The 72,089-nt window shown below is 32.9% G+C and overlaps 3 protein-coding genes, 1 long non-coding RNA gene and 1 pseudogene across 8 annotated transcripts; 4 read left to right on the top strand and 1 right to left on the bottom strand.

Moving 5' to 3' along the window:
- The first annotated feature begins 1,954 nt into the window (after positions 1–1,954).
- Positions 1,955–7,433, top strand: LOC121218346 (protein GRAVITROPIC IN THE LIGHT 1-like; annotated as a pseudogene).
- A 13,667-nt stretch (positions 7,434–21,100) lies between these two features.
- On the top strand, positions 21,101–32,201 carry LOC107886630 (paired amphipathic helix protein Sin3-like 4). Of its 5 annotated transcripts, none has more exons than XM_041100055.1 (24): positions 21,101–21,549; positions 21,682–21,863; positions 22,426–22,584; positions 22,687–22,873; positions 22,946–23,044; positions 23,155–23,322; positions 23,407–23,731; positions 24,142–24,278; positions 24,653–24,728; positions 24,813–24,842; positions 25,053–25,324; positions 25,421–25,575; positions 25,900–26,027; positions 26,134–26,388; positions 26,886–27,578; positions 27,692–27,783; positions 28,224–28,865; positions 28,970–29,070; positions 29,155–29,293; positions 29,383–29,532; positions 29,628–29,791; positions 29,877–29,988; positions 30,107–30,289; positions 31,688–32,201. In XM_041100055.1, exons 2-23 carry the CDS (start codon positions 21,787–21,789, stop codon positions 30,278–30,280), a joined length of 4,335 nt encoding a protein of 1,444 aa, XP_040955989.1. In that variant the 5' UTR covers positions 21,101–21,549; positions 21,682–21,786; the 3' UTR covers positions 30,281–30,289; positions 31,688–32,201. The 5 variants fall into 5 exon arrangements, with proteins under 5 accessions (XP_040955989.1, XP_016666143.2, XP_016666142.2 ...); XM_016810654.2 differs by lacking the exon at positions 31,688–32,201 and adding an exon at positions 30,500–30,786; XM_016810653.2 differs by lacking the exon at positions 31,688–32,201 and adding an exon at positions 30,472–30,786.
- A 12,597-nt stretch (positions 32,202–44,798) lies between these two features.
- On the bottom strand, positions 44,799–45,624 carry LOC107886629 (uncharacterized). Its single transcript, XR_001680810.2, has 2 exons — positions 45,401–45,624; positions 44,799–45,161 (listed from the first exon to the last, which is right to left on the bottom strand). It is a non-coding gene; the product is annotated as an uncharacterized lncRNA (long non-coding RNA).
- Positions 45,625–48,231: 2,607 nt separating this feature from the next.
- LOC107887706 (uncharacterized) lies at positions 48,232–49,545 on the top strand. The gene has a single exon (XM_016811943.1). It carries the CDS (start codon positions 48,232–48,234, stop codon positions 49,543–49,545), a length of 1,314 nt encoding a protein of 437 aa, XP_016667432.1.
- Positions 49,546–51,371: 1,826 nt separating this feature from the next.
- Positions 51,372–53,135, top strand: LOC107887705 (uncharacterized). The gene is made up of 2 exons (XM_016811942.1): positions 51,372–52,070; positions 52,152–53,135. Exons 1-2 carry the CDS (start codon positions 51,372–51,374, stop codon positions 53,133–53,135), a joined length of 1,683 nt encoding a protein of 560 aa, XP_016667431.1.
- The last annotated feature ends 18,954 nt before the right edge of the window (positions 53,136–72,089 follow it).

Below are 72,089 nucleotides of genomic sequence, written 5' to 3'. Positions count from 1 at the left end.
TAATAATTTTGTAAAAGTAAAATAATTTAAAAAAATTCTATTATATATCATTTCTAATTTAATGTCCTTATTAGTCATTTTATATTTTCACATCACCGCTACAGCTGCGTTTAAATCCAAACAGACACTCCACCATTGTTTCTAATCTCACCACTACAATATCCAATCTCACCGCTACAGTAACTAATCTCATCACCACCGTTGTTTTTAACCTCACCGGAAGTAAACACACCGCCCATCCAAACTAAGCCTTAGCTTAGCTACCCTATCATCTCTACTCGGAGTGTCGGGTTTGAATCTCGAATTTTAAAGTTAGTGGTGGATTTTGGTATTATTATATTCTAGAAAATTAATTAAATTTTTAAAAAAGTTAGGAGTTCTATAAGAAATTTTAAATTTTGAAGATTTTAATTAAAATTTTTTAAGATTTTAAGAGATTTAATGAGATATTTTTAAAATTTTGAGGATAATTAAAATATTTGCAATTATTTCAAGAGTATAATAAGATTTTTTTTTTTTTAATTGTGACCAAGGCCCTTAGCTTCCATGACAGTCCATCTTTGTTTAAGATGTTAACAGAAAACTGCAACCACTCACTTTTTGTGGGGGTACAATAGCAAGAAACAAATTGCGGGCAGGAGAAGCTAGTGAAAACTTTGAATGCACATGCTACCAATTGTTTAATTTCTTTTCCGAGTTGCAGGTTGTTCGTTATCCCATGGTGGAAGGAGGTGGCAAATGCTTTCAAAAGTCTGTAGGAGCTTTCATCCTGCAATGGTGCATCCAAGGATAATGTAAACTTAATTTTTATCATTACCTAGAAGCCTATAAGAAGTGACATTATGAGCTTTGAGAATAAGAAGAATAGAATACAGAATAAGAATTCTAGCTTGAAGTTTGCTAGTGAATTTAAAGTTTTCAATATACAACAGTCCTGTGCGATTGTAACTCCACTTATCATGTCGTTTTAATTGTCATGGATAATGTTTAAGCAAAGTGTCTAATGAAGAGTTGGCCTTTCGGTGTCAAGAGATCTTGAGACCCTTGATTGGGTGGTCAGAGAAAGGTCAGAGTCAAAAGAGCCCAAAACAAAGAAATCATTGATACTTTTGAGGACACCTAAGGATTGAGCTCAATCTTTCACTCAATCCTTTTTTAAAATGAACTCGATTCTAGATTTCTAAATGATCCAAAGATACAAGCAAACAAGAGTATAAAAGCTCCTTGAATCATGAGAATTAATGTTATTGGATTGTAATCGTTGAAAGTTTTTTTCCAATAAATCTTAAGTTTAACTAAAGTTATTTTTTCAAAAGGGAAAATATAATTTTGGCTCAAAATTGGTAAATGGATTCATTTTGGTTCTTGAATTTAAAAAAAATTGATGATGTGATATTTTGAGATTATGTCACATGATCGCACATGATCGCTTTAAACTTAAAATAATAATTTTTTAGGTAATAACGTTATACAATTTTAAAATATCACATACAATTTTCTAATAGTTGGACTAGTGAACCAATCAGACCATAGTTCCCGATTCAATCGATTTAATCAGTTCAACTGCTAGACCAACAATAGTTAAATAATTAATTAAAAATTCATAAAAAATTTTAAAAAATTAAAAAAATTATTAAATCGGTTCAACTACCGTTCTTGTCTCAATTTTTGATTTTTGCCATTTTTGAGCAACTTTCGATTCAATCGATTCAACCCCTTTGTTTGGACCAATACAATGATCGATTCTCAATCCAATCAATCCAACTAACCAATCCAATCATATTCCTAAAACACTAGTCACATCATCAAATCTCAATGAAATCCAAGTTCAAGAACCAAAATGAATTTAATTGCCAAGTTCATATACCAAAGTGAAAAAAAAGTACGAAAATTAAAGTAAATTTAGGGCCAAAAATTATATTATGTTTTAAAAATAATAAAGTTTTAATACACAATGGGGTTTGAACTTCGAAAGTCCATTATATGGGCAACTAGGTATTTATCACTTTCGCAAGGTTGATCCAAATGAAAATCTCTAATAATCTTGTTAAGACACTACAGCAAATTAAGCTTTTAGTGATGTTTTTAGTGGGGTTTGGATCGTAAATGCCGCAAATGTTCAAACGGCGTTTGTCTTGAAAAACGCCACAAATATATGCCATTAGTGGCGCTAATCGAAAAATGCCGTAATAAGTCATTCTATAGTGGCGATTGTTGAAATAGCGTCATAAATAGTACATATTTAGCAGCATTTTATGCTACGCGCCGCAAAGGTACACTGAATGGGAGCAGCGTTAGCGGCATTTTTCCCATAAATACCACAAAAAGTAAAGAAATAGCGTCGTTTTTCCCTAAACGCCGCTAAAGGTATAACAACAATAGCCGCATTTTTCCCATAAACGCCGCAAAAGGTAAAACAATAGCAGTATTTTTCTCATATACGCCTCTAAAGGTAAAGCAATAGCGGCGTTTTGCCCATAAACGCTACGAATATTTTTTAATTTTTATTGAAAGCGCCGTTTTGATAGCTGACCCCCCAACCTTTATTCCTCCAAATTGTTTTCTTTAACTCCCTAACTTAGTTTTTTCTTTCCCATCGCCTGCTGCTGCATCGTCGTCGACAGTGCATTTGCCATCGATCTGTATCTCCATCGTCGACGTTGCTCCATCCATCACTGCTCGACAGTCCTCTGCTTGTCTGACTCTTGTTTCGAAGCTTGACAGCCATCTGCTCCATCCATCGTTGCTTGATCCGTTCGAGTTGCAACAAATCAGGTCAGCTCGTGTGTTGACATTATCTGGAGGTTTAGAAATTGAGACATGATTTTTAGATCTCCTCTTCTATCTAATTAGTTCCATGCTTTAATGATACAAACTGCTACAAATTAGCTTCTTGTAATTTAAATAACATGAATTAATATATATTAATGTCAATTTATCTTATCATTTATTTATTATGTTTTTTATAAAAACAGTGAATTGGATCCCTACAAAAGAAGTATTCGATAGGCTCATTTGAATTGCTTAATCAAACAACTCTATTTTAAGCTCTCCTTAATTGCATTAGTAAGTACATCTTATTACTTACATGTTTTAATTTAATTTAATTAAAATTTAAAATTGCTTGTTTATTTGATTTGGTTGTGGTAAATTTATTACTTATATGTTTTAATTAGAAATAGAGAATTAGAAAACAACCTAATTAGATATTTGATATATATTATCTATTTTAGTACAATGACGTGATTTAAATATATTTAGAACACTTACATAACCGTAATTTATTGTTAACTTTAAACTTCAAGAACTACGAAATGGATAAAAGTTGGATGGATTTGTCAAAGGTAAGCAACGACTATCGAAATGGAGTACAAACTTTTCTAAATTTTGTATTTCAAAATGCAAGCCAAGAGAATATGATTCTTTGCCCATGTAAGAAGTGTGGCAACATCAATTGGCATACTTGTGAAGCTGTCTACAAATATCTAATTGTTGATGGTTTTATTCGGGGGTATAAAAAATGGATTTTCTATAGAGAGTGTACACCCCGTAGAACCTCTTCAAGGATTAATTTTACCTATCCTCATAATGCTCACCATTAGTCTGTTAGAGAAGTTGACATGGAAGGTATGTTGCAGGATGCATTTAATATACATAGTCATGGTTTGCAATCGTTTCCACCTAAAATTATTGCATCCTATGATTTTGATATTGGTGGAAATGTTTTTACTAAAACGAGAAGAAGTGCACCTGATCAAGAGCCAAATGGAGAAGCGGCGAAGTTCTAAAAGTTACTTAATGAAATGAATGAAGAACTTTATGAGGGATCAAAATTTTCAAAACTATCCTTCTACATTCGTCTTTTTCACTTAAAATGTTTGGAAGGGTGGACCGAAAACTCTTTTACGCTACTATTAGAGATTTTGAGAGATATGTTTCTGTTTGCAAAAATCCTTCATTCATGCAAAGATATGAAGAAACTGGTAAAAGATTTAGGCATTGGGTACAACAAAAATCATAGTTGCCCAAATGATTGCATGTTGTATTGAGGTGATCGGAAAAACTAATAGTCTTGACATGTTTGCGATAAATCTTGTTGGATGAATAAGAATGCAGAAGATGTGAATGAGGATGAAGGAGAGGCACAGTCAAGAAAGAAGCCAGTAAAGATTTTGCGATATTTTCCACTAATACCAAGGCTTCAAAGTCTTTTCATGCGTCAAAGACAGCTGAGTCTATGAGGTGGCATCATGATGAACGAACCGATGATGGATTATTAAGGCATCCTACGGATTCTTTAACTTGGAAATCATTTGACAAGAAATTTTCAAGCTTTGCAAGCGATCCTTAGAATGTGAGGCTTGGGCTAGCATCTGATAGATTTAATTCTTTTAAAATCATGAGTACTTCGTACAGTTCTTGGCCTATAGTGCTTGTTCCTTACAATTTGCCTCCGTGGATTTGCATGAAACAATATTCTTTTATCTTATTTATGATTATTCCTGGAAGAAAGGTATGATGAAAACAAGCAGAGGCAGCAGCAGAGGCAACAAGAAAATATGACGAACTCCAGCTACAGCTTCAAAATATGATGAAGATGTTTCAGTAGAATCAATCGTAGAATCCGCCGTCTTAGACTTTTATTTTCTTATTGTGAGAATATCTTAGCAATATAACTTTTGAATATATTTTGTTAATTTCAGTTATTAATTTAAATCATATGCATATTTCTTTCATGATAGTATCATTTAGATTTGAAGTTTGTTGTTGGATTTTAAGTTATAGGAAAATATGTTGAAAATTCGGGTTCTATATGAAATAAAATAGGTTGGAAAAATCTGTTAATGTTAGTGGCATTTTCTCACAAACGCCACTATAGAACATGATTTTTAGAGGCACTTTTACTACAAACACCGCTAAAAACATGATCTTTTGCGATGTTTTTAGTTACAAACGCCAAAACATGCTCGACTCTCTTACGGTGTTTTTCTACATAAATGCCGCAAATTTTAGCAGCGTTATCTAGAGCAACATTTTTTGTAGTGCTTTTGATAAGCGCCGTAAACGGTTTTAGCGGCGCTTATAAATGTCGCTATAGGGCCAAAAAAAGGTCATTAAAAACCTGTTTTGCTATAGTGAGAAATGAATTTACAATTATTTAGGGTGAGTTTGGATAAGTGGTGGGGTATGGTACGGTGCGTTTAATTTACTTTTTGTCTTACACTATAATATTTAATCTCACCATCACTGCTATTTTTACACTAATTACAGGTAAACGCACCGCCCATCCAAACTCACCCTTAATCTTGTTAAACCAAATTTAAAATTTTCATTATTACCATTTCAAAATAATTAAGAAATAATATACAACACCATTAGGCTAAACTCAATCAAGAGATGCGGTGGAGTAAAATGTAGGAACGGGCTTGGGGTTCTAAAGCTCGAGTGACAAACTAAACCTAGAAATCGAAGATTGAACTCAAACATGAGTAGGCAAAATTGTAGAATTGAGTTAATCTAGATTATTACGAGTAAAAGTATTATGGAAATCATTTTATTAATAGTTAAATTGTATTTTATTTTTTATTAAAAAATCATATGTATTTCTATTAAAATTTTATCCATTTATACTCTTAAAAGATGTTGTGACTAATGGAATAAACTAACATACAATGACTAATTTTTAATAGTAGAAATGAATAGAGTTTTAACAATGATCAGATTGCTATTTAATCTAACATATATGGATTAATTTGTCTATTTTTTAAATAGAGAGAATAAAATCCAATCTAACTTCCAATATGAGGGACTCCATGGTACTTTACTAATTAAAATGAATTAATATAAAAGAAAAAACTTGAGTTAATTATTAAACACAATTTAAGTCAATCTAAAGCTAATTAAAACAACAATAGGTAATTAACAAAAGATTATGGCAAAAGCCTTAATTTTCTTTTTAATATTCTCCACATTTATCTTACAGTATATGTTCGGAATTTATAACTATTCTTCTCGACAATGTTGTCTTCAATATTCGAATTTAAGTTCTTTCTCTAGGAGTGTAATGAATTTTATCATTGCTTTCAATACTTTTTGGACAAACGGCTCGATTTTAATTTAACTAAAATACATGCTATTAAGTAAGCTTTGGTTGTAGGGTTTAAGGTCGGCAACGATATAACTATAGCATCAGTAGAACACTATGACACGTTGACAATTGACTTTTTCATAAATCAAGCACGACATATCTGGGGTGATTTTATCATTGCTAAACACGAATGGGAGTAATAAAATAAGAAAAATAGAACATAAATAGAATAAGGTGGGAAAATATAGAAGTGAAGACAACTGTTTTAGCCCTTTGAATAAAATGATATAATTATATTTGTAAAGGTAAATTACACCAATAGTCACTCAACTTTAGGGTAGCTGACAAAACAGTCACTCAGGTTTCAATTCAGTCACTCAACTTTTGAAAAATAACAAAACAGTCCTTTTAATCATTTTCCATTACAGACGTAATGGAAAAGTGAAATGGCATGTAACGGTGGGCTAGTTGTCATTTAAACAACCACATTTAAGAAGTTTGGGCAGTAGAAGAACAATAGAAAAAGAAGAATAAGAGAAGAAATGGAAAAGAAAAAGAGAAAATGGAAGGAGCTTCGTATCAGTGATTCGCAAGGGTCAAAATTCAGGAACTCAAAGACAACTACACTTCCACGACACTGACGCCTCCATAGATGAAGCCCTCTGCCATATCATGATCTTCGAGGTTCCCACCATAGCCATCTTGATGCAGCTGCTAAAACTATTGAACCTAGAGTTATTTTTGCAAGAGAAATCCATAAGTGCTTTGCATTTGAATCCTTTATATGTAAAACAATGTTGGAAGGCTTCGACTCCCCTAACTTTGGGGTCGCAAAAGATTTTGACTCAAAAAGACTTGTCCCGAGCAGCATTTCAACACATTTAAGACCTTAAAATCTGCACACCCTAAATCATATTTAGCTTAAAACCTAAGCTTTTTTTTAGCTAGATTCACCAGAATCAAGTACCTCAACCTTGTCCATGCTAAAATGGAGTGTTCCTTTTTCGGGAACTTGAGCCAAAGGAAGCTAGTTACCTCCAGTGGGTTCCCGAATACAAAATTTTTCACAGCTTTTGCAGAGATGTCTAGACGGTTTTGGCTCTTGCATTGCTTGGGATCTTTAATGCATGAATAAGTTTCAATCTTTCAGGTAAAAAAAGATTGCAGCTTCTCGAATATTTACATGGAAAATGTGACTGAAGAATTACTTTTATCCAGCGGAATTAACGATGGCAATGTTGACGTTAGGGTCAGTTTCACGGTGGTTCCAGGATTTAAGATTGGTGCAACTGTGATACAAAGTCAAGTTTATTTGTCTCCGATGATTACTCATCCGGTCAGTTAATGGGCGATGAACTTGTCTTTTATGACAGAAGAGTTAACTTTGATTTTGACAGGTTGATGGCTATGGTGGGAACCTCGGAGATCATGATGCAACGGAGGGCATTGGCCATAAAGGCGTCGATGTTGTGGAAGCGTAGTCATTTTTGAATTCCCAGATTTTGACCCTTAGGAATCGTTGGTATGAAGCTCCTCCATTTTCTATTCTTCTTCTCCTCTTCTTCTTTTCTTCTTCTCCTATTCTTATTTTTACCTCAACCAATCATCTTTTTTCCTTTTTGACCCTTTGACTACTCATCCAATGTGGCAAGTTAACTGGCCACATCAACTAGTTAACTGGCCACGTCAACTATCCCGTTAAGCCTATGACAGAAAATGTTAATGAGGGACTGATTTGTCACTTTTTAATAACATTAGTGACTATTTTATTATTTTTAAAAAATTGAGTGACTAAATTAAAACATGAGTAACTATTTTATCAGTTACTCCAAAATTAAGTGGCTATTAATGTAATTTACCCTATTTGTAATTTTAAAATTAATAATTCAATTTAAAAAATTCAACATATAATTTCTAACTTATCCTCAAAAAATTATATTTCTATTCTAATAGTTAACAAGGTTTGGCTCTAAGATTAAATTATATTTTTCCCACCCTTAACCATATAATATCCCTAGATTGTCAGACTTGTCATGAAATTAACTTTAGTTTGGGTTGGGCAGAAACATTTTCCCTCTCGTTTTGCTCTCCTCTGTAGCTGCTGGTTCCGGTGACTTCTCTGACCATGACGGTAGGGGTTCAATAGATCTCCCTCTCCTCTTCATAACGGTACGTTTGGCTGTCCCGTTTGGTGCCTCGACCCCCTTGTTATCGGTCGACTAAGTTTTGGAGCTTGTGCTGCATTTTCTCCAGCAGCCTTGTATATATCTTCTGCTTCCGTGTTTCCTCCAGGTAGAAGAAAGACGTCATCGGTGGTTTCAAGTTCAAGAGAGCCGCCCTTAGCCGTGCTCTACATTTCAGGTAGAATAAAGATATCGTCTGTATGCCGGGTTCCGGCCATTATACTAGTAAGACGAAGTCTGTTTCGGATTAATATTTTTCCGTCCTTTGTCTTGGATGGAGGTTTCCTCGAGTCTTGGGGACTCGTTTTCTAAGTCTTTCACAACTATGTTGTCTGTCGAATGGTGTGTGATTTTGAGTTTGTACTCTTGTGCCTAATGTTACTTTTTACCAGTGATAGAAGGGGACTAATAAGGTAGGCGGGATCAAATGACACGTATAAAAATCATATTTATCCATGTCTCACTTCAATTAAAATAAAATGATTGTGCACTCAAAGGCCGAAACAAAAAGCCCATTAACTTTTAACCACGCTGTTGAAATGATTTTAGTTTATAATATTTACACTAGTATTAAATAAAATAGCAATAAAAAAATTTTATTTAGATTTAATTATTAATAATAACAATAAAAGAACCCACGAACATTAGCAAAAGACAACACCAACCAATTTAGGCCGACCCGCTAATTAAGCAACAGACTATTGCCACATAATGCCCACAAAAATTGTTGATCACAAATAAAGCCTACGGGATAATTTTAACCTATTAGTTTACCTATTGATACAAGTACTAAACGAGGGAGGAAATTAGAAATAGAATGTGATGGTGTTAAAGGAAGTGGATTCACTTAAATGGACAGAGAATCGAAAAAGTAAGGGAGTGAGATGGAAAAAATTGTGAAAACAAAGAAAGCAGAGTGTTAAGAATATTGTTTACGGTTGAAGACGAGAGAAAATCCGTTCTTCATTGTTCTTTTGGGTTCTTATAAAAGGAAGGTCTCTTCTCCAGTTCTGTATTTATGCCATCATATAGTTGTATAGCAAGTTAGCTTTTTTTACAATTTATTCTTTTTTTTTCTTTTGTTCATTATAAATAATTAAAATAAAAACAAACAATATTTTATGTTACAAATTAATTAATTTTAAATTTACAATTAATTATAAATTATTTATTTCAATTAAAATAAATTTAATTAGATAAATAAATACATAAAAAAATATATATATATACTAATTTAAAATAATTTTAGTAATTAATTAAAATACATTCATTTATATTAGTTTACTCTTTTACTATTTACGAATAAAATAATCATGTAAAACATAAATTATTTATGGAATATAAATTTTTATTTACCTTATTTAATTTAGAATACATTTATTTTTATTTTAATAAATAAAATTTATTTCAATTAATATAAAATATTATATATTTTCTTTATATTTATTTATAAACAGACAAAAAGTGATAACAAATATAAAAATTAAAAACGTATGTTTTAAGTACTTCTATGAGCCACTAAAATTTGTCGTTATGGTCTTTAGTTTAAAGGACAAAAAAGTTACAAGGAGATAGATAAAAAAAAATAGAAGAAAGAGCAATTTTTTTAAAATAAATATAAATTAGTTTAATATTTTATAAATTATTTATAAAATATGATTTCTAATAGATGTAAAAGAAAAAAATTAAGAATATTTTGTTAAACTAATATGATTAAATAATATTATAATTAATTATATTTTACGTATAAAATAAATTATTTTAATTTAAATTTTTTATTATATAAAAAAGAAAGAATAACGAAAAGAAAAATATAAAAGAAAAGTTTGAAAATAGACATGTGTTGCACTCAGATGGTGACACAAGTCAAATAGAAAAGATTTTGAAATGGTTGATGGAAGGATCTATTACTACAGATGGTTTGGGGATCAATTAAATTATTTTAGTTTGGAGATTTTTAATGTAATTAACCTAAATAAAAATAAACTTTTTACACAAAACTTAAGTTTTGTTTGATAAAGTGAAAAAAAAATAAATGTTGAAACTAAAATTTACAATATATTAGAAAATTATTTGGTACATTAATTAAAATTAAGTATTGAAGTAAATATGGTGGTTGATAAAAATAATTTTATTTTTTAAAATTATTTATTTCTTAAATATAATATAATATTTTGCATTGTTTTAGATAAAACTTAAATATAATAATTTTGGATATTTTATTTAGAAAAGAAAAAACAAAATCTATCTCAAAAATCTATTTTTAAATAAAATTAAATTTAACATTTTCAAATAAATAGCTATCTACCTATTATGCAACGACTGCTTTATTGAAAATTTTATATTAAATAAATAATATTAAGATTATCAAACACATTTTAAAAAATAAATATTGAGAACTTTTATTTTTAATGGAATAAAATCTTTTAATAGTTTATCAAAAACACCCTTAATATTATATATATATATATAGTAGTTTTCGATCTCGTGAGATGCATGGCTTGCTCGTGCATTTTATAAAATTGTTATTGATTAAATAATGATGTATTAATTAAATTTATTGATGAAATAATATTTGAAAGATATAAACAACTTAAAATATATATTTAAAATTTTTAAATATAATATATTTATAATATTATGAATATAATTTATACTTTAATTATTAGAAAAAAATTATAACACCCTATACCCGACTCGATCGCCGAATTCGAGCAACATGATATCACATTCGTCGTTGGAACGACTACGATCAACTTATTTCAATTTTAAGCCATTGTAAGATTTAATTCAATCGAACAAACATTAATCACAATAATCAACTATTTAAGGGATTTACACACGTTCACAAAAGCTCCAAGAACTAATCTAAGGTTGAACATGAACCAAACATCCATCATATGGTACCAAATTGAACAAGAGCAATTACTTAAGAACAAACCAAATTAGACTCAACTAGGTACATGCCAACATTGAATGAAAACGGAATATACAAACATTGACGAGATCGGGATTATTGACTGGATGTTGAAGTCTTAGTTCAAATATCTTGAATTATGCCTAATTTGCGCACAAAAAACAAACCATATGTTGAGCAATGGAACTCGGTAGTATTTTTATGATTCAAATAACAAAATTACAAGTTAAGAAAATTGTAACATCCAACTAGTATGTCATTCATATCAAGTGTCAAACCAATACATTTATCAATGCAATAGAAGTGATCAATCGCATTTACATGCCAACACCTATTATAAAGCCTTTTTAAAACTCAATACCAATCATGAATTAAACATTTATGTCATTAACATTAAAAAAATCAATTTCATGGTCATTATGTTGGAAAAGCAGATTGGAAAACGCAATGGAAAATAAACTTAGATAAATCACACCATGAACGTCAGAAGTGAATTAATTTACAAACGGATTCAAATTTAATTTATCTTGGGTCCAGTCCAATGTATCATTGTACCAATGAATACATTTATATCTCTACTCATGGAGTTAACTGCTCCGATAGCCAAGAATAGTCATCTCTCTAATTAGAATTGTAGACGACATAATAATCCTTCTTAGTATTTGAATCAAATGTTCACTTTGATTCTTTTACGGGATTACAGATTCATTTAGACATCTACTAAAGTAAGTTATCTTTCTCGCAATGTAAACGTTCTTTACAATGCCACTTATCTTCAGTTTGAACTTTAGACAATCAATGAGCTAATATTTGATTGTCACAATTTCGCTATGCATGCAAAATATAAAAAACAATAAATACAAAAGACATAATAGTGAAATGTGAAATTAACTTTATTTATTTATTCATCGTTTAAATAAATAAAAAACAGTTACATGTTTACTACAATATGGGCACATTTCCTAACACATTCCACAACAATAAACCATTTAAATCTCTTTCTGGAGTCGATCTACTCATTCGTATTCATTTTAGCCTCCCCAAAGCTCATTTCCAATTTATTCACACAGAAGTTCATGTAGTTCCTTTATCATGATCCACATATATACACAATTGATTCCATAGCATTATACTATTTCATTTCGATATCTTTTATCAAGTCACTAACTCATTTCATTATCATATTTATTGTCAATCTATTTCATTACATTGTTAAATTTCTAATTCCAATTATAATATCACTCCTGATAGAACCATTCATATTTCCACATATCATATCCTGAATTTTATCGTATTTGCATACTCGTACCCTGTACATTGTTCTTATCATATGACAATGATTTCATTATAGTTCAATCCAATATATATGTTCACATTCAATTTCAGAATCACAATTCAATTAATCATCAATACACAACATCTCATTGTAAATGTATCTTATAAATCATCTTAAATATGAATAAATAACTAGTTAGAAATATATCATGTTAACATGTCATTTTCCAAATTGAATCGTTGAATTCATCACAATTTCATACCAATCTTTCAGACTTATTAATCTGGTTTACAAATTTCTTTCACATTAACTATTCTTTTCATTATAATTATAAATTTTTACATATTAAATCCTTATTAACTTGACTTGGATATGGACGGATACACAAATCCAACCAACACCCCAATTTGGCACTTGGTGCCTCATCATATAATTTCTGAATAAAATAGATTGCCCCCAACGCTCATCGATATAACAAAAGTAAATATTGCACTTAGCACTCATCGACACAAAGTCGAAGTAACCATTTGACACCCAATGCCTCATTAGAATATCTGAAGTAATTAGTTTGCACCTAGCATTCATCGGAACGTCTGAAGTAAAATGCGCCCAGCGCTAATTGATATATAGTCAAAATAACTCCACCCGAGCAATTAATAAGGTAATAATTTATCCAATTTTCTTATAAGTTCAATTCTCATTCTATCGATCTTAATATCATCAATTTATCACTCATGATATCATTTCATGCATAACATATAATACCATTTCAATTCCAAACCAATTTCACAATTTCATTTAGTTTTTAAGATTTTCACTTTTATTCAATTTAGCCATCTATCTCAATAATCAATTAAATTTACACCAATATGATTTGATCAGTCATAATCAACTGTTAATTCATTTTATAACTCTTCTATTATTTTTCCTCCTCCTCCTCTCTATTCCACTTCCTTTATGTACAAGTATTTATAAAAGAATCTTTAGCCTTAGTATGACACGTTTTTACGTAACATGAATTATCATTTCACTATTTAGACATATACTTTTAATAGAACTGTCTTCTTGAGTAGTAATTACTAAATTATTTATATTTAGACCTACATAATTCGAAATTAAGATCCGCTTTTTGTTTTTGAAACCTGACTCAATAAAATGTTTATCATAAAAATTTCATAATTTATTTCTTGGTAGATTAATACCAGTTTTGTTTTTTTAAAACCTCTCCCTATTCTGCTTTTAGGCAACTTTGACTCTTCTTCACTAAAAATTAAATATCTTTCACTATAAGTCTTCGATTATGTTTTTGTTTTTCTCCTTGGAAATAGACTAATTAATATTCTAGGCATATAAATTCCATCACCTAAATTTTTTTTTACAATTTATAATGATTTTTCAAATTTAGAACAACTGAACCCGAAATCATTCTAACATTGTCTCATAAAAAATATTATATCTCATAATATACAATTCTATTGCTTTCACCGTTGCTTTTGTGCAAAACTAGACTCAATAAGATTTAAATTAATGTTAGATTCAAACTTTAACTCGATTCCTACAATTTTTGGTAAATTTTCAAAGTTGTAATACTGCTGTTGTCAATAAAGTGTTTAGTTAAACAATTTGCTCTCCCATGATTTAAGTAAGTTCTTCTAGTTTCATTATATAACATAATACATTCCAACCAAATTCAATGCCAATACATATAATCACTAAGTTACACAAATTTCTATTGTTGTTTAAATTAGTCTTCTAGTTCGATAATCAATCTCAAACATAATATTTTAAACTCAAATAATTATTTTCAATTTCCCTCGATATCATACATTGCATAACAAAATAAACATATAACAAATATAATTATTCAATTTATATAAATAAAAACATAACATGAATTAACTTAGTAAGTTCCATATGAACTTACCTTGCGAAACAGTAACCAAACAAGCTTTTAAGGACTATTAGACAATTTTTGCTTTTCAACAACTAGCCTCGATTTGGTTCAATTATTGGTCTATACAATAATTAAGTCCAACTTATCAATTCCAAACATCTCATATAATCCTATTATAAGCATGAATCAGTTTAATTTTATTTTTCAAATGTCCCTTAAATTTTTACATTTATTCAATTTAGTCCCTAAAACTGAAATAGCCATATCTTTCAAATTTGAGCTTCGTTTTCTAATCTTATTTCAATCTCTTCCTTTATAAGCTCTCTACTATTTATTTTTATCAAAGTCTCATAACAGTGTTACAAATAATTCTTTTTAGTCCTTATGTTACGAAACTAACATTTAAACTTTATAACTAGTCATTTTTCATATTTAAGCTAAAAATCTAATAATTTAGCACAAGAAACTTCAAGAAATCAACAATAGCAACTTTTGAAAACTTTAACAGTTTTGCAAAATAATACATGGGCTAGCTAAATCAAGCTTCCACAATCTTAAAAATATAAATTAAAAAAAATGGACTTGAAATAGCTTACTAATCAAAGGGTTAAAATTAAAACGTTTGAAAACCTTCTTCTTCTCTTGAACATTTGGCCAAAGAGAGAATTGAAAAAAAGAAGATGATAAATATCTTGACATCACTAATTTTTGGATTGTTACAACATTAAAAGATAAAACTGTTATAATATGCATATATATAATTAATTGTTTAGAATCTTAGTATACATGTGTTTTTATATAGATTTTTTTTTTACCGTTGGGGGGAGGGGCAAGCCGTTGTAAGTGATCGTTGGGGGAGGGGAAAAACGTGCTAACTTGGACACGTTTTTGCTTAGCGCACTGAGCTGGAAGCGCTTTACTGGTCAGAGGAGAAAAGTTTTTTTTCCCATAAAAAGGACACCAGTTGGACACGTTTTAGCAAAATTGGCCCATTTCTGTCATTTAAAAAAAACTGACCTATTTTCGTAGTTAAAAAAAAGGTTTTATTCTGTAATTTAGCCTTTTTATATTTAATGTTTTTTATTTTGTTTAAATTAAATGGGGTTATTTATTGTGGGGTCCCTAAAATAATTTGAAATGAAAATCTTTGTCAAAAGTGACATGCGGTGGCCTATGTTTGGGGATTTTTTAATTTTAACATCAACAAAAATTAAAGTTCATATATCATATTAAATATTTTAAAAATAGAAGTATTACATTTATAATTTTGTTTAAAGTACAAGGGTAATTTTTGTCATTATCCTTATATATATATATGTATATGTGTGTTTGTGTGATATATATGATTTTACAACGTAATTTGTTTATATGAAACAATTAAAGGCTTTATGGGCTAAATAAGACTTTGGGTAAGTAAAATTATTGTTATTTGAACTTTAATCCGGTAGTATATAAATTAAATATGAAAAATAACAATTTTAAATATTATACAATATTAATATCACAAACAATTTATAAATTTTATAATAAAATAAAAATATTTCAATTTCTAAAATTTTGCATGTGAAAAAAAATTTATATAAAAACACGAGTTTAGAAAAAAATTTAAATTGATTAAAATATTCTTTACTGTAAATAATATTACTAAATTGAGATTAAAATAATAAATTACTAGTATTATTAAGTGATAATAATAAAAGTAATATTAATTAATATGATAGTATACTAATGTAAAATTAATTAATTTAGTCATATATTTTAAAATTTTTACTTAAAAATCACAAATAAAATCATAAATATATAAAATCATTGAATATATTTGGATAAATTAAAAATAATGAAAATTCAATATTTTTAATTAAATAAATATAATTTATATATTTATTTTATTTTAAATACTATAATAATTAATAAAAAATAATTATGTGAGATTAACATTATATATAAAAATATAAAATCAATATATTGTAATGCTATCTATAATGTATAAATTTATTTATTTATTAATAATGTTTTCATTATCAATGTAATAGTTTATACCAATTAATTAGACTTTGGATTCATATTAAATTATAGTTATTATTTTAGATTAATTATCACTTAATTAGTGGTATAGTTTTATACCGATTAAAATTAATATTTAGCATCATAAATATATGCATTACCAAGACATTTCGATTGAAAATAACATCTAAAGAATTATTGGAAAAAAAAAGTCATATTTTAGTATTATTTAATAAGTTTTGTTTTCGTCACAAAAAATGTATGATTTTCATTATTATTTGAAATGCTTACTTATTATTACTACAGTTTTACTATTATTTGATTATACTAAAATTTATATAATTGTGAATGTTGTTAACCATTGCGTTCTAAAATATTATGTTAAATTTAACGAGTATTAAAGTAATGATTTTTTGTAGGTGAAATTTTAATTCATATTCAAATGATAAGTTATTAGATCTAATTATTTAATATTCTATTACGAGTTATTATCCACTTTTCATTTTCGTTATTTCTAAAATGTTATTTTATTCTCTTAAATATATTTTTTTCAAATCTAATGGAAGTGTATTATAAATTAGACTAATTCTGATATAATTAGTATATATATATTTTTAAAATTATAAAAAACGTAAAATCAGGTACAAGTTACAAAATATTGGGAATAGTAATTGGGCCTGGAGGCCATTAAACTCGCCTTTCGTGGTCCTTAAGAAAAATAATGTCAAAGTAAATTGGACTTGGTTGGAATTCTAAATCTCCTATATTCGTATAGGCTTACCTTCGGCAGTTCAATTCTTCGACCACCTCCTATGAATGCTTGTCTATGCATATTGAGAAGGAGACAGTGACGTCACTTTGTTTGCCAATTCCCTCTTACTTGGTATATTTATTGCCAAGGTTGAGAAGGAACAAAATTATTATTAGACATTCGTTTTATACGAGTTCTAATATTGTATAAAAAAAATTGTTTATTATTTAATTATTTAACTATTATATTTTATTTATTTTATAATATAATTGCCACTAATATATATGTTTTTTTAATTATTTAATATCTAAAAATAAAAAATATATTTAATTGTAATTTGTTTGGTTTTTTTTCTTTTACCGTTCAAAAAACATATTTTATTTTAATCTGGTTATATGATTATAAGTATGTTCCCAAATATAATTGTCCAATATTTATGATACATTGATTTAATGTTCGTTAACTTGAAAGAAAAAAAGAAGAGTTTTTAATGAATAAAAAAATTAAAAATAAACAAATCAACACACAAAAACCCTCTCATTTAAGCTTTTTCATTCATTAATAGTTATCTCAACGAGGGTTTTGGTGCCTAATTTTATACCAAACTGAAGCCACAGAGTAGCGGACTAGCAGCGTACCCAAGGAAAGCCCATGTTGCTGATTACTTGATATTGCAGGGTGCAGCTTTATCAACTGAAAAGCCAACTGCATTGGTTGCAATAGTTTCCTCCATCTATATGTTTTAGGTCTTTGACTCAAGGCAATACATAATCATCGTGATTTAATGAACAAAATTAAGCAAACTTGATTATGCTGTTAATAAATTTAAATTTTAATCTCTATATTTTTTATTTTTAGGAATTTAACACGTATTTTTAAGAATTTAATCTTTTTATTTTTTAGATTTCAAAATTTAAGTTAAGTTGTTCAAATTTTTAAATTTGTTGGTATGATGTTTTGAAATAAAAAAATAACGTAACTAAAAAAAATGATGCTGTAATGAATTTAAAATTAAAAAATTAATTATCAGTATTAACAGTTGGACATGAATTTTTAAATCTGAAAAAATAGATAAACTAATTTCCTAAAAATAAAACTCGTGAAAAGTACATAAACTTAATTTTAAAAGCAAAGTTATAAAACCGCCATGAATCTCATTTATTTACTATTTTTAAATATCAATTAAGGACAAATAAATGTTTCTTAATTTCACTAGTGATATTACAAAAAGAAAAAAATTCTACCTTTAATATATCTAATAATCATCCTTATTATATATACTAATATGGTTCTCAATTAGACTTGATCATGGGTTGAGTTATGTATCTTACACCCAAAGGCCCATCCAAAAAATGAGAGAATTTGAGTAAAAAATATAGACTCAAAAAATGAGATTTGACAAAAAAAAAAAGGCTCATTTTCTCAAATGGTCAAGTCTTGAGTAAGATTTTTTTGTTTGGGCCTGAGTCAGCCCAAATATGCCATTTTTTCTTTTGCTGTTGTTTTTCTATCATTTTGCTTGCTAAGTTTTAATTATCTTTATATTATTTAAGTATAAAGATTTTTTAATGTATTTTTAATTTGTTGCGAAAATTTTATTTTAATGTTTTTAGTGTATTTAATGTATTATATTTTTTAAAAATTATTTTTATATAAAAATAATATAAAAAATTTAATGCGGGTAGGGTCAAGCTCGGGTTTAGCATCTTTTTATTTGGAACGGGTATGGGCAAAAATTTTAGGACCATTTTTTGGGTTGGACCGGAGCCTAAAAAATATGCCTATATTTTGGCATCACCCCGATTCAAACTCGACTTGACCCATGATCAGGTCTGTTTTTAACCTACGTTTCGCATTAAGTTGGTTATTTGTTCGTGTCAATTTATAAAGTAAAAATTTGAAAGTTAAAACATGCTCCAAGTCCCTAACACCTCCTACATTTGAAATTTAGTCCTTATTTTTATTTTTAGAATATAGTCTTTTAGTTTTTGGATTTAAAAATAGATATCCCAACAAATTGAAAATACATTAAAAAAAAGTCTTTATACTTAAATAACACTAAGATAGTTGCAACTTAGCAAACAAATATCTCTAAAATAGTAGCAAAATTTACAATAAAATAAGAGTTATACAATATCTAAACAATAACAACAAAATAGTAGCAATATAATAGCGGAATGACAACAAAATAGCAACAAACAACAACATAAAAGAAAGTTTAGGTTGATTGGATCAGGCCAAGGAAAATCCTACTCGAGGCTCAAACCGTTTAGAAAAATAGGCATTATTTTTTTATCCAATCTCATTTTTTGGGCCTATATTTTTGCTCAAGCTTCTCAATTTTCAAGTAGATCATCAGGCCAAGCGGGTGGCTCGACTCATGATTAGGTCTATCACTACTGTTAAAATTCTTCTATTAAAATTTTAAAATAAAAAAAAATGTTCACTTGATAGTCACGTAACAATAAAAATAATGTTGAAAATATTGATTAGAATTTTTTTTAAAAACACACATTCGAACTCGTTATGGTAAAAATCAAAATTTTTGTTAGAATAATGTTAAGAAAAAATAGCATTAGCATTTTGATTGAAATAGTTAATAATATTAATTATTTAGAGTAACTAATAATATTATAAAAATAAAGGGATTAAATTATGTAAAAAAATAAAATATATAGATTAAATATTAAGTTTCAGCATAATCTAGAGGTTAAAATTAAAAATTGACTATTGTCTTATAAATGGGTAACCGCATAATAGTCTCTATGATTTTTAGAATATTCCAATTATATATAATCGTGTAATATTTTAATCGAAATAAAAATATTCTAAAAACATAACTTGAAAAAAGAAAAAAAAGAAAGAGAATTGCCACTTGTATAACCTTCCTTCCTTTTATATATATACGTAATACGTATTATATATTGAATAATAAAAATGAGAGTTGTTATTATGATGGTTAATTAATAAAAAAAAGAAAAATAAACTAATATAAGGAGATCTCCTGTACAAAGAGCCGAACCGACAAGGCCAGCTTAACTTGGGTCAGCAATTGCGGTTGAACCTTGGGTAATCCATGGGCTTAGCCCTCACTTCATGTATTTGTTCACTGACCCAGGCTTTCACCAGCCCATTACTTTTCACTTCTAAATTTCCCTTTACACCTTATCCTTTTGCAAGTAGTATTAACACAAACCATCAAATAACTCAAAAGAAATCCTTTCTCCAATCCATGCAAGAAATTTTTTTTAATGTTTTCTTTTACTTTCTCAATGTAAGAAAAACTTTTAATGTTTTGTCTAATCCATTTAACTCTTATCCCTTATTTTTTCGAAGCATGATTGTTAACATGATCCAAAAATAGAGAAGTAAACCCAGAAAAACATTAACATTGTCATTTTTCACATTCAAAGTCTCCTTCTTCCTATATTTGAAGTTGCAATTTTTTATTTTTACAACATATCCTTTGCTCCCTTCCCAATCCCTAACCCTAATTTCAATTTCATTCAATTTACCCTTTTACCCTTATTTCCCCTTTACAATCTTTTAACCCTATTATTGAAGCTGCCCCCCTGCTTTCTCGATGCTTAAGATTTCATAACTTGAGACCCTGTTTTTTTCCAGTTGTAAAATATATAATTATAACTTAAAAAAACTATGATTAAAACAACCGAAATTATTAAATTATTAAAATTTCAGCGAAGGAATTAAAAATATATATATTTTCATATTTGTGATTAATTAACGTAATAGAATATGTTAATACACATATTTTTTTAAAAAACATTACCAACAATTTATGATTTTTTTTTTTTAAAATTGCCTCTTAGAAATCCCTAACCATACCCTAATTTTCCTTTTATTGATGAAAATAGAATTACCCTTCCAGCACTAACCGACGACAACCGGTAAACCAAAACGAAAGCAACCGGCTAGCGGGCGTGTAATAGCTATCCTCCCCATACCTCCTTTTCTCCTCTTCATATTAGGAATGAGAGAGCAATTGATATCCATCGCGCACTTCCCATTATATAAATAAATCACAAATCTTAAACTCTTTTCCTCTCTTCAAAAATTTTACATCAACAACAAACAACACTGTTTCTCCAAAGCCAAAAATATTAAATAAAAAGAAAATAAATTTTAATTCTCGTAAAATCCCCTCTCTTCAACGTCTTTGCTACAATCACGAGAATCCTTCGATCTGAAATATTCAACTCCTTTTTGTTGTTGTTGTTGTTCTTTGCAGAGTTTGCTTAAGAACACTGAAATTTTTTTTTGTTTGTTTTAATCTTTATAATTTGGCCATTTTTCCCCCTTTTTGTGTGAGAAAACTGAAGTAATATTTTGGTTTTCTGTTTCATTTAGCGTGCCTTTATCTGCAAGTAATGTAAATTTACTTGTAAAATTCTTCTTGGTGATGATCTGTTGGGGAGGTAAGGAGATAAAAGAAAAAAAAAGAATTTTCTTCGTTTGGTGATTTTCTGTTTGGTTTTGAGATCTGCTTTGTGCTTAATTTTTGGTTTAAATAACTGTGTTTTTTTTCATCTTCTTGTTGTTGATTGTAGGAATTTCTGTTTGGAGATAAATCAAAGCTCAAAGCATGATTTGTTGGTGAAAATAAAGAAAAAGGTTGGAAAAAACTTCTATCTTGATTGGAAAAAGGAAAAGAGATGAAGCGGTCTAGAGATGAGGTCTACATCGGCGGCTCCCAACTTAAAAGACCAGTGGTTTCTTCTCGAGGAGAAGGGTAAAATAAAATTTTATCTTCTTTGTATATTGAGTATTTTTTGGTCCAATTTCGTGTTTTCGTTATGAAAGCTACAATGAGATTAAGTTTGAAATCGTTACAGGTCAATTACTGTCGTTTTTCTTTCGCTTGTTTAGTTTAGCAGATTTGATTAGTGTTTTTGCTTGTTTAATCTTAGTTTAAGTAAGTTTGGCCTCTTTTATAATTGTGAATTATCTTTGACCTTTGACGAAAAGATATGTTTTTTCCCTAAAGTTCTGGTTGGAAATATTTCATTTTCTCTAAAGATGTTTGTAGATAGCAAAAAATAGTAATATTCTTTCTTTTCCAGATGGGCAAGTTTCCAATTTTTCATCTGTGAAGAGCCTGTGTAGTATTAAGATATGGTTTTATTTGTGCGTAGAAAGGTTAAATGACCCTAGCTGTTTATATACTTTTTAAGGTGATAATGATATATATACACATGTATATGGATATATATTTAAATTCCACATGGAAGAATATGTGATGATTTACTGGAGATCTTTGATCTTATGTTGTATTTTGTTTTTCTATGATGAAGCTCTGGGCAACAGCAGATGGTAGGAGGGACAGGAGCTACCCAGAAACTTACGACAAATGATGCATTGGCATATCTCAAGGCAGTTAAAGATATATTTCAAGAAAAGAGGGAGAAATATGACGACTTCCTTGAAGTAATGAAAGACTTCAAGGCTCAAAGGTTTGATCATTATCGGCTTTTTTCTGAAGTTTTGCTCTTTATCCCCTCATAATGTTTGTACGAAGCAATTTGTGACTTGCTGTAATGGTGGGCTGAATGTAGAATTGATACTGCGGGTGTCATAGCCAGGGTAAAGGAGTTATTTAAAGGGTATCGAGACCTAATTTTGGGTTTCAATACCTTTTTGCCCAAAGGATATGAGATCACCCTCCCATTGGAGGATGAACAACCTCCCCAAAAGAAGCCTGTGGAGTTTGAAGAAGCTATTAATTTTGTAAACAAAATTAAGGTAGAATTTGTGCATTGCTGAATTTTATGAGATAGCTGCATAATATCTGATCTCATTCTTGGATTTTTGCAGACAAGGTTTCAGGGTGATGACCATGTCTACAAATCATTTTTAGACATTTTGAACATGTATAGAAAAGAAAATAAGTCTATCACTGAGGTCTACCAGGAGGTATGTTAGGTTATATTTCCCTTCCTTTCTCTGACTTCCCTATTTGAATGGGAATTGTGTGCTGCCTAGGTTGTTGGATTTTGTTGATCAGAAACTATATTTCATTATAGGTTGCTGCTCTTTTCCGAGACCATCCAGATCTGCTTTTGGAGTTCACTCATTTTCTGCCTGATACCTCAGCGACAGCCTCTAATCATTATGCTTCTACTGGTAGAAACTCTATACCCCGAGAGAGGAGCTCTGCTATGCCTGGAATGTGTGCAGTGCCTGCTGACAAGGTTTGTTTTAGCCTAATCCTTAAGTCACTCCTGATTACTTATCAGCAATCAAGCTAACATTTGATTTATGAGAATATCTGGCAGAAAGATAGGAGTACAGCTCTGCTTGGTGACTGTGACCTTAGCATGGAACGTGCTGATCCTGATCATGATAGAGTTATGACGAAAGCTGAAAAAGAGCAAAGAAGGCGTGGTGAAAAAGAAAGGGACAAGACAGAAGACAGAGATATAAGAGATCGAGAACATGATGATCGAGATTTTGAAATTGATGGCAACAGAGACTTCAACATGCGGTTTCCACATAAACGGAATGGAAAACCTGCTCGTAGAAGTGAAGAATCAGGTGTGGAACAATTGCAGCAAGTTTGGGGGGATGGTTCTGCATATGATGATAAAAATGCAATGAAAAGTGAGTTTTCTGCTTCTCAGTTGAACAGTATAGGAAAAGCTATGGCTGACAATAAAAAAACATAAATAGGTGCTTATCTTTCTGTAAGACATTTCTATAGTATATAATATAATTTTAACCTCATATTAATATAATATTTTTCTTCTGGGGTCTGCTATCATGCCATTGACGAATTTAATCTTCATTAAATTCCTTAGTATCTGCTTACTTTTCGTGGAAGTACTATAAGGGATATTTCTTTTGTGTGAATGGCTATGCTTTTCCTGATTGGATGTAATCATTTTATGGCAACTTCCATCTGCATGTTTTTCTTGTTGATAATCTGGCATTGTAAAATTTTGAAATGTTAATAATTGCCTTTTGATTTTCCTTGACATGTTTTTTCTTTGACTGACTGGATCCCATATCAGGTGTTTACAATCAGGAGTTTGCTTTCTGTGATAAAGTGAAGGAGAAGTTACGAAATCCTGATCATTATCAGGAATTTTTGAGGTGCCTTCGTCTCTATAGCAATGAAGTAATCTCACGCACAGAATTGCAATCTTTGGTATGGTTAACAGACATCATTTGTTTGTAATTTACTAATTTCTTCATCAGCTCACATGAGGAATTCTTGTTGTTTATCTTAATTGTTTTAGTTTGTTTTACATATTTTAGTTGGAACACTAGAAGTTTTATTATGTTTTTCAACTGAAAAAGCTCAAGGCATTCCTGCACTTTTTTGAATTGACCCATGCATTTTGCAGAGATTCAACACCAGAACATTTTGTGCCCCCCAAAATGATAATTTGTGTCACCAATTTTTAATATAATTCATGTAAATAATATATGTGCATATATACATATGAAAACTGCTTGGTTAGGGACATGACTGAAATAAAATTAGTAACTTAGTGCCTTGTGGTAATTCTTTCTTGTTAGGTGAATGATTTGCTTGGAAGATACCCAGATGTGATGGATGGTTTTAATAAGTTTTTGATGCAGTGCGAGAAGAATGGTACGTATCTGCAAAAAATTTTTAAGTTGGTTTTATATAATTCTGCTGTGTCATTGTTGACTAATCAAATCTATTATTATACAGAGGGCTTGCTTGCGGATTTTGTTAGTGAAAGTAAGTACTACTATCTGTTCTCTTATCAACTTCAGTCAAGGTTTCCTTGTGGTTTATAAAAAGCAAAGTAATCACTGTTACAGTCTTAACTCTTAACATCCACTATAGATTCATGTTGAGCAAAACTAGTGGAGCATTACAGTTAAACTGAACCGACCTCTACTTTTGATTGAACTTAAATATATTCTTAGCAAGTTATTATGCTTGCAGAGTACTTGCGGAATGAAGGGCAGTTACCTAGATCAGTTAAGATGGAAGACAGAGATAGAGATCGTGAAAGGGATAATGGGGTCAAGATTAGAGACCGTGAAACCCGGGAAAGGGATAGACATGACAGAAGTTCCTTTGCCAATAAAGATGCAGGTCACAAGGTTTCTTTATTCTCCAGCAAGGATAATAAATACTTTGGAAAACCCATTAATGAACTTGACCTCTCCAATTGTGAACGGTGCACTCCTAGTTATCGACTTCTTCCAAAGAATGTATGCAGTTTTTGCTTTATACTCAACCTTGTTATCTTGATCAGGAAGATATGTTGATTCTGTTATTACTTACTGTGATTGTCCAATGCCTTGCAGTACCCAATACCTTCTGCAAGCCAGAAAACAGAGCTAGGTTCTGAAGTTCTCAATGATCATTGGGTTTCTGTCACTTCTGGGAGTGAGGACTACTCTTTCAAACACATGCGCAAAAACCAGTATGAAGAAAGCTTATTTCGATGTGAAGATGACAGGTTGGAGCTTCCATCAGCTGTTATAATCGCCGTGTTTTTCCTTATTATACATGGGTGTTTTTATTTCACTTTAGCTCTATTTGGGGTTTGCATTTGTGCCTCCGCCTAAGCTTTTGTTGTAAATTTACCTTTCATCTAGTCGGTGGTGCATGCACATAATTTCACAACCATTTTATGCCTTTGTTAACTGTATGAAATTAATTTGTGTCTGCATGCCTTCTTCAACTTTACATCCTTTGGCGCTATTAATCACTCAAAATATATTTTAATGTTTTCAATTATAATTAATCAGTAATTTCTAATATCTTTATTTTATGTTGTCAGGTTTGAACTGGATATGTTGTTAGAGTCAGTGAATGCAACAACCAAGCGAGTAGAAGAACTATTAGAAAAGATTAACAATAATATCATCAAACTAGACAGTCCAATTCGCATCGAGGAGCACTTCACAGGTTATAAGCTGACTAACAATGAATAAAATATCTGCTTGTGCATTGTATAGCACACCCTTTCCTTTTTTTTTTCCTGATGACTATTCTCTTATGACTGTCACTGCAGCTCTGAATCTTAGGTGCATTGAACGTTTATATGGTGACCATGGACTTGATGTGATGGATGTTTTAAGGAAGAATGCCCATCTTGCTTTGCCAGTTATTTTAACCCGCTTGAAGCAGAAACAAGAAGAGTGGGCTAGATGTCGATCTGATTTTAATAAAGTTTGGGCTGAAATTTATGCTAAGAATTATCATAAATCGCTTGACCACCGTAGCTTCTATTTTAAGCAGCAGGACTCCAAGAACTTAAGCACTAAAGGTATCTTTAGCTTTCTCCTTTTAATGAGCAAAAACGGATATAGAGCTTGATAGTTGAATACATTGGTGTCCAGGAGGACTATATTGTGTTGTATATTTTATATATATTTATGCAATTTGATTTTTACTTTTAAAAAACAATTCTTTGAAATTTACCATGAAGTGATGCCAACTGACAGTGGACTATCATATTAATTGTAGCTGGTCTTGAAAACTTCATTTATCAGTGACTTGATGTTTCCCCTTTTTCATGCTCCAGGAAATAACTTGCATAGTTGATTGATTTTATACAGTGTCTTTTTCTGAATACACCCCGCCCGATTTATTTTGGACAATATTAGTTATTTTAAAATATTATAATGGAAATTTACTAATTGAAAATTGCTTTAAATATTTTACTCTTGATTATTCTATAATTTGTTCTTTTAACTGAAACAATTGTATCACATTTATCTTACTTGAACTGTTTTCATTGTCCCTTTTTCATATTTGGTACAGCTCTGTTGGCTGAGATCAAAGAAATCAGCGAGAAGAAGCGCAAAGAAGATGATGTGCTTCTTGCTATTGCTGCTGGAAACAGACGGCCAATTATTCCCAATTTGAAGTTCGAGTACCCTGATCCTGAAATTCATGAAGATCTTTATCAGCTCATCAAATATTCCTGTGGAGAAATGTGTACAACTGAACAATTGGATAAAGTAATTAAAATATGGACTACCTTCATGGAACCTATGCTTGGGGTTCCTTGCCGTCCTCAGGGAGCAGAGGACACTGAAGATGTTGTGAAGGCTAAAAACACTGTCAAAAATGGTACTGCTAGCGTTGGTGAGAGTGAAGGGAGCCCTGGTGGTGCTGGCGTTGCCATGAATTCCAAACATTCGAATCCTTCCAGACATGAAGATGAAAGTATTCCACCTGAGCAATCAAGTTCTTGTAGGTCTTGGTTGCTGAATGGGGATAATGGTGTCAAGCAAGATGGTTCTGCTGATATAGATAGTGTTGGTCATAAGAATGCATCTTCCTGTGATGCTCCTCAACAAGATAGAATGCAGGTTAGTCCAGCTAATGGTGACGAAATAGCAGGGGTCAGTAAACAAGCTAGTACCAGTGAACGGTTGGTCGCTTCAAATGCATCTCTTATTGCGCGAGTGGAGCAAAGCAATGGAAGAACTAGCATTGAGAATACTTCAGGTTTGTTTTCACCTCTAAAGTTTTTCCTTTTTAATGTCAAGCTAGTTATGCTATTGATTTTTTCAAATTTCCTAAACAGTTAACTAGAATGCTGGGATATATTTTGTTGCTAGGTCTTATTGCTACTCCTTCCAGACCTGGTAATGCTGCTGTTGAGGGTGGACTTGAATTAAAGTCAAATAACGAAAATTTACCTTCATCAGAGGTATGGGCAATATTCATTTGGCTGTCAGTTTGAGTTCATCTCTGAGATGGTCAACAAGTTATTTCCTTTGCTTCATTATTGCTCTCTAAAATATGTTCCCTGCGATCGGTATTCTTTCATGATCTGATATTGGGACTAAGCAAACTGTACTTTCTGTTGACCATTTGGATATTTAATCAATCTATAAGGTTTATCAATTTAGATGTTGTATGCTATTGACTCATCTCCTGCTATTGGTTTTTGGTTTTTAATGAAGTGTCTGACTTTGTGATTGTATCTTTTATAATTATCTATTATTGTTTATGGGAGATGTGTATAAATATAAAACATTAGCCTACATATTTTCTGTGACTGGACAGTTCGGCTTGACTCAAGTCACAGACAATTTTGCCAGTTGTAATCTTACTTTCAAATTGTGCTAAAATATACATATACCGCAGGGTGGCGGTTGTTCTAGGCCAATCATATCTGGAAACGGGATGATGACAGAAGGCTCTAAAAACCACAGGTATAATGAAGAATCTGTTGCACAACTTAAAGTTGAAAGGGAAGAAGGTGAACTATCCCCAAATGGGGATTTTGAGGAAGACAATTTTGCTGATTATGGAGAAGCTAGTTTGGAGATTGCTCTTAAGGTGAAGGAAGGTGCAGCAAACAGACAATACCAGAGACATGGAGAGGAGGAAGTGTGCCGTGGGGAGGCTGGGGGAGAGAATGATGCTGATGCTGATGATGAAGGTGATGAAAGTGCTCAGAGGACATCAGAGGATAGTGAGAATGCTTCTGAGAATGGTGAGGTTTTTGGAAGTGATTCTGGCGAAGGTGAATCGAGGGAGGAGCAAGAGGAAGATATTGATCATGATGAACATGATAATAAAGTGGAGAGTGAAGGGGAGGCTGAAGGGATGGCTGATGCCCATGATGCGGAAGCTGATGTTACATTGTTACCATTTTCAGAACATTTCCTGCTAACTGTAAAGCCCCTTGCAAAGTACGTCCCTTCACCATTACATGAGAACAAGAAGGATTCACAAGTTTTCTATGGAAATGACTCATTTTACGTGCTTTTTAGGCTTCACCATGTAAGTAACATTTTGTTGAAGTACTAATTTTTAACTGATCTTAATGGATATTTCTTGTATAGTTTGCTCATCAACTCAGTAATCCCTCTGCAAAATTTTGACAGACATTGTATGCGAGAATACAATCAGCTAAGATTAATTCATCATCTGCAGATAGGAAATGGAGGGCTTCTAGTGATCCTAGTCCTACTGATCTCTATGCTAGGTAATATAGTTTTAACTTCTGTTGGTACAGGCAGATGTTTAAAAGTGGTCAGTACTTGTTTCCTTTAAACTCTTTATGGTACAGGTTCATGAGTGCACTTTACAATTTGCTCGATGGCTCTTCTGATAATACAAAATTTGAGGATGATTGCCGAGCTATCATTGGAACTCAGTCTTATGTTCTATTCACATTAGATAAGCTGATATATAAAATTGTCAAACAGGTAATGCTATTGTTTTCCCCTAACTTTCCCCCTTCTTTCCCTACGCGCTCTCGACCTCAACTTTTTCATCTTTGTGGTGCTTGCCTCAGCTTCAAGCCATTGCAAGTGATGAAATGGACAATAAGCTTCTTCAACTATATGCATATGAGAAATCAAGGAGATCTAGAAGATTTGATGTTGTTTATCATGAAAATGCTCGTGTTCTCCTTCACGATGAGAATATATATCGAATTGAATGTGTAAGTCTCTTTTTTTTAAAGATTGATGATTTATTTGATCTGTGTGGATATAGAACTCTCACATGCACTCTGCATCTTATATTTTATGTTTGCAGTCATCAACTCCAACGTGTCTTTCCATCCAGCTTATGGACTATGGACATGATAAGCCTGAAGTGACAGCTGTTTCCATGGACCCTAATTTTGCTGCATATTTGCACAATGACTTTCTCTCAGTTGTTCCCAAGGAAAAAGAGAAGCCTGGAATATTCTTGAAGAGGTATATTGACTAATAATGACTATAGATGTGGTTCTTGACATATAGTCCTTGAAGTTAACATGATATTTAAGTATGGTGTTTGCAGGAATGTACGCAAAAGTGCGGGTGGTGATGAACTCTCTTCAACATGCCGGACAACAGAAGGACTTAAAGTGGTTAATGGTTTGGAGTGCAAGATTGCTTGCAATTCTTCCAAGGTATAATCCCATTAGAAATTCCTTCTCCTTGGTGAAATTTACTAATATTCCTTAAGGTTGCATTTCTTGTCAATATATTTATATGATTAGTTAATTGAGTGGAATTGGTACCTGGTAGGTGTCTTATGTTTTGGACACGGAAGATTTTTTGTTCAGAGTGAAATGGAAATCAGCCTTGAACCAGAACAGCCAATGCCAAAACCGGGCAACGGTTTCAAATGGGAATTCAATTAGACTACGAAGACAACAGCGATATCAGAGATTACTTCTAGCATATACTTCCATGGCATAAGTAGATATGGTACGTCTGTATCCATTTGCTGCTATGTTCTGTTTGCTCTGAATTAAAGGACAATAATGAAGCATAATTTCCCCTTTGAGTTAAATCCGTTTCATATATATATATAAGTTAAATAAAATTAAGAAAAATGAAACATTCGCCGACATATATGGCTTCAGATTTCTGTGTGTTTTGTCAGTTAGGTAATGCATTAATTACATACAAACACAGGCGTTAGGGGAGCGGGTGAAAGAGTTGACAATGCCAAAGAGCAAGTGGAAACCTTTTTATTTTATTATTTTTGAAATGAAATCATGGTTCAATGTACTATCATATATATGACCAAGGAAATAAAGGAATAGATTTTGAGGGCTCAAAAGAATTGTAGTTAAATCTTTGTAAGTTGGCGGTGGTATTTTGAACCACAGTCGTCTACTGTACATAGGAGGGTAATATGATATCTTGTTCTGGTGTAATACTCGACATAAATGTTCATTATCCATTCATATTATTATTTATCTTTGTGCTCCCTCTTCTTATTTGTTGGCATGCATTTGTTTCGCTTTTATTATTATATTGTTTGGACGTGCTTATCTATCAGCTTTACACTTGTAAAAATCGAGTGAGACATGGAACGGATCGAATATCTGAAACCCTCAACTTCTTTTATTTATTTACAGTAATATTTGTAGGATGTTTAAATTATGTTATTTTTAAAAAGCATAATATAAAATGTGTTGTATATTTGAATATGTTATTTGTATAGATAAAACGAATTATTTACATGAAAAATCTTTGTGGAATTAGAGTGAGTTTATGAATCTGCGCTGCATTGTAAATTGAAGTTAAATATCGTGGTTCTGAGTAGAGGGAAGTAACGTGCTGTCTTGATTCAAAATTAAATGTTAATCTAATTGGGTATGATAATTTCTTTTATATTTTTATTATTTTAATAAAATAAAATATTGTTAATTGTTTTTAGGTATAATTATGCTATAGCAGATGTTAATATAAATTTTTTTATCACACATATATATATACTAAGAAGGTATTTTGTTAATCATCCTGGGCGGGGGCTTGGGCTTGACGTGACTAATTGGAGAATTAGACCGATCCTATTGGATTAGGTCTAGTCAGGATTGAATAATTACTCTGTGCTTACGTATCATGGGTGAAAGAGGGGAAAACGAGGAGTTAGACATGAAATCAAGGAGGGTTAGAGAAAATGAGGAGCTTTGGTGGTTAAAAAAATACAGAGTCAAACCAATATTGAAGCGAGAGGTCATGGGGGTTTGTTGAGTTCTCTCTAACATATAAAAAAAAAAAAATCAAAGAGAAGCTTAAATCATGGAAGTGGGTGGACTTATTGAGCGTAGGCATAAGCTAGTGTCTTCTGCCTAACTGGCTTCCCGTTACCAGCTATTGCAGGCACGCGTAATGCTCTTCAACCTAAACAATGGATGTCAATGATTGTACTGCATTCTGATCGGATTCGAAGGAAATATGGAGCTGTGCAGCGGTATTATAACATCATCTCGGTAACAAGGTAATCCCGAGCAAAACATTGGATGGGAGTTTAAAGCTGCCCCGTCGGTTGTTATTCATCCCGATAATGCTGGTTAAAATGATCAACATCAACATCACATTCTGTCCACTCACTGGAAAATGGCACCGTTGTTGGCCAACATACGGGTCTTAAGTGCACAAATTGTATCATCAGACGCTATAGCTGCAGAAGCTCGTCGATTGATGAAACAAGTTTCCGTTTTCCAACTATACATTGAATGGCCTTAATGTGTTTTGTCTAAAAAAAAGCATGCAGGTGACTTTGGGGTTTCAATTTTCCTCTCAATGTTTTTTGTGGATTGCACAATGTATAAGCATCGTACCTAACACAAAGACAAACAATCCTAAAAGAACCGTAAAGAAAGCAATTTCAGAACAAAACTCTCTTCATGTTTAGCAATATTAAAAATTAGGATTTTTCTAGTTTAATGGATCTGCTATGGTATGCCAATATTGGTAGTTTACAGAGAGTTAACTAGAGAGGTTTAATATTAATTGAAATTACACTTCAATTGAAAATAGCTGGCCAGTCGATCCTAGTGTCCTAAAGACACTAAACTGCCACAGATTATGCCTCCCTTAGGCAGCATAAGCTTACTAGCTCCGCAAGTAGCTTCCCTTCACCATATGGTCGACTTGCGTTAATTTGGGTCACATATTAATTTTGAATAAGAAATTAAAATTATCGATTAAATAATTTTCAAAGATTCTATTTTAACCCATTAAAATCATGATATGTGCAACATAGTTTAAGTTTCTTTCATTTCAAATATTTAGAAAATATGATGTTCCACTTTAAAAATTCATCATTTAATCTAAAATAAATATTTATTCAATTACTTAAATATTTGAAATAAATAATTAATCTTATATTAAAGTAATCATTAAATTGAGAAAACATATATTACTTCAACAAATAAATCTAGTGATTCAATAAAAAATAGAATATCGGTAATGATAATATATCGCAAAGAAAAGAGAAATAAAAATAAAGAACACAGATTTTTACGTGGAAACAAAAATCACGGGCAGAGGAGAAAAAAATTCACTATGTCGAATTCAAATAATTTAAAAGAGGAGTAGACTATGTCTATTTATAGGCTTGTAAAATCATATTCTAATAGAAGTGTAGTAAGACTGGAACACCTTATTCTAATCAATATCAAATAGATGGAGTTTAATAAGGTTTAAAAAACCTTATTCTAAAATAAAATAAAAGAAGTGTAGTTCTATATGGATTTTACTTTTATTTTATTTCATCACTGTATTTTATTTAAATAAGGATTCGGGTCACTTAATTCTAACAATCTCCACCTTGACACGAATTCTCAATGAACAAGTTTTTCATCGCGAAATCTCAACGAATAAGTTCTCCACCTTTTCCATAAAACCCCTTAAGGGTTTAACTTCAACAACGAACACTAACCAAGTTGAAGCAATGGTCAAACTTGGTTATAGGAAGTGACTTAGTCATCATATCTGCAAGATTTTCATTAGTACTAATTTTGCTCTCAACAATATCACCACAAGCAATAATATCACGAATAAAATGATATCGAACATCAGTGTGTTTTGTTCTCTCATGAAATATTTGATCTTTTGTAAGGAAGATGACACTTTGACTATCACAAAATATTATACTGATTTGAAGGTGTTCATTGAGTTCACTAAAGAGTTCTTTCAACCAAATAGCTTCTTTACAAGCTTCAGTAATCGCTATGTACTCAACTTCAGTGGTAGATAAAGTGACTGTAATTTGCAAAGTGGTTACTGATTGCATAACCTCCGATTGTAAAGACATAACCTGTAAGAGATCTTCTTCTATCAAGGTCTCCAGCAATATCAGCATCAACATACGCAATGACTCCATCTCTAGTTCTTCCAAACTATAAGTAAACATTAATAGTACCTCATAAGTATCTTAAAATCTATTGAACAGCTTTCTAATGTTCTTTACTGGGATTCGCCATGTATCTTCTAACTGCATTGACTGCATATGATAAATCTAGACGTGAACAAACCATAACATACATGAGAGATCCTACTGTATTAGAGTATGGAACATGTAAGATGTACTCAATCTCATCATTTGATTGTGGAGACAAAACCTATGAAAGTCTGAAATGGGCTGCTAAAGGAGTACTAACAGGCTTAGCACTCTGTATATTGAACCTGCAAAGAACTTTCTCAATGTACCCCTTCTGACTTAGGTACAGTTTACTTACTTTTCTATCTCTGAGAATCTCCATACCAAGTATCTTCTTTGCTGGTCCCAAATCTATCATCTCAAATTCTTCACTTAGTTGGGCTTTGACCTTTCTTTTCTTTCATTTATCTTTTGTTGTTATCAACATGTTATCAACATAAAGGAGTAGATACACAAAAGAACCATCACTGTTTTACTTAAAGTAAACACAACTGTCAAAACTACTTCTTTTGAAATCATGAGAAGTCATAAAAGAATCAAACCTTTTGTACCACTGTCTTGGTGACTGTTTCAAACTGTAAAGGGACTTTTTCAGCAAGCAAACATAGTCCTCTTTTTTTGAGACTATAAAACCCTTTGGTTGTTGCATGTAAATATCCTCCTCAAGTTCTCCATACAAAAATGCAGTTTTTACATCTAAGTGCTCAAGCTCCAAATCATGCATGACAACAATACCAAGCAAAACTCAAATCAAACTATGCTTTACAACTAGAGAGAACACATCTGTGAAGTCTATTCCTGGAATTTGACTGTAACTCTTTGCAACAAACCTTGCTTTATATTTAGGTTCTTCAACTCCTAGAGTCATTTCTTTCTTTTTAAACACCCATTTACAATGAACAACTTTTTTATCTTTAGGAAGTTTTACAAAATCCCATGTTCTGTTTTTAGAGTGATTCCATCTCCTCTTGCATAGCAAACATCCACATTTCTGAGTCTTCACAGCTAACTGCCTCAGAATAATTAGATGGCTCTTGGTTTGCATCTATATCTTCAGCCACATTTAAAGCATAAGCAACTAGATCAGCTTCGGTATATTTCTTTGGAGGTTTAATTTCTCTTCTAGTTCTATTTTTGGAGATAGAGTATTATGGTGAAGAAGTAACTCTATTATGAATTTTTGTGCTAGCTTAAGGAGTTAACTTTGTTGTAGATTCTAGATTAATCTGACACTCCACCTGCTTTTTATTTTCTTTATTGGAAGAGTCTTTAAGAGATAAGTTAGGTAACATAGCAGTTTCATCAAAAACAACATCTTTGCTAATCACAACTTTTCTATTTTTAGGACACCATAACTTATACCATTTTACACCAGCTTTATAACCAAGAAAAAACACATTTAATTGATCTCGGTTCCAATTTTCCATTATCAACATGAGCATACATAGAACACCCAAAGATCTTTAAATCAGAATAGTCAGCAGGATTACCAGAACATACCTCTTGTGGAGTCTTTTTCTTAATGGCAATGGATAGAGATCGGTTGATAAAAAAATGCAGTAGAGGCTGCTTTAGCCCAAAACGACTTTGGTAAGTTGGCATTTGACAACATACATTGAACCTTCTCCATGATCGTTCTGTTCATTCGTTCTGCAACACCGTTTTGCTGTGGAGAACTGTCAAGTGTCTCACGATCTCTTCTGACTTGCACAGTTTATTAAACTCATCAGAACAAAACTTTAAGGCATTGTCTGTGCAGAGGTATTTTATTTATTTTCCCATCTGTTTTCAATAATAGTTTTCCAAGACTTAAATACGGGAAACACATCGCTTTTCTACTTCAGGAAAAACGCCCAAACTTTTCGAGAAAAATCATCAATAAAAGTTAGCATATAATTAGCTCTACCTCTCTAAGGAACTCTTGATGGCCCCCACAGATCAGAATGAATATACTCCTACCTTCCCTTCATGTTATGGATTCCTCTAGTGAATCGAACTTTCTTTTGCTTCCCAAAAATGCAGTGTTCACAAAACTTCAGTTTGCAAATTCCTTGCCCATCAAGAAGTCATCTTTTGCTCAATTCTATCATGTCATTCTCACTCATATGCCCTAGGCGCATATGTCAAAGTTTAGTAATATCATCATCTAACAAGGAAGAGGTAATGACAGCTGCATTACTAGTAATAGTAGAACCGTGCAAAACATATAACTTGACAGTCTTTCTCTGCCAACCTTTAGAAATCTTCAAAACCTCACTTTTAGTTGTATATCTGTACCCTTTTGAATCAAGAGTACTCAGTGAAATTAATTTTCTCTTCAATTCTGGAACATGTCGTATGTCACTAAGTGTTTTGACAACTCCATCAAACATCTTAACTTTAATTGTTTCCAACACCTGCGATTTTACACGAAGCATTATTTCCCATCAAAATAACACCTTCAAACACTGTTTCATAAGTTGTAAACCAATTTCGATTGAGACTCATGTGGAAGGTGCAGCCCGAATCAAGGATCCACTCCTCGTTCTGTAATGGCCTAAATTCAAAGTTATCGGAACAATGGTTTCGTAACCACAAATCCGATTTAAAGAGAAATTTATTTTAATATTTTTACATGAAAATTGATATGATAGGAAAATCGTATGAAAATATTGATAGAGAAATTTTACCGATTTAGTGGTTAGTTAGAAAAAGAAATTATTGAAGAAATTGGGTAAAAACAAGGTATCGAGACTTCTATCTCGTAAAACCGAGAAAATAATTTTATAAATATTTATGAAATGTTATTAATGTGGTATTAAAATTTCGTTAGGAAATTTTAATGTTTGGGTAGTCAATTAAATGAAAAGGACTAAATTGTAATAGGTGTAAAAGTTGCTAGAATGATTAAATAGCTTAAGAGTCTAATGAGAAAGGATTTAAAAGGAAATTAGACCCAAAATTTATTTGGGCTGGACGGTAAGGGTATGAAATCAGCAGAAAAATTGATAAATTAAGGGTAAAATTGGAATATTGCAAAATTAACTCAATAAAGCTAAGACTAAATAGGAAATATCTAGATTTCTCTTCATTTCTCTTCAATTCCAGCAGTTAAAAATGCCATAGGAGGGTTCTCTAAGCTGGTATTTCATAATTTTTGCACCAAGTGAGTTAATCCTTGCCTTTTTCTTGTAATTTTTGTGTTTCTAAGACTTTTGCAACTAGGTCCTACTATTAAATTCATTAGTTTTTGATTTCATGGATGAAATTGAAAGTCACCATGATTGAGTTCTATAAGTTTATGATGATATAGAATGAAATTAAAGCTTTAATTTGTTTATGATATGATTTTATTAGGTAATTTCAATAAAAATTGATTTTTAGGACCTAATTGTGAAAATGTTTGGAATTAAAGCCTATTGCTGAAATTCTGATTCCTAAGGGTTGTAAACTAGTTTAAAGTGATAGAATAAAGTGTTAATTGAGAAAAATCATCTCAATTGAGAGGCTAATTGAGTAGGGACGAAATTGTTATTTATTAAAAGCTTAGGGGAAAAATGGTAATAAACAGCTTGCACTAACAATATTGGACAGCAGCAATAGACTAACTTTGAAAAATAACCATAAATTTTAGGAATCTAATTAGAAGATGAAAAAATATGTAATTAAAGCTTATTGAGTCTAGTTTCTCATAGAATAAACGGTGTAAGCAATGAATTTGTAAATTTTGAGATATAATAAATTTTGTGAGACAAGGTCAGAATGAATTCGGGTTCCCATGTTTTGACTTTGAAAAATAATAAAAAATTGAATAAAAATAATTAGGGGCTTAAATTTATATGTATAAAATCCTGAATGAGTCTATTTTCAAGAGAAATAAATGGGAACATCATCCAAATTCTGTATGAAGAGATAATTAATTTTTAGTGAAAAAGGGTGAGAATTGTTGGAAAGCAGAACAGGGGTGACTTTAAAGAATAAACTGTACTTATTGGCTAAACCAAAAATTCTGAAGATTTTATGGTAAGAAGATATATGAGTCTAGTTTCAGAGAAAATTATCAGATCCTAATTTGGAGTTCTGTATCTCAAGATAAAAATAATTTAGTGACTATGACTCAAGTAGACAGCTTTGAATGAACTATAAATAATAGTTGAAATTATAAAGAATGTTGCATATGAACATGAAATGTATTAAATTGATAATTAAATTTATTTATTTAGATCCAGAAGATTCAAATACGAAGCTAGATCAAGGAAAGGAAAAGGTTCGGGATTAGTAGATTTTTTGTTTACAAACAAGTATTAAGGTAAGTTCGTGTAACTTGAATTATATTCTTAAATGCTTGAGATTGTATGTTATTGATATGAATATGATTTGAATGTTCATTGTATGAAAATTAATGAAATATTGATATATTTGATAAAATGGGAAGAAATCCCGGTTGAATGAAAGGAAAATTCGATGGAACTCTGAAAAGGAATTGACGGTAAAAAGGATCAAGCCCGGACGGGTGATCCTATCCTGATATAGCCCTCCCGAAGAATATGTGTAAAATGGATTTAGCCCGGACGGGTAATCTGAATTAGGGTCTGAATTTAGCTTGGACTGGTAATTCAGATCCAAGCTCATTAGAGTAATTGTCGTTGCAGGGGATTTAGCCTGGACTGGTAATCCCGACAATACTCTATGAGTTTATATTGCAGGGGATTTAGCCTGGACTGGTAATCCCGCTGCAAGGTTAAGGTTCACAGGAGTGTGCTCTCTGAAATGGAAATGTGCGCACATGAATATGAATTGATGGACCCAAAATTGTACACTAAAAGTGTACCTCTAAAAATCCATCGAAATTTCGATAAATTCAACGGGATAAATATGGAAAATAATAAGGGAATGAAAATCATGGTATTGATGAGTACATCAATCATAATATATATTATTGGTATATGGAAATTATTGTACTAACTTGAATGTTGAGTTTGTGCATATTAGGGTAATAATGTATTGAATGGATATATGAATGTTTATTGTATTGTATTGAAAATATTAGGTAAGTATAATTCTTGTTACATGAGCTTACTAAGCACAAAGTGCTTACCCCGTTTCCTTTTTCCCTGTTCTGTAGTGTTAAGAGCTCGAAGGTCGGATTTGGTCGGAGACACATCACACTATCAACCTCAGGACTTCGGTATATAAAGAAACTTTATTTTGGAAATTAATGGCATGTATAAGCTAATAAAGTAAATGATTCTATGAAATGAATGTAAGGTCAGCCAATGGTATGGCTAACAAATCTTGGTTTAGTTATGTGATGAGGTTATCTTATAAAAATGCATGAATCTATCTTGAAAATATGTTGAATTGGATTGGTTGAATTAGATTGGTCTCGATATAATATTGCAGGGAAGGTTAGATATCTGTAAAGGGATTATATTGAGTTTTCCTAAAAAAAAAATTAATTCGTAAACTCCGGTAATACCTCGTACCTATTCTGAAAATGAATACGGGTAGGGGGTATTACACGCTCACTTTAGAATTGTTGATAGAAAAGACTAGAAATTCATCATCGCTGTAGTCTTCTACAACATCAGTTTCACCAGAATTCTGGTTGTTTTCCCTTTTGATTCGTAGCCTCCCTTTTGATCTTGTTCTGTAGCTTATAACATTCATATTTAATGTGTCATTTCTTCTTGCAGAAGGTATAAGTTTTACCTCTATTTGAAGACTTCGATATACCCTTAGATTTACCGCGAGAATTCCGTTCCTGTGTCCTTCCACGATCATCATCAGCATTCCGATCTTGTCTCCCACAAACAATGAGACCCTCTCCCTGAGAGTCGGTTTTAACCATAAGATGTTTCATCTTATCATATGAGGTTAAAGAATCATAAACCTCATTAACTGTGAGAGACTTGCGGCTATATAAAATCGTGTCTCTAAAGGTTGAATAAGACAGGGGCAACGAATAAAGTAGAATCAACCTTAGATCTTCCTTATCATTCTGAACCTCCATGGCCTCCAAGTTTGAGAGAATTTCTTTAAACACTGTAAAGTGTTCGTGCATAGACGCACCTTCCTCCAAACGATGAGCATAAAGACGCTGCTTCATATGCAACTTGCTGGTTAGAGTTTTTGACATACATATTTGTTCCAGCCTCTTTCATAATGCAGCGCTAGTCTTCTCCTTCATCACATGTTGTAAAATTTTGTTAGACAAATGCAGATGTAATTGTGTTATAACGCCTTTCGATCCTCACGCTTCTTTTTTTCGTCCGTTAATATTGAAGGCATCTTATCTATCCCTAACAAGGCATCCTCTAGATCCATCTGTACAAGAACTGCTTGCATCTTAATCTGCCACAACGCAAATCTAGTGTTGCGATCCAACAGTGGAATTTCATACTTCAACGCCATTACCGTGATCAAGATGAACAAGTCAGAAGCTTGGATACCAATTTGTAAAAAAAATAAAATATCAGTAATGACAATATATCACAAAGAAAAGAGAAATAAAAATAAAGAACACACAGATTTTTATGTGAAAACCCTTTCGGGAAAAAACCACAGGCAGAGAAGAAGAAAATTCACTATGTCGAATTCGAATAATTTACAAGAGGAGTAGACTATGTCTATTTATTGGCTTGTAAAACCATATTCTAATAGAAGTGTAGTAAGATTGAAACACTTCATTCTAATCAATATCAAATAGATAGAGTTTAATAAGGTTTAAAAAACCTTATTCTAAAATAAAATAAAAGAAGTGTAGTTCTATATGGATTTTACTTTTATTTTATTTTACCACTGTATTTTATTTAAATAAGGATTCGGGTCACTTAATTCTAACAAATTCATTTCTATTTATTCAATTATTAACGATTTTATTTAAGTGTTCAAATTAAATGCAATTTGTCAATAGTCATATTAAACTAGTAGAGGGGCCAAATAGAGATAAATAAATTGGGCTACAATAACCTATGCAATTGAATTTCAACTTGACATCTATCAATCACATTGTGATCAGTCTTGGTGTTGTACCATTAAAGGTCCAAGACTAAACTCTCAATTATATATCACTACAAAAGTTAACGAGAAAGCTTTATTGATTGACCTTGTTATATATATGTAACCTTCATAAGACATTTGTAATCGCTTCAAGTTTTATCCGTTCACCAAATTTAATCATTTTTTCTTAAAGTACTATTATATATATATCATAATTTAAATAATCATTCACTTGCTAAAGAATTTAAGTTACTTTAACATGACCTTAAATTGAATTCTATTTACATAAGTCATATAACACCTTTAAGAGGAAATCTTTGGCTCTCTATAAGAGCCATAATTTCATATCTATAAGTAAATTCACACTATACATGAATTGCATACCCAACAAATAGACTTACTTGCTTACTACTTTGAGAACCTTTTAGTCAACAGCCCCTCAAAGCATACAAGTTATAAATGTAAAGTCATATACTCACTTAGGATTAAAGTGTAGCATACAATGAACGTCACGAGTAAATTGATCTAAAAATGGATTCAAGATCATTCAACTTGAGCACAATCCAATGCAATCTAGGCTAATACATCTAACTCTATTTCGAGAGTTGAATCTATTTCAATAGCCAAGACAAAATTATCTTCCTGTGAAGACTTTAAATGATATAGTAGTTCTCACACAAGGTATTTACTCTTTGTAACCCCATGAATTAGAGTCATATTAAGATTACCAATGATAGAAAGTTGTTTTCCACATACAAATGTTCCTTTATTATGTCATTTTCTTATAATTTAACATAGATACTTAGTGAGTCATGTTTACTTATACCATTTTCATTACATGTAACTATTTGAAGATGATATAACACCGAGAAAATTAAATAAAATGTATATATTTCTATAAATAACAAGTTAGTATATTTGGTTTACATCAAATATGATTAAATTACAAATCTAAAGGCCTTTGATACGAACCATAGCCTGAAAGTGTTTAAAGAGAATCCAAGGGAAGTGCTAGCTATTTCTAGTGTTGTTTAAATAAGAGATAATCTTGCTCAAAGTATTCTTGTATAATTAGTTTTTTTCCGACTTGTTTTTTTTCTAAACCAAAAAACAAATACAAATCTAAAGACACAATAGTCTAACAAGCTGAACCAGAACACACAGGGCCTAGTATTTTGAAAGGGTTAGCATATACGGAGGTATCTAAGCTTGAAAATTTATACCAACTTGGTACCTTAACTATTTTTAGACCTAACTAGCACCTAAACTTGGAAATCGTAAGCCTACTTAATTTTTTTTAGGTACTTGACTAACACTATTAAAAATATGCTAACGTGGTCTAAGCGACCAATATCATGGTGATACATGGTAGCATCACATTTTGACATGTGGCCAAAAAATGTTACGGTATATTTTAACAATGTTAGTCAGGTACCTAAAAAAGGTACAAAGTTGGCTTACAATTTCAAATTTAAGTACCATTTAGGTCCAAAACAAAAACATTTAGGTACCAAGTAAGCATGAATTACCAAATTCAGGTAACTCTATATTAACCCATTTGGAAAATAAATAAAACTACCAATTAAAATAATAAAAAATTATATGCTTGTAATTAGTTTTGAGTTTCGATTTATAGCATGTATAAAAAAAGTAAAAAATAAATAAAAAATTATAAATTTTTCTATACATATAAAATATTATAATCAAGTTTAATTATCATATCTTTGTTCCCCATTATGTCTTATGCTACCATGAGGCAAAATATAGGAATTTTATAATGTGCACTTCTTTTAAACTTTGATTGTAATCTCTATCGAATTATTGTTGTTTTAGATCATAGATTGTGTTAAATGCTAAATGAAAGCTTCATTAAACAATTTATTCATCCCTCTTCTTTTATTGCTGTCAAATGGGATTTTCCTGATTTGAGTTGCTGGTGCTGGTACTATGAAGGACATTCGATTGGTTTTTGACATCAATAGCATAAAATAAATAAATATTAGAATAGGGGTTGATTTGATCTCCTAACCCCTACACATCAGTCTTTGAATTGAAGTGAGAAAAAAAGTTTTGAAGCCCTTCCCCTCCCTATTCGAAAATTGCAGTTAAGTTTCTTCGCCGGTATTTTAAAAGGTTAATACCAGTTGTTTTGTCATTTTAATTTTTTTATATTACAATTTATTTTATTTTTTATGGTTTAAAGAATAGTCAGATGTTCGTTTTTTTTAAGTTAGTTATTTTATTATAATTGTATATGTTTACTTTTTATTGTTATTTTATTATTTTTTGTTCTATTTTTACAGTTTAAAACAAATAGAGAATCAATTTTTTTGTAGCAATTCATTTCAATGGTGTTATTTTAGAAACAACCGTTGCTTGTATTCTTAAACCTCATCAAAAAATCAGAATGAGATTCGATAGGACTGTGTCCGTCGGTGATATGAAAGAGAAAGTCATTGAAAAACTTTCTCGGTGTTGTGGAAGGAGGATGACAAAACTATTTTACAAATTTCCAATCTCGTCAAATCTTATCACATTTATCAAGATGGAACTTATAGATGATGATGACGTTGAGATAATGATCGCATTGTACTGTCCGTTAGGGACGGTGAACATTGAACATTGAACCGATTCAATTATCTGTTGAATTAGCAGATGCGGAGCCCGTTGAAAATAACACAGTTACGTCAACAATATAAAGTTAAAGACCCGCGTATAGAGGTTTCCAAGTCGTCTGTGCACGATTTTGACATCGATCTCAACATTGGATGTTCAGATCAGTATGATGGTGGATTACAGAAACATCTAGTCGTTATTGAAACCAATGCGCTTGATGAAGATGGATCCGATAATAATGATTGTTGTGATCACAAAGGTGAAGATTTTAGTGACCCTAATTTAGACGATCTCCTAAACGATATCGACGACGAATGACCGGATAATGGAAATGATCACGCCCTTTTGGCCGAAAACCTGATTCGTGACATCATCATACCAATGATCTTGAGGCCCATATGTCGATGTCGATCTCGATGCAGCACATGTTTCCAATTTTTCGAGTACCTGGAGATCATACTTACTCATTTAATGTTAGAAGATCCTGAATTGGAAGAGTTATTCGTGGGTTAAAGATTTGTGAGCAAAGATGGGTGTGTTGATGCCATCAAGCGTTATGGTTTGAAGGTGTCTGTCGAATACAGGATGGCTGACTCTAAATCAACGTTCTATGTTGGTGAGTGTTGGAAGTTGATAGAAGGGTACAAGTGGCAGGTACGAGCTGTATTTATCCAGAGGTCCCAACAGTGGGAGATACAGAAATTTGTTGAGCCTCATACATACACTTTTGCTCATATGACGTAGGACCATCGCAAGCTTGATTCAAAAATCATATACAATTGTATATTGGCAATGGTTAAAAATGATCCCACCATTTCTGTATCGGTGCTGATTTCCGAAATGCAAGAACAATTTCATTATATAGTTTCATACCGGAAGGCATGATTGACTAAACAGATGGTCATGGATCAGTTGTATGGAAATTGGGATGCGTTATACAATGAATTCCAAGGGTGGATTGTCGTAATGCGAGAGTACATTCTAAGGACTGTCGTTGAGTTGCAGACGTTGCCTTATCACGACCGGGGCAACCAACTACATCTGGTGAAAAAAACTTTTCATCGTATGTTTTGGACATTCGGTCCATGCATTCGAGCCTTTCCCCATTGCAAGCCGCTTGTGCAGGTAGATGAGACCTGGTTGTATAGAAATATACGTAGATCCTCATCATTACGGTTGCACAAGACGGGAATCAGAACATTCTACCAATAGGCTTTGCCATTGTCAAAGGAGAGAACTTGGAGTCGTAAGAATTTTTCGTGGAGAACTTGCAGAGATTCGTTGTCACTCAAGACAATGTTTGCATCATTTTCGATAGATCAAAAGGGCTAGTTACCACAATTAGGTGTTTGGGTGTTCTGTGGAGATCTATCTACTACATGAGGCACATTACGGTGAACTTCCATAAGGAATTAAAAAATACGGGTTGACGAAGACAAGTTGTGAAAATGGGTAATTATCTGTCTTATTTTTTTCCATATATTTAACAGTTCAAGGTATAAGGTAGAGTTGTTAGGAAATATGCCCATTGTGAGACCTAAATTTTTCCCGGGCTACGTAATTCCAGCCCCAATACTCAATTACAGCCCATACACATACAAAAGCAAAATAAATAATAAACCCAAAATACAAACCAATTACATTAAACCCACATAAAACAAAAGCCCAAATTTTTTTTTTAAAAAAAGCCCTAGCCCAAAAAAACTTTTCCAGCAAAGAGAGAAACTACCTCCCTTCAGCCACCATGTGCCCACGTTCTGCACCCACGGCCATCAATGCACTCATAAACCACGTTCACCATACCTACGACGTAAGCAAATAGGTGAAGAAACAGTTGTAAAAATAGCTATAAAAGGCCACGATTATGCATTTTTTTACGATTTTTGGAATACAAAATACACAAAAAGAGAGTAAAGAGCAACCAAGAAACACTTCAAAGGTGGTTATTCATCATTTTCTTTTTTTTTTCTGTTCTTTTTCCTTTTTTCCATTTCCATTCAAATCCGTAAAATACCAAATATAAGGGAAATAGGGAAACTCACCGGAGTTACGACGCGCTCACACCACTGGAAGGCCCAGCTCCGATCGTCACAGTCGGTCTCGGCGGCGGTAGAAGTCTTGGTTATTAGCCTTTCGGCTGGAAACAAGAGGAGAAGGGGAAAGTTTCTAAGTTCTAGGGTTTTTCTTTTAAAAAAACAAAGTTAAAATGTTTTTTAAGAAAAAAATATTTTAAAATAGGTTTTAAATTTTAGTAATAAAATAAAATAGCATTGGGGGAAGGAACAGAACGCGTTTTGACTTGGTCTATGCACATATTCTCTTTAAATGGTTAATTTGCACGTTTGGTCCCTCCCCTTTTGCGCTGACTTGTAATTAAAACCTGTTTATACTTCCCTTGTTTTTTAAATTGTCCTAGGAACTTGCGCGTCTACTCATTTTAGTCCGCACTGAAATGAATCGTTTTGGGCATGGTTTATTTGTTTTTTCCGTCCTTGCGAATTTACGCGTGCTACATTTGGGTCCTGATTTTGGTTTTAACAGTTTATTTTATTTATTAATTATCCCTTTTAGTTTGATTTTATTTCAATTGAGCTTTTTTCCATGTATAATTCATTATTTCTTAAATTTATTTGGCACTCAACTTTTAAAAATTTATTTTAATATACTTTTTAGGTTATCTAAATAATTTTCTACTTTGTTTTTATTTGTTTAAATTATAAAAAAATATTATTGTAAAATTCTATTTTATGTAGTGTTGTTTTAGGATTCTTGTATAATATTTAGTTAAAATACATTTATATATTACTATTATACATATATATAATTTATGATAAAATTAGCACTATTCTATATACATTATTGTTTTCAAATTATTTTATGTAAATATTTTCTTTTAAATTTATTGTATATATATTTTCTTTAAAATTTATTTATGTACAATTTGGCATTCTTTTAAGGATCCTATTTTAAATTGTATATTTTCTGTATTTTAAATATTGTGGTATCTTTGTATATACATTATCTACATTATTTTTTTCATTTTCATATATATATCATTAGTTAAATCAATTTGTTTTGTTTGAAATTATGTTATATATTATTTCTTCTTACATATTATATTTTAATAATCGTTTATATTATCAGTTTTTATATACATATAAGTTATTTCGAATTCTAACATGTGTTATTCCTTTGTATATTGTGCATATGGTTTTTTAAATTGTTTTGTGCTATATTGATTCCTAGTTTTCATATTGTTTTGTGTATTATGTGTCATTTTTTTATTTTGATATTGTATTCACATTTTATTGTTTCATGCATGTAATTATGTTTTTTATTTCTTGTTATTGCATCATGATTATAATTCCATCGATTGTCTTTTATCTCCAAACAAACGAATATATTTTGAGCCGGTTACATAATTGCATATTTGGAAACTCTTCAAAACAAGGCAATGTTTCGTGTTTAGAAATTCGAGAAATCGTGCCCTAACGTGCTGGGTTTCGATTTTTTTTGTTTGGCTAAATAACGAAATGCCCTTTTAAGATTTCGTTACGTGTTTTGGAAATCATGAGGTGATCTCAACTTTTGGAGGCTTAAAATATCGTGTCCTAACGTGCTGGATGTGGTATTATATTCCTTTGGAACGAGTAAACCTTAAAATCCAACTCGATTTGTTCACACAGTTTTAAAGGGATCGTATTTTAATGTTTTTTCAAATTTTCAATATTAGGACATTAATTAGTCAATTGGTACCAATTTTGGGCGTTACGAGGGTGCTAACCCTTCCTCGTGTGTAACCGACTCCCGAACCCTTTTCCTCGATTTTCGTAGGCCCAGAATCATTGTTTTAATAAATTAAAATGTTTTATTAAAATGATCAAGATGATCTGGTCACACCTCGAAAAAGATCAGTGGCAATTCCATACCTCGTTCTAAAGTCGATCCCTATTTTTTCAAACTTAAAAATGGTTTCGATAGTTTGGCGACTCCACTGGGGACCAATAAGAGAGTCAAGCAATAAAATTGATTGTTTTCTGTCCTTTTGTCGAAAATTTAAAATTTGGTTTTTAACATACGTCCCCTTTTATTGCATTTCATGCGTTTTATGGTTTTTGTCATTTTATTTGTGTTTTGCATTTTGAGATTTTTATATCCCCTCGCATCATCTTCCATGACCGTTGTGGTCGCACCTTTAGGTGGGAGTGAGAAACTATGCCTTCGTGAGGTTTTCACCTCTGCATGAGCTAGTCAACTGCTTCCGGGATACATCCGTACCTATGTCTTCGTGAGGTTTTCACCTCCGCATGGCCATAGGGAAATGTATTCCCCTAAACTGAACTTGATCCACATGAGCCTATAATGGGTGAGGGTTGAGGAATCTGCTTGTTCAGGTCCTTTTCTTAAAACCGAGCAGCATTTAGTGAACTATAGGAGCCCGCCCTAGGTAGAGCTATGTTGAACCCTAGCGATTACCCAGTTAGGTGTTTGATTATTTTCTGTTTGCTTTGATTTTTATTTTTTTGTGGTTATGTTTGCATGTCATTTCATATTAAAGAGGTGTCGATTTCTGTTAGGTTGCTAAATTAGAAAGCTTGTTATGGAGAGAAAATTCCTTGATAAAATAGAGGATAATGCGGCTGTCCGTGTGTGGTCAGAGAAAATGCAACTTGAGAAAGGGGATAGCCTAGCTGAGGGGTATACATCGGGGTTGTTGGACTTCACTTGCATCAATGTAACCTAAAACGAGTTCCAGGAATTGAGAGATATATGAGCTCGTTGAGATGATGAGACTAATCAGTTGTTCTATCAAAGTTATGGCAACTTACCCTACCTGCTCGATATAAAGGTGGACAAGTACTTGTTTCGGACTATGGCTCAGCTTTGGAACCCGGCATATAGTTGTTTCACCTTCGGGAAGGTGGACTTGGTGCCTACTGTGGAGGAGCATACAGCTTTGCTTCGTTGTCCAACGGTTCAAGTCGATATAATTTATTCCAAGGCTGCTAATGCCCAGGCTTTTGTAAAGAAGTTAATGAGTATCACCGAGATAAGTGAACAATGGGTTACAGCCCGAATTCAGCAACAGGGTGATGGTAAGTGCATTCCTTGGGTGAGTTTGAGAGACCTGATCGTAGCTCATCCAGATACAAAGAGGAAAGTTGACATTTTCGCCTTAAGCATCTATGGTTTGGTAATTTTCCCAAAAGCTTTAAGGCATATAGATGAAGCAGTTGCCGTCTTTTTTGATCGACTTAACAAGCGGGTCACACCAGTACCGGTAATTCTAGCCGAGACATTCAGATCTTTGAGTGCATGTCGGAGGGCAGGTGAAGGTAAATTTATAGGGTGTGCACAGTTATTGCTGGCTTGGTTCCATAGCCATTTCTGGAAAGTGGATAAGGTTTCCTACCAGGTTTTCTCTGAGAGTTACTCCTCGTTAAACGAGATAACAACCATGTCCAGGAGAGATGACATATCAGAAGAAAATTGGATCTCGCTCCTCCGAAATCTTCAGGAAGAGGACGTTGAGTGGAGAGCTCATTGGTTTGTTCCTGATGAGATCCTCTATCGGTTTGGGAGTTTTGATTGGGTACCTTTGCTTGGAATTTGGGGAGCTATTGGATATGCCCCTTTGCTCGTTTTAAGACAATACAGGTCAAGGCAGTTTATATCGATGACACATGGACTAGCCCAGAGTGAGTTCTCGTATAGGAAGAACAATTATAAAAAGAAGGTTCAAGAGATTTCTTATGCTTGGAAACAGATACGCCGGATGAAGAGATTGGCTGTAGGATCAATGGCGACTCTTGAATACAAGGGGTGGTTAAGTAAAAGGATCAACGATAATGTCCCTGGGCCAAATTTAGAGGGCATTCAATCAATGGAAGAATACTTGAAAGTAATCCCCTCTGAGCTAGAAATCATAAAACATGACTTCGAAAAGAGAAATTTGGAGTTAGGGAAAAAAGATAGTACAATTGGAGGAGGAAAAAATGTATTTGAGGTTGGATGCCGACGTTCAAAAACTCGAGGCCGAGAAGTTGAGAAAAGGGAAAAGAATCGTGGAATAAGACTTGGACAGTTTGAAGACCGATTACAAGAAGCTACGTATGTCGATAAGAACTGCTGGATTGGGAAAGGCATCATAGCAGTGGCGGCAAGAAGTTCAAGGAGAAAAAGCTAGGGCTGATCAGTGGGATAAGAGGTTTCATAATGCTCGAGTACTTGAAAATGTCTGAAAGAAAAGCTTGGTTGAGGGCCAAGATGAGAAGGAGATGTTAGTAGCTCGGGTAGCGGAGCTAGAGAAGGCACTGCATCAGCACCATGGTCGTAACTCTGAAATTGAATTAAGAGCCAGCTTGAGTAGGATCGATGATTTGAAAGGAAAAGGTAGAAGAACTCGAGTCTGCATTACAGAACTGTGAACTTCGAATCGAATTCCTTGAGTCGAATAATGAATAGTGGAAAGAGTAGCTCCGTCGATCGCAGGACCAGGTCAGGGATAGATATCATATCATGGGTGAAGCTATAGCTCAAATATGAGAGTGGCCAATTATTTACAGACCTTAGTAGTTCAAGCTTATGTGCTAAGTGTGAAGTATGAGTTAGAGTCAGACTGGGGTCATGAGCTGGCTTGCCTTCTTAAGAAAGTTAAAACTTTGGGCATTAGGGCAAAGTCGTATATATGATCTGTTTTATGTAAAGGATTTTGCTTTCTAATAAAGTTTTTTGAATGGAATTGAATCAGAATCGACGTCTGTTTAATTTTGCATTCATCTCATGCATTTGTACTTCATCGCATCATGTGTATTAAATTTCACAAAAAGAACCCTAATTAATTCGAAATTGTATTATAGTTATCCTGGAACATCAATACTACACATGTAAAAAAACCAAAGCTATGGATCAATGATTGGAAAAATTAGAGCAAATGCAGAAAGAGATACAAGATCAACTGCAATTACAAATGCAAGAACAGTTGGCCAAGATTCAGAAGGATATGAAAGATCATATGCTGGAATCTCAAAAGATTATGATGAACCAATTGTCTCAGCTGCTGACAGGAAGGCCAGAAAAAGGGAAGAGTCCCATTATCAATAATGAGGACAATAGTGAGATCCTTGCTTACCGTCTAAGTTTCACTCCAATAAATACCCTAGTACCATCACAAGGGGTGTCTGTCAATATCAGACCCCAATATCAACTGATACTTCAGCACCCATAAATTTCTCAATGGGCTCGTGTTCTAACCCTAAAGACAGTCGACAAAATCCTACAATCCCTGATTTAATGTAGCTGAAGCAGGAAAGGCAGGAGTGGAATTCCCAAAGCAATTGGAAGACTGATACAAGTGGTTGGAGGAGAAATTCAAGGCGTTGGAAAGCGCTGATTATAATTGCAGAATAGATGCTAAGGAGTTGAGCCTAGTCCCGGATTTGGTACTCCCTCCGAAGTTTAAAATGCTAGAGTTTGAGAAATACAACAGAACCAGTTGCCTTGAGGCTCATATCACGATGTTTTTTTGGAGGATAACTGGTCATGTCAATAATGATCAGTTATTGATTCACTGTTTCCAAGATAGTTTGTCTGGGGCTGCGGCCAAATGGTAAAATCAATTGAATCGTAGCTAAGTTAAATCGTGGAAAGACTTAGCACAGGCCTTTATGAAGCAATATGACCATATGAGGGATATAGCGCCTGACAGGATCACGTTACAGAACATGGAGAAAAAGTCAAATGAAAATTTTAGGCAGTGCGCTCAGAGATGGAGGGAAGTTGCTACACAAGTCCAACCGCTATTGTTGGAAAAAAATAACCATGCTTTTCATTAATACCTTGAAGGCACCTTTTATTAATCACATGCTGGGGAGTGCGACTAAGAGTTTTGCGGACATAGTGATGTCCAGTGAAATGATAGAGAATGCGATAAGGTACGGAAAGATAGAGGCTGGGGAAAGCACCAGGGGGTTTACCCCGAAAAAGAGATAAAATAAAGTCAACAATGTAAGCATGGGTTATACAAAACCAATCACAGTAAACCAGCCGAAAGCGACAGCCACAGGCCAGCAAGTTTCGTCAAGGCAAGAGTCCAATACAAAGCAGAACGCGGAGAAACCTCAGTTTACTCCCATTCTAATAACGTATCGGGAGCTGTACAAAAGTTTATTCGATGCGCACGTTGTATCCCCGTTCTACTTAAGACCGTTGCAACCCTCATACCCCAAGTGGTACGATGCAAGTGCCCAATGTGAATATCATGCAGGAATCACAGGACACTTGATAGAGAACTGTACCTCTTTCAAAAAGGTAGTCGAAAGGCTCATCAAAATGGGTGTTGTGAATTTCGATGATGCACATAGTGTAGAAAATTCATTACCCAACCATACTAATAATGGGGCAAACGCGATAGTCGAGAATATGGGGAGGAAAGTTAAGTTGGATGTTACAGAAGTGGAAAGCCTGTTGAGGGAGGTTTGGAAGAAGATAATGGAAAGAGAGTTGATTATGCAAGACTTGAGGAGAAAATCCCGAGAGGGGAGGAACTACTGTAAGTTCCATAATAATGAAGACCATGAGATTGAAACATGTGATGAATTCATAGCCCTGGTACAGGGTCTAATGGGCAATAAAGAGCTGGAGTTATTTGAATTTACTGAGGAGGAAGATGTATGCACCTCGAAGGAGAGGTTCATGGAGAAGGTTTCTGAGGTCAATCACCCGGTGGTAATTATTTCATGACCAAGAATTAATGAAGCTGGAGCAAAAATTACACCAAGAGTTGTAATTCAGAAACCCACGGCTTTTCCTTATAAAGATAGCAAAAGGGTGCCTTGGAATTATAACTGCAATGTGGCGTTATCAGGAGAGGGGAGTCCGGTCAGTATGTCAGATACAAAAGCCGAGCTTGTAAAAGGGAAGTCTTTGATGATTGAACAGGGGGAAGAAAGGTCAATATCACTGGTTAATAAGCCTATAACGGAGAAAGAAGCTAAGAAATTTTTGATGTTTCTAAAGCACAGTGAGTATAGTGTGGTGGAACAATTACACAAACAACTAGTGCGCATATCGGTGCTAGCTTTGCTCCTAAATTCGGAGGTACACCATAATGCATTGATGAATGTGTTGAAAGAAACTTATGTCGCTGATGACATTTCGGTAAACAAGCTAGACCGTCTTGTCAGCAACATAAGTGCTGACAATTTCATCTCTTTCAGTGACGATGAGATACCTCCTGCGGGCATGGGATCCACCAAAGCTCTGCACATCACCACTTACTGCAAGGGGTATACATTACCAGGGGTACTAATTGATAATAGATTAGCGTTGAATGTCTTGCCCCTATCCACATTGAATAGGTTGCTAATAGATAGTTCTCATATGAAGACATGCCAGAACATAGTAAGAGCATTTGATGGCACTAAAAGAAAGGTAATGAGAAGGATTGAAGTGCCTCTTCTGATCGGATCGAACACATATGAGGTAGATTTCCTAGTCATGGATATCAAGCCTTCTTATAATTGTTTATTGGGGAGGCCATGGATTCACTCGGCAGGGGTAGTACCATCATCGTTGTACCAAAAGCTAAAGTTGATGACAAAGGGCCGGCTGGTAATGATAAATACAGAGAAGGACATTATTGCATCCGTCACTAGTGATGCGCTATATATAGAAAATGATAATGAGGCAATAGATTGTTCATTTCGGTCATTAGAGTTTGTAAACGCAACTTTCATCGCTGAAGGGGACAGGGTCCCGATGCCAAAAATATTTTAGGCTACGAGGATGAGATTGCAACTAACAGTGGGAAATGGGGCATTGCTTGGAAGGTGTCTTGGAAAGTATCTTCATGAACGAGTTGAGGTGCCGATTTTGGCTGATAAATAAGATCGTTTTGGCTTAGGGTATAGGTCAGATGCAAAGCAAAAGTGAAGGGAGATGAAAAAGAGGCAAGAGAGACGAAGAGCTCAATTGAGTGGGGTAGAGGTCAAGTGGGAACCGATGACTTTTCCCCATATATCCAATACATTTGTGTCAGGAGGAATTATTTATCTTGAACCAAAGATGACAGGAGAAGGAATGGCTGAAGATTTGATGGGAAGTCTGAACATCAATGTCATATCTGAAGAGAAGGTGATGGAAAGAGACTCAGCAAGCATTCGCCCTTATGAGCCTGGAAGTGTTCTGAACAACTGGACTGTGGAAGAAATTCCTGTAGTTTTTAGAGCTAATACAGAGTAATGTTCAAAACACACTTGTTGTTTTAAAGCCTAGAAACAATAATAATCTTTTGTGAAATAGGTTCGTATTCAAAACATCTTTATGCCAATATAAATACGCCTTTATGTCTTATTCTGAGTAAATATTCTTTTATTTTAAGCAAATATTCTTTTCTTGCATTTCACATTTAATTATGCCATACAAATACGCTATTCTTAAATTCTTTTATTTTTCTTGGCTATCTTTTCATGCCAATAATAGGTCTCTAGATATCAATGACATGAGTGACGCTGTTATGGACTCAGAGTTTCCTTTTGAGCGAGACATGTATCTGGAAGGATCTCAGGATTTTAAAGACGATGAAGACTATAGCTTACCTCCAGATTTGTTAAGGATGGTAGAGCAGGAAGAGAAACAGATTTTACCCCATAAGAAGACAGTTGAGAATGTGACCTTGGAAGAGGGGAAGGAGGTGAACATTGAAACTTGCATAACTGAGGAAACAAGGCGGAACCTCATTGATTTATTGCAAGAGTTCAAAGATATCTTCGCGTGGTCGTATCGGGACATGCCTGGGTTAAGCGCTGATATTACGGTGCATCGCGTCCCCATAAAAGAAGAGTGCAAGCCTGTTCAACAAAAGCTTCGAAGGATGAGACCCGATGTTACAGTAAAAATAAGAGAAGATGTTCGGAAGCAATTTGATGCTGGGTTCTTGCAAGTTGTTAATTACTCAGAATGGGCAGCCAACGTTGTCCCCGTCCTTAAGAAAAATGGAAAAGTGCGGACGTGCGTAGATTACAGGGACTTAAACAAGGCCAGCCCAAAGGACAACTTCCCACTGCCTCACATCGACACTTTGGTGGACAACACGGTAGGTTACTCACCGTTCTCATTCATGGATGGTTTCTCTGGATATAATCAGATAAAGATGCATCTTGAAGATAGGGAAAAGACCATATTCATAACTTTATAAGGGACTTTTTTCTATAGGGTGATGCCATTCGGGTTGAAGAATACGGGAGCAATGTATTAAAGAGCCATGGGAACCTTGTTTCACGACATGATGCACAAGGAAATTGAGGTCTACGTCTATGATATGATCGCAAAATCCCAAACAAAAAAGGAGCATATACAGGTTTTGAGGAAATTGTTCCTGAGGTTGAGGAAGTTTTAGCTAAAGCTCAATCCAAAAAAATGTACTTTTAGAGCTAGGTCAGGGAAGCTGCTTGGTTTCATAGTCAGCAAAAAGGGAATTGAGGTCGACCCCGACAAAGTCAAGGCAATTCAAAAATTTTCGCCGCCGCGCACTCAGGAAGAAGTTCGAGGTTTCTTGGGAAGACTAAACTACATCGCCCGATTAATTTCACAGTTGACTGAGAAATATGACTCCATATTTCGCCTTCTCAAGAAACATAGCCCAGGCGTGTGGGATGATGAGTGCCAGAAAACCTTTGACAAGGTTAAACAATATTTGTCCAATCCTCTAGTGCTAATACCACCTAGTCTTGGTAGGTCATTGATATTGCATTTGATAGTATTTGATAATTCGATGAGATGTGTGCTCGGCCAACACGATGAGACAGGAAAGAAAGAAAGGGCGATATATTACCTAGTAAGAAATCACTGAGTGTGAAATGAGATACTCGCCAATTGAGAAATTATGTTGTGCCTTAGTTTGAACCATTCAGAGATTGAGGCAGTACATGTTATAATCTCAAAACTGGACCCTCTAAAGTACATTATGAAATCGACTGCTTTAAGTGGAAGAATGACCCGATGACAGATCCTGCTTTCTGAATGCGACATAGTTTATGTGAACCAGAAGGCTGTGAAAGGGAGTGCAATAGTAGACTTTCTGGCCAGTAGAGCTTTAGAAGATTACGAGCCTTTGGATTTTGATTTCCCTAACGAAGATCTAATGTATGTGGCAACTACCGAAGAGGACATTCCAGAAGATCATTATTGGAAACTGAATTTTGACGAGGCGTCAAACACTGTTGGTAATGGAATTGGGGCAGTCTTGATATCCCCAAATGGAGATCATTATCCATTCACTTGCAAATTGGATTTTGATTGCACGAACAGTATGGTAGGGTACGAAGCATGTATCGTGGGAATTCGTGCAGCCATCGAGACTAAAATCAAAGTATTGGAGGTGTATGAGGATTCTGCACTGGTGATCTATCAGCTCAAAGGTGAATGGGAAACAAGAAACTCAAAGTTGATCAACTATCGAGAGCTAGTTCTGGATTTAGTTAAGGTGTTTGATGATATCACTTTCCATTATCTACCGCGGAACGAAAATCAGATGGCAGACGCCTTGGTTACATTAGCTTCTTTGATCAGAGTAAATAAACAAGATGATATGAAGCCGATCCAGATGGGTATTTGTGAGGCTCCAGCTCATTGTTGTAATATCGATGAAGAAGAGAAGAGAGATGATTGTCCTTGGTATCATGATATTCTACGATATGTGAAGAATCGTGAATACCCTGATCAAGCTACGGAAAATAATAAGAGAACATTAAGGAGGCTGGCCAGTGGCTATGTCCTAGACCGGGAGATTCTTTATAAAAGGAGGAAAGATCAGGTGCTGTTAAGATGTGTTGACGCTGTTGAAGTTAAGAAAATTCTAGAAGAAGTCTATGAAGGTGTCTGTGGGACGCATGCCAATGGGTTCACAATAGCCAGGCAAATCATGAATTCGGGTATTACTGGTCCATGATAGAGGAAGATTGCATCAGTTAAACCAAGAAATGTCATAAGTGTTAAATTTATGGAGATAAGATCTATGTACCTCCTTTGCATCTTCATGTTATGACTTCACTGTGGCCTTTTTCAATGTGGGGCATGGACGTCATTGGGCCAATTTTGCTAAAGGCTTCTAACGGACATCGATTCATCTTTGTGGTCATCGATTACTTCACCAAGTGGGTAGAGGCTACTTCATATGCCAATGTCACAAAGTCGACAGTTAGCAAGTTCTTGAAGAAGGAGATCATATGTCGATATGACATACCAGAAAGGATCATATCTGACAATGCATTAAATTTGAATAACAGTATGATAGTAGAAGTCTACAGGCAATTTAAAATTAAGCACCACAACTCGTCACCATATCACCCAAAAATGAATGGTGCGGTTGAGGTAGCCAATAAGAATATCAAGAAAATCGTGGGGAAAATGACTGAGACTTACAAGGATTGGCAGGAAAACTTACCATTTGCCCTCTATGCCTATCGAACATCTATCAGGACTTCTACCGGGGCAACACCTTACTCATTGGTTTATGGGATGAAGGCAATTTTGCCCATTGAAGTCGGTATTCCTTCTCTCTAGGTTTTATCAGAGTTAAAGCTTGACGAAGCAGAATGGATCCAGTCATGGTATGATCAGCTGAACTTGATTGAAGAAAAGAGGTTAGAGGCTATCTGTTATGGTCAAATATACCAGAAGCGAATGATACGAGCGTACAACAAAAAGGTTCGCCCCAGAGTATTCTATGAGGGAGACTTGGTATTAAAAAAGATCCTCTATTTGCAGAAAGATTTAAGAGGGAAATAGATGCCAAACTAGGAAGGACCTTATGTGGTAAAGAAAGCTTTTTCTGGAGGAGCACTGATATTAACTGAGATGGACGGTAAGAGCCTGCCTAACCTAGGAAATTCAGATTCAGTCAAGAAGTACTTCGCTTAAAAGGTGAAAACTGACAAAGGGCACCTTAAAAAAAAAGAGAGGACGAGGTGAAAACCCGCAAAAGGCGCCTTAAGACCAAAAGGTTTTTGAATTGAAAACCTGAATAGGGCAATTCAAATTTCGACCAAAGAGGAGGCATGTGGTAGTCTTGCTATGCTAGAATTAACGAAGAGGAAGTGTGTTAAATCTTGGGGCATTGACAAAATACTCTAGATCTTCTAGACATGTGAAGAGTCCAAAATGGTTCTCATAGAGTGCGTACGGAGGAGCTCGGGCTGAGATATCTGGGGCACTCATTTTTGTTCCCTTTTACCTATTTTTGTACTCCGGCAATATTTGCTTTCTTTGATTAATCCATTCTTTTTTCTGAATTCTGATCTTAATAAATTTTAGTTTTGTCTATCTTTATAATCTTTTTCAAGTGCTTGTATTGAAATAATGATTAATGGACTAATAACACTTTCACAAAAGAGTTTTGCATATTACTCTAGAATGCCCTAAACAGTACAAGAACCTAAAATTGGACTAATGTTTAGAACTTGCTCAACTTAAGGGTTGGAAATATTTGAGTTCAAATTGCGATTATCTCTAAGGATTTTTAGTCAAAGATATTGGTTGAACAGGAAGGATATTGCGTCAATAACAGAAATAAGCGATGTCAACCTAAGCATAAGGATATTTCTCATTCATGCAAATATCAGGTGTACACATCAGGTCATGACACCCAAGGGGTGGTGTAATAGACCGAATTGATGAAAGAGTCAGGTCCTATACTCCTGAGTTGTAGGGGAGGGTTTGGAGATGATACAAACCTTAGGTCCCAAAAGTACAGTGAAAAGGACCTTGAAGTTACAATAGGGCAAACCAATTGAGCAGAATAGGTGTTTCTACGGGTCTTCTGTTGGAAAAGGCTAGCCAAGCAAGAAGGCAGCATAATACGACAATGATAAAATTCTGATGAGTAAAGAGTGATGACACTTTAAGCTTTTAAAAAAAAGAAATCATTCTCATAACATTTCTACATTCATATCATTCATAACACATCTAGTTAGGAGCATTTGATTCATTTCGATCATAGCATCCTAATTATTTGGCATAAGCATAGAAACATGAAACTAAGTCTACAGGATATGTCTCAGAGGACGGTGTAGTAACATTGGTGAAGTCAGATCTTATTCCCCTGATGTTGTAGCGGAATAGATCGAATATTACAAACCTTATCTCCCTGAAGTTGCAGTGGAGCAGGTTAAAGTGATAAGTCTTATCTCCCTGAAGTTGTAGAGGAGCAGACTGAAGATAGCGAATCTTATTTCCCTGAAGTTGCAGTGGAACAGATTGAAGCTATAAATAAACATATCTTATCTCTCTAAAGTGGCAGTAGAGCAGATCATAGCAAACCTTATCTCCTTGAAGTTGCTGTGGAGTAGGTTGAAGTGACAAGCCTTATCTCCCTGAAGTTGCAGTGGAGCAGGCTCAATATGCAAGTCTTATCTTACTGAAGATAGCGAATCTTATTTCCCTGAAGTTGCAGTGGAACAGATTGAAGCTATAAATAAACATATCTTATCTCTCTAAAGTGGCAGTAGAGCAGATCATAGCAAACCTTATCTCCTTGAAGTTGCTGTGGAGTAGGTTGAAGTGACAAGCCTTATCTCCCTGAAGTTGCAGTGGAGCAGGCTCAATATGCAAGTCTTATCTTCCTGAAGTCGCAGGAAGCAGACTGAAAATTACAGATCTTATCTCCCTAAGCAGTAGTGGAGCAGATCGTAGACGGTGAATTTTATCTCCATGTATCGACAATGGAGCAGATTTTAACTACCAACCTTATCTCTCTGAGGTAGCAAGAGAGCAGGTTGAAGATACAAGTCTTGTCTTCCTGAAGTTGCAGGAAGCAGACTGAAATTTATAGATCTTATCTCACTAAGCAGAAGTGGAGTTGATCAAAGACGGCGAGTCTTATCTCTGTGTATCGGCAATGGAGCAGATTTAAGCCACCATCCTTGTCTCCCTGAAGTTGCAGTGGAGCAGGTTCAAAATTACAAATTTTATCTCCCTGAAGTCGCAATGAAGCAGACTGAGGATGTAGAGTGGATTAAAAGCACAATTCTTATACCCCTGAAGATGCAGTGGGTTAAAATGGGGCTACTTCAAGAAGATGAACATAAAGAGGTCAAGATGTGGCATGACCGGGCAAAATTGGCCTTTTTGTAGTCTTTGCTTCATTCTCGTTACACGACAACGACCAAAGAGGGGCAGCTGTGAGACCCAAATTTTACCCGAGCTACCTAATTCCAGCCCAAATACTCAATTACAGCCCATACACATACAAAAGAAAAATAAATAATAAACCCAAAATACAAACCAATTACATCAAACCCAAATAAAACAAAAGCCCAATTTTTTTTTAAAAAAAGCCCTAGCCCACAAAACTTTTCCAGCAAAGAGAGAAACTGCCTCCCTTCAGCCACCATGTGCCCATGTTCTCCACCTACGGCCATCAACGCATTCACAAACCACGTTTACCATACCTGCGACGTGAGCAAAGAGGGGAAGAAACCGTTGTAAAAATGGCTATAAAAAGCCACGATTATTCATTTGTTTTTTTACGATTTTTGGAATACAAAATACACAAAAAGAAAGTAAAGAGCAGCCAAGAAACACTTCAAAGGTGGTTATTCATCATTTTCTTTTCTTTTTTTCTGTTCTTTTTCCTTTTTTCCATTTCCATTCAAATGCGTAAAATACCAAATATAAGGGAAACAAGAAAACTCACCGAAGTTACAACGCGCTCGCACCACTGGAAGGCCCAGCTCCGATTGTCACAGTCGGTCTTGGAGACGGTTGAAGGCTTGGTTATTAGCCTTTCAGTTGGAAACAAGAGGAGAAGGGGAAAGTTTTTAAGTTCTAGGGTTTTTCTTTAAAAAAACAAAGTTAAAATGTCTTTTAAGAAAAAAAAGATTTTAAAATAGGTTTTAAATTTTAGTAATAAAATAAAATAGCATTTGGGGAAGGAACAGAACACGTTTTGACTTGGTCGACGCGCATATTCTCTTTAAATGGCTAATTTTTCGCGTTTGGTCCCTCCCTTTTTTGCGCTGACTTGTAATTAAAACCTGTTTATACTTCCTTTGTTTTTTAAATTGTCCCAGGAACTTGCGCATCTACTCATTTCAGTCCACACTGAAATGAATCGTTTTGGGCATGGTTTATTTGTTTTTTCCGTCCTTACGAATTTGCACGCGCTACATTTGGGTCCTGATTTTGGTTTTAACAGTTTATTTTATTTATTAATTATCCCTTTTAGTTTGATTTTATTTCAATTGAGCTTTTTTCCATATATAATTCATTATTTCTTAAATTTATTTGGCACTCAACTTTTAAAAATTTATTTTAATATACTTTTTAGGTTACCTAAATTCTTTTCTACTTTGTTTTTATTTGTTTAAATTATAAAAAATATTATTGTAAAATTCTATTTTATGTAGTGTTGTTTTAAAATTCTTGTATAATATTTAGTTAAAATACCTTTATATATTACTATTATACATATATATAATTTATGATAAAATTAGCTCTATTCTATATACATTATTGTTTTCAAATTATTTTATGTAAATATTTTCTTTTAAATTAATTGTATATATATTTTCTTTAAAATTTATTTATGTACAATTTGGCATTCTTTTAAGGATCCTATTTTAAATTGTATATTTTATGTATTTTAAATATTGTGGTACCTTTGTATATACATTATCTACATTATTTTTTTTATTTTCATATATATATCATTAGTTAAATCAATTTGTTTTGTTTGAAATTATGTTATATATTATTTCTTCTTACATATTATATTTTAATAATCGTTTATATTATCAGTTTTTATATACATATAAGTTATTTCGAATTCTAACATGTGTTATTCCTTTGTATATTGTCCATATGGTTTTTTAAATTGTTTTGTGCTATATTGATTCCTAGTTTTCAAATTGTTTTGTGTATTATGTGTCATTTTTTTATTTTCATATTGTATTCACATTTTATTGTTTCATGCATGTAATTATGTTTTTTATTTCTTGTTATTACATCATGATTATAATTCCATTGATTTCCTTTTATCTCCAAACAAACGAATATATTTTGAGCCGGTTACATAATTGCATATTTGGAAACTCTTCAAAACAAGGCAATGTTTCGTGTTTAGAAATTCGTGAAATCGTGCCCTAACGTGCTGGGTTTCGATTTTTTTGTTTGGCTAAATAACGGAATACCCTTTTACTATTTCGTTACATGTTTTGGAAATCATGAGGTGATCTCAGCTTTTGGAGGTTTAAAATATCGTGTCCTAACGTGCTGGATGTGGTATTATATTCCTTTGGAACGAGTGAACCTCAAAATCCAACTCGATTTGTTCACACATTTTTAAAGGGATCGTATTTTAATGTTTTTTTTCAAATTTTCAACATTAGGACATTAATTAGTCAATTGGTACCAATTTTGGGCGTTACGAGGGTGCTAACCCTTCCTCATGCGTAACCGACTCCCGAACCCTTTTCCTCGATTTTTGTATGCCTAGAATCATTGTTTTAATAAATTAAAATGTTTTATTAAAATGATCAAGGTGATCCGGTCACACCTCGAAAAAGACTGGTGGCGACTCAATACCTCGTTCTAAAGTTGATCCCTGTTTTTTCAAACTTAAAAATGGTTTCGACACCCATATTGTAGTAAACATGTAATTATTTTCTATTTATTTGAACGGTGAATAAATAAATAAAGTTAATTTCACATTTCACTATTATGTCTTTTGTATTTTTTTTTTATATTTTGCATGCAGAGCAAAATTGTGACAAAAAAATATTAGTTAATTGATTGTCTGAAGTTCAAATTGAAGATAAATGGCATTGTAAATAACATTTATATTACGAGAAAGACAAATTACTTCAATAGATAATCTCAATGAGTCCGTAATCCCGTAAAAGAATCAAAGTGAGCATTTGATTCAAATATTGAGAAGGATTATTATGTCGTCTACAATTCCAATTGGGAGATGGCTAGTCTTGGCTATCGGAGCAATTGACTCCATGAATAGAGACATAGATGTATTCATTGGTAGAATGATATATTGGACTAGACTGAAGATGAATTAATTCAAAATTCGTTTGCAAATTAATTCACTTGTGATGTTCATGGTGTGATTCACCTAAATCCTGAGTTAGTCACAGACCATACGTATGCAACTCATGTGCTTTGATATAAGTGGAGGCTTATGCTCTAAAGATGATCAAGCCCATAGCCGGTAGGTACATGACTTGTGTATGACATGACTTTACTAGCAATAGTGGAATTAATAGCACAATTAAAGAGTTAATAATGTCCTCTTATTAACATTGTGTGGATTGATAAATATGGAATTTGATTACGGGTTGCTTGTTTTCGAACGAGCGCTTTATCACAGTCATTTGTTGACAGTGATCATATTAATCATTAAGAAGAGACAATGGTGACAATGAGATAAAATAAGATTGTATTGAGTGAACGGATTTAACTCAAAGGAATCAAGGATATCATATGAGGGTAACACACACATGACGAGGTTATTGGACAAAACAGTTGGATGAATTGTTTTCATAAAGAGTATACAATAAGAAGTTTTCAATCATGGTACTTCTTGTGGACTGGCTCCATGATTAAGTAATTGTGAATTATCGGAATGATGCTTCTGAACATAATTGCAATCATTAGAGCCTAATTGTATATGTCTGATTGGTCCCTCCGCTAGCTCAACAAAAACTCGATTGGACTGCATTTGAATCAGAAAAAAATTCTACAGCTTTGGGAATAATTTAATTGAGTTGATTTATTCGATGTGGAAATAAATTAGATGGTAATGAGAATTGTTCAACTAGAGAATTTGATTAAAGAATTTTCTTAAAAAATTAATTTAAAAAATCCAAGTGATTTTTGGAAAAATTAATTTTGATTAAGTAAAATTAAATTAATCAAATCAATTAAAATTAATATGATATTTTTGGAAGTTAATTTTTCAGTCAGATCATTGGCCTAATGAGTAATTGAACTTAAAAATTAGACATGAGATCGTAAATTGGGCCCGAGATCCCAAAACCTAGACCATGACTCAACAACTAGTTGAACTGGACCCGATATGTAAAACTAGGCTGACGGTCCAACCGATGGCTAAACCGAACCGATCGGGTCGTCATTGACCCAGACCGAACCAGCTCGGGCTGCCGCAAGGGTATTGCACTTGCATTACCGGATACAGCGGTGCTAGTGGCTGCAACGGTGGCATCCTGGTGGCCAATGGCAATTGGTCGTCGGTGGTTGAGCAGTGGAAGAATTGCACTCCTACTGGGACTCTACTAGATAATTTAATTTCAGATTAATTATTCCAAAAATAATAATAGTTTAATAGTTTAATATTAAATTAAATTTAATACTTATTTTAATAGTATTTTATTAATTTAATATTAAAGTGATTATCTCAATATTAAATTAAATTTAATGTTTATCTTATAAATAATTATTCTATTTTTTTAATAAGATTTAATATTAAATTTAATCTAATATTATCTTGATAAATATCAAGAAAAATATTAATTTAATATTAAGGTGATTAAGTTTGATTATAGTTGAATTCTCTAAACTCTCCCTATATAAAGAGAGTTTTGAGTCATTATTTTTCACACAGTTGAATTCAAGAGAAAGATGAAGAGAGAAAATTCTCTAAAAAGATTATTTCAGAAAATTTCTAGAGATATTTTTCTAATTTACAATTTGACCCAAAAGTTTAAAGAAATTACAAAACAACCCACTGGTAACTTTCATGAAAAAATTTATAATTCAAAGCGAGGATAGTGGAGAAGACTACTCGGTCGAAGCGCTCATCCTAGACGAACCGAAAAGGTACAATTTTGATTAAGTGTTTATTACTTTAGATATTACAACCAATATCATGTTTTCGAAAAAAAATAAAACTTTAGTTTTTCCCTAAATTTATTTTATCCCTGCATTTTCTAAACTTGTTTTTCCAACAGGAGCCACGTCGGTTCAAATGGAAATGGGCTGGCTTTGAAGCTGATATGCATGGTCAAATGACTACTATATTACAAGAGTGATTTGGGAGTATGGAGCCTTGGCAATAGGCTCAAAGTTTCGATAATAGTGCGAGATATAGTCATATGACCACCAATTTGGCAGAGGCCGTTAACGTGACATTGAGGCATACATGACATCTCCCAATTCTATCTGTATTCTCAGCTACTTTCTACCGAATGGCTACACTGATGTCGAGAATGGGGTTCAAACAAGTAAATAAAATGAATGTGGGGTTCGTGCACATCAAGGCGGTTAGGAAGGCAATGGCAATCAACAGCCAAAAAGCAAGGGCCATGAACATTCAATTATATTTTTGACATTATGAAACACTTCATTACCTGTGTGTGCACATTGTTGTAGCATACACTGATGCCTCTATTAATGTCGAACAATATATTGATGAAGTATGCACACTGGAATGCACATTACGTATTTGGCGAAACAAGTTCCCAATAATTGGGATGTGTCAACGTGGGAAGTTCCCCGTCGACTTTCGAGTTGGTTCCAGGTCGCCCGCATGTCACTTGGATAAGAAATGGCATGAACATAAGGGAAATGGTTGACACTAGACATTGTGGCGTGTGCAGATCAGCGAGTCCTAATCGAAGCAAATGCCCACATCGAAACTACCACTCGAGAGAGTCATCTCGGTCAGATAGAATGTAAATTATGTTTTGATTTTTCATTCTTGTATCAACTTCAACTATTTACATATATTTGTATTATGCATCTATTTTTTATTGAATTTTCATTCTTATATCAACTTCAATTATTTTCATGAACTTGTAAAATATTTAAAAGAACTTGATGGGCACATATATTTGCATGAAGTTGTTTCAAACATTTCATTAACATGAGACAAACTTTAGCTTGGAATAAAATATGTCAAAATTTAAATAAACAAAACATTACAATAAACGAAATTATTTGAATTAAAACCATCAAAATCTATGCTTTGATAGGGTTGTCCGTAGGGTGTATTGTTGTGGTGACCTTCTTTCACATTGCGGGTGCTCTCGACGGTCAATATCAATCTCACTCGAAACTATAGTGTCATCACCCATAGGCGATCCCTAGGGTATACTGAGCAAACTCACAAAATTGTTGGTCACATACAATTGCTCAGGAGGGGTGTAATAATGAGGTGGGGATGGGTTAAACATGTCAAACATCTTTGGTGAGCTCGTCTGCTGATAAGAACTGCAATTGCCCCTCCTCCTTGTCTATTGCGTAACCTGAGTACTCTGGGGAAAAATTGTAACCCCCCATCTCTTGGTGATAGGAACTATCGATTGAGTGTGTGTATGACAATGAAGGTGTCAGCTTGGACTAGGGCCAACCGTCCATCTCTGGGTGATAGGAATTGTCGGTCGGGAGTGTGTATGAAAATGAAAGTGTCGGATTGAGTTAGGGCTCGGGTGGTGGAGGAGATTGCTAACAATGATGGCTTTGTAGGGGATCTCATCATTCTATATGTAGAGGGACTAATATCAATCGACCATCGATAAGTAGGGTAACCCATTCCGCATTTACCACTACTGGTAGTCCCTTGAAGGAGTGAAATCAAGAAATCATGATTCCAAATAAGGTTTTCTCTCCAACTGGGTGTTCCATAACACAATATATTGTTGATGCTCTAATGCTCAATTCTTTGCATGTTTCCCTTTTTTGTAAATTCTATGGACATCTTTTCTCAATTGTATAGGAATGTTCGGAATATGTTGGTGACACCCAAATTGACGAAGCATCCGATCCCCAGCATACCACTCCACCATTTGAAATTTTATAATGGGTGCGTTAACACAATACACAGTTGCATGTCCTTAAGCCAACGGAGGAACGATGAAAATAACATCTGGCGCGATATACGACATTCACACGAACTACACAATTAAACACATGATTACAATAATAATTACATCATAATTTAATAAATAAACTAATTACATAACATTAATATAATTTAAGGATTTGGAATTAAATTACCCCATCCCCGGCGTATGCCTAGATCATCTATCGGTATACAATGGGGGTTTTCGACTTCCCAATGTTCGAACAAGTATATAGTCGAAAAATATAAACCAAACTGTTAGAAAATATTTTCATGAAAAAAAAATATTAATCCAAGTTTAAATTTTTTTACCTATTCACAAGTGGGAACACATGTACTTGGTGACTTACTGATGCTAGAAATGACATCCTGTATATAGCGTCCAAGATTGTAGCAGTATTATGCAACCACATACATCGACAGTTTTGTGCTTTTTCGTCCGACAAAACTCATGATATAGCATAACTAGTACTGCCAAACCCTAACTATATGAACGGACACCTTACAAGTTACTAAGTAAGGCCAGGTATATCAAGTGGACTCTATTATTATTGGAATCTGGCATAAGTAACCCCGTATAAGTTGTAGTATATAGGCCCGAGCAACCTGTATCTTCTCTATCTCGATCGTATAATCCAATAATGTTTCAAAATTTTCCTTTAGCCACGAAAATTTTAAACCAATAAATTTATTAGTACCATCACCGGGAGAGTGTCCAAGCAAGTCATAGCAAAGAGCCGAATGATTTGTTATGCCACTTGAATCAGTTACCGTATCACCCTCCACAAAGAGCTCTAATTGCATTGCGACATCCTCTACTGTGATGGTGTATTCTCTATACGGTAAATGAAAGGTGTACGTCTCTAGGCACCACTGCTCAACTAGCGTCGATATTAAGTCGCCCCTTAGCTCAAACACATGAATTAATACCGCTGATCCAAATCTCGCGGCATCTAAGTAGGCATAATTCATGCGTCAACCGGTAGCTCGGACCATGGCTACAAGACCTCAACACGCTGTACGGGCGCTAGTCGTATTACAAAATTGGTTAATATCTCACAATTAAATAAAAAATTATGTGCAACTATGCCAAAAAATATGTACAACATTAGAACATTCTCTTATCGCTAAATGGATCATCCTAACTGTGTGATCTTCTGCAATAATTAAAGATTTCAATTTCATATCGATATCTGCAAAAGTAAATAAAATTTTCTTTAATATTTGACTTAACACAATATATAATACTATTACAAATATATAAACTAACACAGTTACTTTTATCTTAAAAAATGATATCAACGAATAAAAATGTGAAATATAGTACACTTTTACAACCAATACAAAACTAATAGTACTAACAAATAAAAAATATATAGTATTATTACAAATATCTAAACTAACACAATTCTATTTTTTTTTTTCAAATTTAACATATTATTATAGAAAAAATTAAAACTTTAAACACAATTCTAAACTATTAATAATAATTATACTATTAGAAAAAAATACATACTTGTTTTTTGAGACACCTTAATCTGTGGGGAGGGAGGTAGGAACCATCCAAGTGTTTGTGGTATAAAAAATCAAAGATACTAAATAATTAGTACTAACCTTTTAACACAAATATAATACCTTAATACTAAACATCTACTAATATAACTAATTATACTAAAAAAAATTATAACATATTTTTGTTTTAATTTCCGAAGAATAATAAGTAAGTATTAACTTTTTAACAAAATCACATGCTTTAATAATACTAAACTATTATTAAAATAACTAATTATACTTAAAAAAAAATTAAAACAAACCTTACCTTTGGTGGAGAGAGGGGGGACCTTAGCAACAGCTTCAAACTCTTTTTTTCTTTTACCTTAGATGTGTGGGAGTTGGGGGACAAACTAACCCCTTTTATAATATTTACATAATATATTTTTTTAAATTTAAAGCTGAAAAAATTTGATGTAATAAATTTATCGGGTATTGGAACCTGGGTCCATGATCGACGGGTGTAGCCTGACAGCTTGTCACGGATGTGACTTGTCAATTATGGGCCCGAGTTCCAATACCCGACAAATTTTATTATATCGGTGTTATTTTTTCAACTTAAAAAATATTTTATTAAAAATAATAGAATGTTGCCTGACATATCAGCGGCATCATGAAAATATATTTTTTTTCATTTTTATGCATATACTGTTAAAAAAAATCGTATTTTGGATTTTAAATATGGGTGTCGCCGATTGGTAAGATTGCACCCAAAAAAATTAATTTTTTTAAAGAGAAAAGCGGTGCCGCCGATTGTTGGCACCAGTTATTTACTGTTGTCTTTGCCTAGTTTCGTGAATATTAATCTCCTTATCCTATTTTAGTATTTATTTATTTATTTATTTTATATTATTGATGTAAAAAATCCTAGAATTTTATGTGTATATTAAAAATAAGATACAATGCATTATTTAAAGTATTATTCAAAAATATTTTTAAAACATTTTTAAAATTACGTAGCCATTTATTTGGAATTTTAATTGGTATACTTAAATATAATTATAAAAATATATTAAAAATATGAAAATTTATATATAATTCTAAAAATCGAAAAATAAATAGAAAAATAAAGTTATTTTAAAAATATTTTAAAGATTAGGATTTAAATATTTTATGTAGGTTTTAAATAAATTAAATAGAAATTAATATGTTTTTAAATCCATAACAAAATTTGTATTGTTATATGGAAATGTCTAACTAAAATCACAATTAATAATCGATTAGAATGTTAAAAATTTTGAAAAACCAATAGAAAATTGGTATATATAAACCAATTCAAAAATCGTAATGAATACCCAAAAATTGAAGGGATACAAAATTTTGTAACAAATACTAAAATATGTATCGGTTAGAAATTTTGAAATTATATTGGAGATTTTGGTATGCGTTAAAATAATTCTGTAAATAAAAGGAATTTTGGCATTTGGTTAGTAGTTTGATATCTCATGAAATTATTTTGGTATTCGGTCCGAGTTTTGGTTATACATGAGAAATTTTGTTATTTTGTATAGGGTATTTGGTACCCGTTAGAGATGATAATATTATGTTATATCTTTCACAAATTTATATGGAATAATAAAATTTGTAACAGATTCAAGAATCCCTAACACAATACCTAAATATCTAAGGGATACACAATATTGTAACGAATACCAAAATATGCATGAGATGCGAGCAATTCCCTTATTGAAAATAGTTTTTGACTTTTGAGGCAGATTACTCATCTTCATTTCTATGACTGGATTCTCATTATTAGGGTTGCATGGTAAGATATTGGTGTTAGTAAAATTTTGATCGATATTGCAAAGAATTCTTATAGGTGTTGGGGTAGAATCGAAAAAAAAAACAAAAGAGAAGAGAGTAGTATTGAAACTTTTCGAGTGTAGTACACATTATATGATCATAAGTATTTGCTCCTAAAGAAAAGGGTTGAGATTAATTTTTTTGGTAGATTAAGGTGAGGGAAGAAGAAGAAGAAGACTTTATCAATTAGAAAGTCAAGTTTTAGTTAGAAATTTTAGTATCTGGTTCGAGATATTGGTAACCAGTATAGATAATGGTATATGTTGGTATGCATTAGAACAATTGTGTAAACGAAAGGAAATTTGGCATTTGGTTAGTATTTTGGTATCCGTTAGAAATCATTTTGTATTTTGTCAGAGATTTTGTTATCCGTGTGTAGCTTTGCTCTTTGGTTTAGGGTATTTGGTACCCGTTTGAGATTATGATATTTTGTTAGAGCTTTCACAAATTTATATGGAATGACCAAATCAGTAACGAATTCAAAAACCCCTAATGCAATACACAAAAATTTAAGTGATACAAAATTTTGTAATAAATACCAAAATATGTATGAGATGTCAGCAACTCCCCTCTTGAAAATGGTTTTTTACTCCTAAGGCAGATTTATTCGTACTCATCTCCATTACTATGCATGGATTTCCCTCGTTTAGGGTTGCATGATGAGATGCTGGTGTTAGCAAAATTTTGATAGATATTACAAGGAAATTCTTGTGGGTAGAGGTGTAAATGAACAGAATGTTCGATGAACTGTTCGTGAACCCTTAGTATAACGTTCATATATGTTCGTTTATTAACCTAAATAAACGAGCATGAACAAAAATTTTATGTTCATTTAAAAAACGAACGAACACGAACAAAGGTGTGTTTGGTTCATTTATATTCACGAACAAGCTCATTTAAAAGCTCGTTTATAGGTTTGTTTATTGACTCGTTTAGTTATTAATGATATTTTCTTATAAAAATTCCATTAGTATATATTAATAAAATTATCTTGGTTTATATTTTTTTCATTTATAATATAATTATTAATATTTATATTTGATTATTTTATATCTAAACAATATGTGTGTGTTTGTTTGTTTGTTTATTATTTTTTAACATTGTTGGTGAACATGTTCAATTATATGTTCGTGAACATATTTGATTACGCTAAATGAACATGTTCGTGAACATTAAACAAACGAACATGAACAAAAAATTTGAAGTTCTTAACGAACATAAACTAAACACGAACAAGTTTAAAAATAAACAAACGAACATGAACAGAGGTTTATTTATTCAAGCTTAGTTCATTTATAGCCCTACATTCAAGCTTAGTTTATTTACAACCCTACTTGTGGGTGTGGTTTAGAATTGAAAACAAGAAGAAGAGAGTAGTATTTCCACTTTATGAGTTTAGTACACGCTATGTTCTCAGAAGCATTTGTCCCAAAAAAGTGTTGGGATTAAATTTTTTAATAAATTCAGATTAGGAAAGAAGTGGAAAATGACTTTAACAGCTAGAAAATCAGGCATGGAAAAAACTATTACATTATATTGCAATAAAAGTGCGACTATAGCTAATACCAAGGAAGCAAGAAATCATAAACAGAAAAAACACATTGATAAAAAAATATCACATTATTCGAAAGGCGGTGGCAAACGAAATAAAAGATGTAATAAAATCGCATTTGAGAACAACTGATCTGCCATGAGATATCATGTTATTTGCTATCCATTTTCACATAATTTTAGCTTGTTTAATAGTAAAATCAAGTAATCTAGTGATAATTTTTAACACCCTATACTCGACCCAATCGATAGGTCTGGATATAAAATGTCACATCAACACCGAGACAAACTGAACAATTTACAACTAAGTTGTAAAACTAACGTGACTAAAACTACCAAATATGCCTTTATTAACCATACTTAACTTAATTCGCATATTGTCATGCTTAGTTAGCTGAACTGCTAATAAAAAAGACAATTATAAACTTCTAGATCAAAAATCTTAATAGGTGGACTTATGGAAAATTAACAATAACAGTTTTAATATTTTGAATCGATTTCTCTTCATTGTAAATAAAATACTATGATTCATACTTAGTTACAAAAAGAAAATTCTGACCTTGAGGCTCAACCTCTAGGTCATCCCACTATATACATTGTACAGCCCAAACTTTGCCCGGGCTAAAAAGCCCAACATCTAAAAACCCAACAGCCCAAAACCCAACAACCTCGAAAGCCCAATCACCTAAACCCTAATGGCCCATTTATAAAATAAAATAAAATAAAAAAATCTAAATATCTTCACTCCAACCACCCTACTAAACTACTCCACTAAACCACTCCAACCACCCCACTAAACCACCCCAACCACCCCACTAAACCATCCCAACCACTCCACTTGCCTACAAAAAAATTAGTTGTAAAATTTGGCTATAAAAGCCATTCAAGACTATGTTAGAATGTGTTTTTTTTTTGGAATGGCTAGTTTTTGGAGATTAATCAAAAGATCAAAGCAAAAG

Source organism: Gossypium hirsutum, chromosome A03 (genome assembly GCF_007990345.1).
Source record: "Gossypium hirsutum isolate 1008001.06 chromosome A03, Gossypium_hirsutum_v2.1, whole genome shotgun sequence".
Lineage (NCBI taxonomy): Eukaryota > Viridiplantae > Streptophyta > Magnoliopsida > Malvales > Malvaceae > Gossypium > Gossypium hirsutum.
Note: the sequence above shows the minus strand (reverse complement) of the source record. Positions and strands in the feature narration are given on the sequence as shown.

Coding starts and splice junctions, on each gene's coding strand:
- LOC107887706 (XM_016811943.1), top strand. CDS start 48,232: ATGGCTCAGCTTTGGAACCCGGCATATAGTTGTTTCACCTTCGGGAAG.
- LOC107887705 (XM_016811942.1), top strand. CDS start 51,372: ATGGGTTATACAAAACCAATCACAGTAAACCAGCCGAAAGCGACAGCC. Junction 52,071..52,151: donor TCATGGAGAAGGTTTCTGAG/GTCAATCACCCG, acceptor GTTGTAATTCAG/AAACCCACGGCTTTTCCTTA.
- LOC107886630 (XM_041100055.1), top strand. CDS start 21,787: ATGAAGCGGTCTAGAGATGAGGTCTACATCGGCGGCTCCCAACTTAAA. Junction 22,585..22,686: donor AAAGACTTCAAGGCTCAAAG/GTTTGATCATTA, acceptor GGCTGAATGTAG/AATTGATACTGCGGGTGTCA. Junction 26,389..26,885: donor CAAGAACTTAAGCACTAAAG/GTATCTTTAGCT, acceptor TATTTGGTACAG/CTCTGTTGGCTGAGATCAAA.